At 39.2% G+C, this 59,585-nt stretch overlaps 4 protein-coding genes across 5 annotated transcripts in view; 1 reads left to right on the top strand and 3 right to left on the bottom strand.

Annotated features, from left to right (window-relative positions):
- Positions 1–9,135, bottom strand: part of tmtopsb (teleost multiple tissue opsin b) — a 30,574-nt gene extending 21,439 nt beyond the window's left edge. Inside the window, exons 1-2 of the mRNA XM_017414051.3 lie at positions 8,578–9,135; positions 2,328–2,656 (exon numbers count right to left, since the gene is read on the bottom strand). Of these exons, the coding sequence (XP_017269540.1) occupies positions 2,328–2,656; positions 8,578–8,968 (720 nt within the window). The 5' untranslated portion in view covers positions 8,969–9,135. The remainder of the gene's footprint in view (positions 1–2,327; positions 2,657–8,577) is intronic.
- Positions 9,136–22,963: 13,828 nt separating this feature from the next.
- On the bottom strand, positions 22,964–40,740 carry tnk2a (tyrosine kinase, non-receptor, 2a). 2 transcript variants are annotated; one of them, XM_025005497.2, is made up of 21 exons: positions 40,408–40,740; positions 38,720–38,814; positions 35,052–35,214; positions 34,837–34,907; positions 33,523–33,729; positions 33,237–33,386; positions 32,773–32,868; positions 32,455–32,636; positions 32,230–32,356; positions 31,934–32,080; positions 31,647–31,741; positions 31,136–31,330; positions 30,470–30,561; positions 30,328–30,372; positions 29,990–30,225; positions 27,015–27,218; positions 26,261–26,919; positions 25,842–25,980; positions 25,177–25,272; positions 24,911–25,038; positions 22,964–24,026 (listed from the first exon to the last, which is right to left on the bottom strand). In XM_025005497.2, exons 3-21 carry the CDS (start codon positions 35,212–35,214, stop codon positions 24,014–24,016), a joined length of 3,045 nt encoding a protein of 1,014 aa, XP_024861265.1. In that variant the 5' UTR covers positions 38,720–38,814; positions 40,408–40,740; the 3' UTR covers positions 22,964–24,013. The 2 variants fall into 2 exon arrangements, with proteins under 2 accessions (XP_024861265.1, XP_017269634.1); XM_017414145.3 differs by lacking the exons at positions 38,720–38,814; positions 40,408–40,740 and adding an exon at positions 36,033–36,908.
- A 573-nt stretch (positions 40,741–41,313) lies between these two features.
- On the bottom strand, positions 41,314–53,604 carry tfr1b (transferrin receptor 1b). Its single transcript, XM_017414142.2, has 19 exons — positions 53,514–53,604; positions 51,728–51,776; positions 51,352–51,547; positions 49,301–49,499; positions 48,279–48,416; positions 47,942–48,026; positions 47,481–47,600; positions 47,212–47,307; positions 46,978–47,117; positions 46,697–46,860; positions 46,485–46,604; positions 46,200–46,285; positions 46,065–46,128; positions 45,917–45,984; positions 45,763–45,830; positions 44,992–45,082; positions 44,642–44,869; positions 44,367–44,516; positions 41,314–43,641 (listed from the first exon to the last, which is right to left on the bottom strand). Exons 2-19 carry the CDS (start codon positions 51,761–51,763, stop codon positions 43,429–43,431), a joined length of 2,262 nt encoding a protein of 753 aa, XP_017269631.1. The 5' UTR covers positions 51,764–51,776; positions 53,514–53,604; the 3' UTR covers positions 41,314–43,428.
- Positions 53,605–59,317: 5,713 nt separating this feature from the next.
- The window catches only part of sh3kbp1 (SH3-domain kinase binding protein 1), a 35,024-nt gene continuing 34,756 nt past the window's right edge, over positions 59,318–59,585 (top strand). The window contains exon 1 of the mRNA XM_017414139.3: positions 59,318–59,562. Coding sequence (XP_017269628.1) covers positions 59,559–59,562 — 4 coding nt within the window. The 5' untranslated portion in view covers positions 59,318–59,558. The remainder of the gene's footprint in view (positions 59,563–59,585) is intronic.

Genomic DNA, 59,585 nt, shown 5'->3' with positions numbered 1-59,585 from the left:
TGTACCTTTGTTGGCATTGTCATGTTTTAGCTTAGTTATCTTGTCATGTTCTGTAACTCTGTCTGTAATTTTGTTCTTGTGTTGTAAAGCACTTTGAGTCGCCTCGTGCTGAAAAGTGCTATATAAATAAATGTACCTACCTACCTACTACATATCTACAAAGCTGATCTGATAAATCATTCTATAGAGTCTAATCAGTGCTTTAAATCGCATTCATACACGGATGGGGCACACATCACAGGCAATAAGGGGTTCAGTGTTTTGCCCAGGGAAACTTCAACATGTGGCACCATGGTGGAATCAAACCTCCAACTATCTCACTGGAGGTCGACTGCTCTAACCACTGATCCACAGCCTCTTCAATTAACCCTCCTGAAGCCCTTAAAAGAGAGACAGAGAGACAAAGAGAGGTAGAGAATCCCTTATAACTTCGGACCTGAAGGCGGAAAAGGAGGGTTATGGCAGTACAGGCAAAAGGGAGACAAACCCAGCACTAGCAAGGTGTACCTAATAAAGTGGCTGGTGAGTGCAGATAGATGGTATCTGCCATAATATTTGTGTCTCAGCTGAGCTGAGTTTGATCACCTGGGTATGAATAAACACTCTGATTGGTCAACTACTGTCATCATTTCTCCTTCCTGATTAACTGATTCTTGTTTTGGGATTGTGTGTATTTTATAATTCAATCATTTTGGGGCCAAACGTAATGAACTTGCAGCCCAGATATGGCTCAGGAGCCACTGGCGGACAATCACTGCATTCATATTTTGTTTGTGAAGCTGTTTATTACTGAGGATGATGTCTTGATACTTATGTTTTTCTGTAGAAACTTTATTTTTGGCTCAAAATAATCTAATAAATGTTTTTTATCATTAACAAATTCCTAAATAAACACGCTGAGGTGATCAAAGATAGAAGAACCAGCGAGGAATGATTGATCAAATGTTGCTGTGAAGGCCAGAGCAGCATGTGAAATTAGCATCACTTAAAAAAAAATGTAACATGCTTTTTCATGCTCTACTTTTCACATCCTGCTAACAAATAAATTCTACTCTTCAGAAAACTCTTGATAAACCTCTTGTTAGTAGAAGTAGTTGCTAGATGAGGCCTAATGAGTCATGTTATTTTTATTTCTTCTTTCTGTGGATAATTTGTGCAGAATGAGCTCTCCTCCTCAGGTCATTAAAAAAAAACACACTTGCAACGAACTTCAGTTTCATCAGTGGGAGTTACAGACTCCCAGTTGCACAGTTAGTATTTTTTTTTTTTTTTACTTTTGTCCTCAGTGATAGGGTGACAATGAGTAAAGAGGTCTGAACACTTCAGAAGTATTCAATGAAGACGTGTATTCTGTAATTCTGTCAAAAACCACTTCTGCGCTGCTCTTATCTGCTCCCCTCTTCCTTTTTTTCGGCTATGACCCTTAAAAGCCTTCCTTGAACCTGGTTTTCTCAACAAGGTCTTAACAACCGAACCCACAGAGAATATCTTCACCTGTGAGTCAGTTTAGTGAGATAAAGAGAGATCGAATCTAGCCTCATTCACGATCAGATGCTTGTACTCGTCTTGAAATGGTTTTTTTTTTTTTTTTAACTTTCACACTTTTCCTTTGTGCTCTTATTGTGCTAAAAAATAAAGCTTTACAAAGAAAGAGAACGCTTTAACGAGCACAAAACTCACTTTCACACTTGGTCAAAAACAAGACAGAGGCAAAAAGAACACTTTAGCAACAATATAGGGACACAAATAACAGGTTGAGCTTAATTAATTAAGCTTGTGCTCCAGCAATTAGCTTCAGGTGCTTTTATAAGTCAAACAGCAGCTCTTTATCACCCACTGGTAAAAGGCAGGTGATCATGTTTTTGCCCGTGTCTATGTGTGTGTGTTTGTCTGTGTGATAGCAATGCCTCTCCTGAACGACTTTACAGATTTTAACGAAACTTTTAGAAAGGAATCATTGGATGCACATCTACAACCAATTAACTTTCAGAGCCAGCTGACCCCAGAAAACACACCAAAAAGGACTATAAATTAGGTGTGGTAGTAGCTGCGAGTCATCCCCAACACATACCATGAGCATTCGTCTTTGCACAAGATCTTTGGCATTAACTGTTGGAGTCAGCCCTGTTTGTCTGTTAGCAAAATATTTCCTAAACAGCCTTAATGAGGACGTTGTAAAGAAGCCAAACCTGATTTTCAGATCAGAACATTTATCAAGTTTTCAAATCCAGTCTCACCTAAAATCTACATTAGAGCAGATTTAATTGCTCTTTTCCAAACAAGTGAAAATGGTTTCATTCCAACACCTGTAACAGAAAACATCTTACCTGTCTGATTGCGTGCAGCAGCTTGCCGTAGGAGTAGACGATGACGGCGAAGGGCAGGGCCAGGCAGAAGACGAAAAGGCTGATGATGTAGGAGATGTTGTTGGGCGTCTGGGTCTTCCAGTCCACCGAGCACGTGGTGCCGGGGCCCTCGGGTCCGTACTTGCTCCAGCCCAGCAACGGGGGCACGGTCCAGGCCACGGAGTAGAGCCAGGAGAAGCAGATCCCTCCCAACGCCGGGCGGAAGTCTCTGCCGTCAGCAATAGTGGGTGCCATCATGGTGCAGTAACGCTCGTAAGACAGAACCGCCAGGGAAATCAGGGAGACGATACCTGAGGGAAAGAAAGAGGGGCACGTGTTACAAGATGCTGTCCTGTAAAAGTGGCAAAAAAAACAAACAAAAAAATACAAAACAATGATTTTAACTAAATTGGATTTTTATTCAGGCTTTCAGGAGCCAGCAAGAAGATTCTCCAAAGTGGAGCATCTGCTCTGTTTCCAAGAAAATGATTAGGATGCATTTAGATGCAAGGAGAAGCTGATGTTCCACTTGCTTTGATCATCTTAATGTGTCTTAATTTTGGATCTGTGGGGCACCATCAAAAACATAATCCACTGACATTTACTCTGGTAAAATGTCAAAATTAGCTTTGATTGTGACGACTTTCTATCCAATTCATGCAACAATTTTTCAAACTTTTCCAGTAGCTTTACCAATATTACTGACTTTTCATCATTGTCTTTACAGTAATGATGCATACAGTGTGGAAAATATTAAATTTATGAAGCATAGTTAAATATATAGGCCTGTTTTATTCTGTATTTAACAACAAATGAAAGTTTCTGGGTTGGTGTAGTGGAATGCAAACTGAATTAGCTTTGGGTGAACAATTGAACGCTTTGTTTTATCAACCCAGACTTATGAGTGAGAAGAAAAACACACCAGGTAAATGTTTTGTAATCACATTTAATTTAAGCTCTTAGCAACTTTCTTTTGCCAAATTGTTCAGAACAACAAAAAAAAACTACAGAGGTTGCTCACTGTCATTATTCAGGAGAAAACACTTTTAAACTTTATATGCAAAATAACAACTCCTCAACACTTGTTGCAACAACCCACAGCTGTCAAGCTTCATGAAAATTAAAGTAGTTAAGCAGGAGGAAGTTATAAGAAGATAGCAAAGTGTTTTTCAGGATGGTAAGTCAGTTACAGTACTTTTAAAATCAAATGTACTGAAAATAACAACAGTTTAACTGAGGCATAAAATCATTTTCACAGTCAGCTGCTTGTAGGATTGTTAAAAACGCTGATCAAAATCCTGATTGGCTGCAGAAATCATGGTTTGTTTGTCGAAATTCACATTTATCTGCTTCACTTTTAAAGGAACAAAGTCAGATGCCAGCATTACTGTTGTCTGACGACGTTAAATTAGTTGGTAAAATCACAACTACAGCTAAGATGAAAAAAAAAGAGTAAAAGGGGCGAAGGATATATATTTCTAGAAGAGTGCAGAACCCGAAAATTCCCATTTTTGGCTCAAATCTTGTGTTGTGACCTGGTCTGTGGTCATGTGAACTATAAACACCTATTCAGTGAGGCAGTGTCTTGTATTAAAGTGGATACAGACGTTAGCAAAACCTTCAACAATCCTTTTTTTAAAATATAACTGATAACAGATAAACATATTTAGTGATGGAGGTACCTGTGTCTGAAGCAACTTTTAGTCCATAATTAAAGCTAATCAGCACATACGGACTAAAGTGCTGATCAAGAGGCACTTTGACTTCACAACAAGAACTTTAATTACACACAATCACGCGCTCCTGAAATGGAGCGCTCTGATTGGCTGTAAATGCGTCTTAGCATCTGGACATGCATGGGTTGCTGGTGGTGCACAGCGAGGTGAAAAGAAGAAGAGCGAGTCTTGAAAAGATAAATGTTCTTATTGGACATCTGTTCTGGTTTGTGTGTTCACAGGTAGCAGAATAAAAATGAGTCGCTTCATTTTGTCATCAATTACCTGCTTTAGATGGACTCTACAAGTGTAGCCTTCAAACATCCATTCATGATGAACATCCACTGGATGTAGACTTATAAATAATACTTAAACAGTACAATTATAATCACTGTGCATATTTTATCTTCACTTGATTCAACTTTCATGTTGCGATTGCTTTGTTCTTAAATTCTTTTACTTACTTGACACATAGTTTCACATCACCGCTAGCCTCTAAAGAAAGAATAGCACAAAATTAAATAAAGTTTCATTGTTTGAGAAAGAATTTTGGATAAAAACTATTTAAAGGGAATAAAAACAGGGCCAAAGATAGTAGCTTCCAAGCTGGCTTAAATCATAGGTTTTCGAGTCAAGGCTTAACCTTGATCACATGACCAAAGCTAACGTGTCCATAAACAACAGATAAATTATTTAATCAGAGTTACCTGCTGAATATAAACCCAAACCAGTAAGATGACAGACCGCTGAGTGAAACCATTACAATCTTCTTTAGGTTTGAGAAATTTCTAATTATTTAATGATGCTAATGTCATCATCTGGTACCAAGCTCCGTCACATGATGATGTTTTCTTTTTCTCAGTTTCTAGTGCAAAAAACAAAACTATTCTTCAGACCAGCTGATTTTATCCATTACAAGACTATAATAGGGGCATTGAATAGATAAAAGAACAAAAAAAGAACTATGACAGGAAGTTTAAGTATGTGTGGATAAAACAAATATTGCAAAAAATACAATTACTCCAGACCTCCTCGGCGTGTGAAAGTGGTCTTTTTTGTATTTGGATGGTCTGCTTGCTCAGCAGCGGCCAGTTTTCCATTAATTTCTTGTGACGACTACACAATGTGCACCCTGAGCCTGGAGGGAATATGAATCCCCCTAACGCTGGGTTTGATTCATACATGGCCCACTTTCTTTCTCCTGCGTGCATTTTAATGGGTTTTTCACCTGAGGCCTGGTTCTTCCTCACCCACCTCCTGAAAGGTGTGGAACAGGGTTATAGTAAAATTAATGACCTCCAAGTCCCAGACCTGAGTCAGCACAGGAGCTAATCATCTCTCACTGACTCTGGCTTCTCATTTTATCTGTGATAATCGCTGTGGTTTCCTGTGTTGTTCTTCTGCTTTATGCCTCTTTCTGTGTTTCCCTTCTTTGTTACGTCACTTCTTTTGTTTCTGATCAGGACGGCAAAGCAGCTGCAGCACAATCACACCCGTATCTCCTGTAACCTGATTGATTCAGTGTCATAAGTGAACAACTTTGTTTGCATAATAGCAGTTAAATGGTTTTGTCTTCAAACAAAGTACATTTCTTACAGTTGAATGAAAAAAAAAATGTCCACAAATATGTGCATTACTAATTATCCTGCAGAGAATTGTTACCTTATTTATTTCTGTTAGAGTTTATTAAAAACACTGAACACTACGACAAAAAAAGAGATCAGCAAATCCAAAAAGTGTCCATTTTCTCTATTCAATTTTAGTTTAATTTATTAAATTTACTTTGAAACAAACAATAAAGGTCCTGGCCCTGCTTAGACTAGCTCATCATCAAAATTTAACTTAATTTCTCCACACTGAGGTCATTCAAAGAGCTGTGTACAGCTATCTATACTTTCCACAGAGCACCACTGCTAAATATCCGAACTGCAGCTTTATTGAGCACACGGCGGCTTATTTTTAAAGAAGCAAGGCTTTTCAAGCTAAATCTCCTCTGTGGGCTGCAATTAAACACAGTCGACTTTGATCTCATTCCATTAAAAGATATTAAAATCACATTAAGTCCCACTTTATAAATAAATAAGCATCATCTCAGCATCTATTAATACGATGCGAAGCAATTAGGTGTTTTTTTTCTCCTACGAGGCAATCAATTCAAACCGTCAATCACTTATTACTACTTAATAAATGTTTGATGCCGGGGAGCCTATCCCCTCATTCAGGCAGCCTGAACAAACCCCACTCCAGTTCTAATAAATAACTTCTTACCGGTTTGTGGTTTTCCCCGCATTATGAATATAACTCTTTGAAACTTTTTTTGTTAAATAAAGAAAGTATTTCACGTTTCAAATCATGCAGAGTTCAATTAGCAAACCACAGCAAAAGCCTTGACTCATCTTTTTATTTCTCTATATTTGGTTTAAAGCAAATCCTTTAAAGTGGTTTTGATCAATGTTTCTCCAGGCTTTAAGGTAAACTTTATACGTTTTTATTTGGACTTTGGCTGCTTTTTCATTAACTTTCAGTTCAGTTCCAGACCATTTCCAGTGGATTGTGTAGTTGTTAAGCCACTTCTACTTATTTTTAAGTCTGACACTTATTTTGTCCACTTTCTTTTTTTTTTTTTTACAGCCCCTGATACAAAGGCTGAATTCACATTAACAAAAAAAAAAAAAACATACATTTGAATGTCTTAAGTTACAAACTTTTACATCTAAAAGCAGCTTTTTGTTTTGTGAGCAGTGAAGACAGACTAAAAGCTTTCTTACAGCCTAGGTTATTCTTAAATGAGAGTTTTTAAATCTCAAGAGTTTATTTCTTATTTAGATTTCTTAGTTGAACGAAGGTCTAAACAAAACCTATCATTTTGTAACAAGCAGGTTTTATCACGAGCATTTATCAGATCAATATGAAATCACACAGAGGTTCAGTGTTTTACTTTTTACAGCTTTTTAAAATTTTGTATTGACTTTAAAATGATTTAAATGTTTTTGTTTTTTAGCATCACACTGTTCACACCACGTGGTTGTACATACAAGTCCAGAAGTCACCTCGCTGTTTCTATTCTCCTCTTTTATTGTCCTGCTCTGTGGAGCAGAACGAAAACATTCAGTGACGCAGCTGTTATTCTCCAAACTGCTGACTCAGCCTCCCAGAGGATGGGATACTTCCCAAATCCTTTTTTTTTCAGTTTGCCTTTTTGTCTCATTACACCATTTTTTATTATTATTTCATTAATTGGATATATTTAACTTTTTAGGCTTATTTTACATTGAATATTATGTTATGTGTCAGTATTTAACTGATTACTAATAATTCTGCATTCAGTTCAGGCCAAATAAATGTGTTCTGTGCAAAGCTTCATAGTTTGTTTTCCCCTCTTATTGCTTATATTATTTTTTCATTTTTACCTCTTGTTTAGTTACAGTGCTTTCCCCTTTGTCTTCTGCAATATTTAACTTCTTCTGCATGACTGAGTCTCCAGATCTGCTCTTTCCCATTAATTTTGTCAATTTGTAGTGTTTTAAGACCCAATATTTGAGACTATTTTTAAAGTCCAGACCAGGAAACAAGAGATTAGGAGCAACAACATATTGATGCACAGCACCTGAAAACTAAAGAAACTCCAAACCGCAGCTCACTGTTCTGACCTCAGAGTCCAAGCAGAAAAGCCGGGATTAAATCAGTCGGCAGGGCCAGGAAAATGAGAACTTAAGTCCACAACAGATCAATTCTTCATAAAATCTAAACCACAAATAGAGAAGATCTGAAGTGAGACCACTGATCAGCATGGTGGGGTCAGCCCCTCACCTTTCTGCTTCAGTTTGCAGCGCTCCAGTGGCTGGAAAATCTGGACTCTTCAGCTTCTGAGCTGTGAGCCTAAATCAATAAACCCTGATCAGAGTGATTGCCCTGAAACCAACAGGTCACTGGTTTGACTTCCTGTCAACATGTGCTTAGATATAAACACAGCTTTGGATGAACAAGAAAAGATGATTTATTATGCACTAGAAATGCTTTTTCCTTGTTTTATTTTAGTGTGCATCCCACTCATGATGGAGCAGTGATCACTTTCGGGCAAAAAAGAAAATGATGGAGAGTCACATATTTGTTTGTTTGTATATTAAGTTTGGAAGCCTGGTGCACTTAACAGAACAGCAAACTGCACTTTTTGCAACTTATTGATTTGCAGTTTACAAAATTGAAATGTAACTGGAAAGTAGCTGGATCTTTATGTTGGACAGCTGCAGGCAGTGATTGCAGCCTTTTTCGTGTTGATCATGCAAGAAGAAAAACACAAGTGCAGCACAGGTTTTGTTAGTTTTGTTTCAGAACTTTTGCGCTGAATGGATCATCGTGCATCGAAAATAATACAATCCATTATAAGATGCACTTTCTGAGTTGCAGTCGAGTTAGAGGGAACATCTGAACTTGTTTTTTTTTATTATTCTAATTATTATTATTCAGTCTCTGCTGACACATGGTGCTGAACAGAATAAAAGCGGCTGCTGACTCACCCAGACATGCGTTAATGAACCCGTACCAAACGCACCCCGCGCGCCCGATCAGCCAGCGCCCCTGCGTGCTGGCCGCGAAGCTGAACGGGGTCCCCAGCACGCTGACCAACAGGTCGCTCGCGGAGATGCTCACCAGCAGCAGGTTCATGGGCGTGCGCAGAGCCCGGTACCGGCAGAACAGCGCGAGCACCAGGAAGTTCGTGAGGAAGCCGAGGGCGCCGATGAAGCCCAGGCACAGCGCCACCACCAGGTGCCCGGTGGCGCTCAGGGACGGAGGGGGCGCGGAGCCGTGCGGGCCCGTGGTCACCTCCCCGTGGCAGCGCGCGCAGCTCGGGCTCGCGTTTGAAGCGATCATCGCCGGGCTGAGGCGCGGAGCTTGGACCAGAACCATCCGGTCTCGGCGCTTCTCATGCGGTCAGCTCATCTGGAGGAGCGAGGGCGCGCGGACTCCGGGAATCACGCTCATTTGTAAAATAGGGTGTCCTGTCCCTGAGACCCAGTTGTGCAATGAATGAAGTCTTAGAGAAGCAGATCCAGGTGTCTTGTAGACCCGCCCCTCCGCCGCGCGCTCCAGGTCTTGCCATCACCGTGGTGCGCAAAGTGCGCCTCGGCGACTGCGGCTTTTAACGCGCCCGCGGGGATAAAAACTCAACTGGGGGGGGGGAGTGTCACAAATTTACTTTCAATCCTTCATTCTCAATGAAATCATCGCATAAGTCAACAACAACAAAATGAAGTAGAAAAATGCTGACACAAAGGCACATTTTTAATTAAGAAGCTGATGAACAGACATACATGAAGGTCTCTGCAGAGGTTTCTTTCTACCATCCCAGTTCCAATATGCATTGATACCTTGTATGCTAGTTAAAGCTCTATCATGCAGAAAAGAAGCCTCATGTGAACACCATCCAGAAACGCTGCCGTCTTCTCTGCCAAAGCTAGCTTAAAATGAAGTGAGGCAAAAGTGGAAAACGGTTCTGGGGTCAGACGAATCGAAATGTGTCATTCTTATTGGAAACCACGAACGACTCGTCCTTTGTGTAAAGAAGAGAAGGACCATCTGGCTTGTTGGCAGCGCACAGTTCCAAAGCCAGCCTCTCTGATGGCATGGGGGTGCATTACATCGTCTGGCATGACACATCTGGAAAGGCACCATCAATGCAGAACAGTATATAGAGGTTTTGGAACATGTGCCTACAACCTGGTTCTAAAATGACAAACAGTCGGTAAACCTTTCCATCTTTGTAAAGAACACACCCATGTTTCTGATTATGCCCTTACTGATATTATGTGAAGTGCCTCATGCACTTCATGTGACCTTAAATACAATGTGACCTTTAATGAAATTATACATGCAGGGCTGCTTCACTTCACATTAAAAAAAAAAAAAACACATCTGCTGGAAAACCAAATCAGGCTAATAATACTAACCCTAATGCAATTTTCAAACCGTTTAAAGAGCAACGATGAGAATTTTATTGGAGATGTGATGCGTCTAACATCTGCTCAAGACGTTACAGCCGAGTGAGTTTGAAAACATATTTGAACACAAACTTGTTTGTGTCTGGTTTAATCTTTCAATCAAAGTAAAAAGTGCACGCACTGGTATGCTGTTGATGTTCTGAGCTTTTCAGATGAAACATTTAGTGGAAGAGGCACCATATTAGATTAGTTTTTATGATAACATGAATGTGACCATTTGTCTGTTTTTGTTTTATTTGTTAAACTGGGCTTGCTTCAGCCTTTCATGGTGTTGGGTGATCATGCCGTTGCCATTGTCTGTTAGCGAAATATCTCATGACCACTGGGTGGTTTTTAATGAAACTCTCAGAAAGTAATAATTGGATGTACATCGACAACTGATTAACTTATGGAATGAGCTTGATTCAAGACAGCCACCATCGATGACTTTATCCAGCACAAAAAATGTCTATAACTCAATTAATTTGTAACAAATATTGAGCTAAAATGTGATTTGGTAGTAGCTGAGGGTCATCCCCAACACACACTTTGAGGGTCAACAGATCATACAGATCTTTGTTTAAAAATGTGGCATGGAAGGTTGGTTTTTAAAATCTGTAAAGATGAACTTTGCAAACATTTTCAAGCACTAAAGTTTCCAATTTTTTATTTATTATTTTCTAAAGAAAACACCACAGGTACCTTTAAGATTAGTCTAGAAGACCAAATGAATTTTTATTTCTTATTTTAAACTGAATAATTTTCAGTTCATTAGATCATGACTTACAAAGGTGTGAAGATTTAAGAAGCAATAACTCGAATAAAATATTTACAAAAACCCAGTCAGACCAATTTTTAGGAAATAGTTAACATCTACGTGCCTTGTACATTTGAACAAAGAGTTAATAAAGTTATGTGAGGGCAGCAAGAAGAAACAGTGATTACTTTTTTATTTTTGTGCAATAACATGTTTGGATTTTGAATGAGAATAAATAAAATTTCTTTTAATCAACACACAGCTGTGCAATCAGGAATATTTTCACTGCTCCGTATTAATAAAAATGAGATTAACACATCAAAAATCACAGACATCCCCCCCCCCCAGCAAGTGTATTTATTACGATAAGAAATGAATACATGAATATCAAGTTTATTTGTTTGTTTGAAGTTTTATGCATTTAAATACAAATCTGCATATAAATGTCACATTTCGGTGTCTCGTTTCAGCAGCAACTATAGATGTTCAAAATGTCAAAAAAAATAAATAACTAAATAAAAAAGATTTGGTGGTTTTGTGCCAAAAGCAAAAGCCTTCAAAGAATTAAAAAAAAAAAAACAGTTTCAGTGTTGACCAAGACCGCTTCATCCTCCAGCTTGTTGTTTTTCCAGAAATAAACCAAAGTGACTCAAAATGAAAAAAAAAAAAAAAATACACACTGAAACAAGACAATGTGCTCCTGCTGGTAATAAAAAGGTCATGATCCCGGGGTCATGTGTTGCTTTGATCGTTTTGAGTTTATTATAATTGTGTTTAGTTATGTTCTTGTTGTTTTCTTGTGTTCAGCATGTTATGTTATGTTAGTTTCCTCCGTCGGTCATTTACCATCGTTTTCCCCTCAGATGCTCCGGTATTCAGCTCCCCACTCACATCTGCACTCCATCTGCTCATCAGCCCTGGTGTTCCCACTTGGCAATCACTTCTCCATCATATTTACTCTCTTGTTCAGTCGTACTGTTTGCTCTCTGGGTCCATGAGAAGGTTTTCCTGCTCCTCTTTTTGGGCATTGCTTCTTTGATTATGTTGTTTTGTTTTTATATCTGGTCATTCATTTTGTTTTCATTATTGAACTTCACTTTTTTTATATTCGAGTTTCACTTGTCCTGGAGCCTGCAGTTTGGGTCTTCATCACACAGACATTACAAACACATGAAGCTGAAGTGTTTGATTCGAGCACACAGGCTTTTAGTTTGGTTTTATCTCACGGGGAACTGGAAGAATGCTGCTCAGCTGAAGAAAACAACACAACAAAGTCACAGAATCAGGCTGCAGTGAACCCAAAGTTGCCTTATAGTGTCTTGGTTACCTACTGATTGGCTGTATAAATAAAGGAATAGTTCAAAATCTTCTGAAGTGGGATTCTATGGAATGGTTATGAACAAACAACATCTTACCTGTTGTAGATAGCTCTTTTCATGATGTCAGTTTGGAGGAATAGTTGAATTTTGATTGGACTGGATTGCTGCAGTCTTAAAACAACTCCAATCTAAAAAATACTCATAACTGGTCATGTAAATGCTATTTTATAAACCTTTAAAACACACTTCCTGGATGCACATTCAACTGGAATCTCATGTTTCTGATGGAATAGCCCTTTAATTCTACAGTGACAGCACTATAACGGCTTATAAAGCTGCGTTCACATGAGCAAATATGAAATGTTTAGGATCGGAGTTGTTTTAAGACAACATTTACACTTTGGATACAGCACAAAATCACATATTAGGTTGTGTCACAGGGTTCACATATGAATGTAAATGTAAGTGAGCGCTGTACATAAATTTTGTCCCATTTCTTTGGATTGCTTTTTCAAAATAAAGAACAGCCAAATAGGAAATGTGCCTTGGTGGCTGTACATCAAACAGGATGGGAGTATGTGCAAACACATACTATCCATATTCTCATCGTTTGTACTTGCAAAGATGGGTTGGATGGGCAGAGAGAGATGAACTGGTGTTGTATCTGTTTGTGCTCTGTCTTTGTCTTGTCCTCTGATTCGCTCTGCCAACCGACTTGTTTGGACTGGGTCTGCGCTGGGATAAGCATCAGTATCCATTTATCCACATCATTACCCATGTCAGCCACCGCAGCCACAGAATCACAGAGTTCAGACTCCAATCTCCTGGCCACAGGACGACACTCCGACTCCGGGGAAGAGCAGCCATGTGATCAGCGAGGAGTCAGAGGAAGACTGTTTATCCTTGAAAGAGTTTAACATTGAAAATACGTATTAAACGATTTTCTTTCTGCTCTCTTCTACTTTACCTGATTTATTATTTACCACTTTTATTTTGTGAGCTATATAAATGTGGTTTAAAGTTTAAAGCTGCCACAGTTTTCTTTACATTTTGTTTTCAAAGACTTTCTTGTAATCTTTTAAGGTGGTTTTGATGGACAGTTCTTCACTCTCTGAATATATTTTAATGTTCCGCTTTAGACCTTTGCTCCATTTTTAATTTCTTTTTCTTATTATTATTTTTAAGCTTTTTTGTCCAGTCTGTGTAGCTGACCATAACAGCATATTGTTCATTAAAGAAAAGTGGACAAGTGGAGGACAAAAGAAGGATTGTCAGACCAAAACAAACCGTCAACAGAAGATGAACAGTGTCTGATAGTTGGGTTTTAAATAAACAATAAATAAATAAGAATCCACCAAAGACCAGACATTGTATGTCAAGTTTTCAGCTAATAGAGCTTCAGGAATTGCTTTTTAGTAATAGTTTCCATTAAAGAAATTGGAACACATTGTGGCTTTTTGACAGGTTGCTGGTAAGAAATGTCTAAAGATCTAATTTATCTTCAACTTGTTAAGTTCTTTGCTTAGTGTGAACACAACACGGGTTCACTGCTTTGATTTAGGAACCTTTTCATGCCAAAGTGAATCCTTGGTCAGAGTTATATGGCTTAAAAAAAGCATCATCCCTCAGAAAATGGTCAGATACTGAACTGAACCCAGAGGGTTGATGTGCTGATTGACAGCGAGATGCAACAATAAGTAGCTTTGTGTGAATCTGAACAAATTCAATCAGTCAATCAAGCTTTGACTATAAAGCCCTTTTCATACAACAAAGTGTAACAGAAAGTGCTGTAGTGCTTTTTAAGCAGCAAACTAGCATAGGAAAACACATATAAAATAATTTCTAACAGTGAGAAGTTGTTAAAGTTTTAAACAATGGGACTGAAGAGCTGAGGAAACCCATTTTTGTTAATGGGAAACACTAATGGAGGGTGTAAAACATCAAGTATGCAAATCACAAAAGATGAATTCCAACATGTAAAGATTAGTAAAAACAAAGAGACGAAAGAGGAGAAATTCAGCTCCTCGTTATTAAGGCTGGGATCGTCAGTGCACTGTGAGCTGTGTGTATCTAATATTGGCATTCCAGCTCATCAGTGGGTCACAGGGATCCTCGTGTAGATAAACGAATGGAGAGGAGCATCAGATAAACGTTCAACAGCAGCTATATAAAGGCTGAGACGTCTCAAAGGACATGGAGCAGACAGACGATATTACTCTCCCCCACCTGGAGGGAAGAACAGAACCTTGTGAGGAACATTACAGCCACGTGACAATCAATAACTATTTCTCTTCATGCCTGTGCAATCTGAGGTTATTGAAGCGAGCAGCATTGTCAAGAGACTGCCTTCCATAAGTGTAAGGTCATCAGATTGACCCCAAAGGAAGGTGATCAATCTGTGACCGCAACAAAGAATAATAATGAATTTAGACTAGATCAAAAGGCTGGACCTGTGTGATAAGACCGGTCCAGAATTGTAATGTAAAGATGGAGAAGATAGGGATAGATTTTCAAAGAGCAGGCAAAAATAAAAAAACGTCCTGGTGTCATTGCAAGAATTCAGCTTAAAATGTCACACTGTCTGCCCAGTGAGGATGCTGACACATGCCAGAAATGAGGTGCTCCCATTTCATGCATGTCGTATCATGATCTATGTGTTGATTTAGACCTTTTTGACCCCGTTCTTGTGGAGGACTGTACACATTCTTCTTCTTTATTTTATTTTATTTTTTTAAAAACACATCATAGCCAAAGACATCTTGAAAGGTTGCTTACTTACGTTTTCTTTAAGTATTCAGGAGCAGCCACTAACTGGAGTCACAACCTTGTTTCAAAAAGTTTGGACACAATAAAGAAACAAAGAAAGAAGGTCAGTAAATAATTTTAACTCATGTTAGAACTGAGAAACATCAAACTGACCGGCAAAACCTGACAAGTTATTTAGTTACATATATAGGGGCACATTCAAATTCAGTATTAATGATGCACTGAAAAAATGATCAAGTTACTTGAAGACTAAAGCAGCCCTGATAATGGAACAAGGTGTTTGAGCCATGTTGTGTGCACCCTGTGATTGTTCCTATTAGTGTGTGACTGAGAGCTAAAAACACTGCATGTCTAAGATTGCTGTATAAGTGTTTGTGCGATCGAGAAAACGTTGTAAAAAAGGCTTTGTAAAACCTAAAACAAGCCAATAAATTTGAGCTGTTTGCTGTAAATGTAAGCATTTTTATATCCCCCTCACAGGCGACGCAGGATTTTGGTGATGTGTTCACTATATGATGGAAAATTATCATCTAGAGTATGTGTGTGATTCTGAGACCAGGTCAAAGCGCCCTTCCCACTGATAAAACTGGTTCTGCCGAAGACTGCTGCCTTTTGGTTGCATCTCACCGGGTTGGAAACGGCTTTCGTAGGGGAGTTTTTCGAAACGTCTCAAAACATTTGCGAGGGTTCTCAGTTTTCTTGCTGCTCTTGTGTTGCAGGACTTTCAATCTCGTTCAAAAGCCGACAAATTTCCCATCGAAACAGTCAAAAAGTCATTGCAGGTGACTGGAACCCTTCTCAGTTTCGTCCCTGTGAGTCTGAAAGTAGAAGAATTGTGAGACAATTTAGGAAGGGTTTGGCAAAAAAATGAAATCTAATTGTGAGACAAAGAAGAGAATAAACTGTGGTCAAATGGAGACATGGTTAACACACTTATTGATTAAACTGCACTTAAAAAATTGCACTACATTTGCAGGGATTTTGCACAAATGTCTCACACTTTATTCAGTTACAAGCTGTAAGCCAACGTATTGTAAAAATCGATGAGATTCCATGTAATTTCTCTTTTGTGCCTCCAAGACTCACAGCCCAGTGAGATACAGGCCTTGGTATTAGATCTGTGCTGATACCTGCATAAATCTGGCACTTACTTTCCTTACAGCTTACATTTGCAGCTGTCAGGCTTCAGTAGTAGGAATTCACCTCTAGAGGTGTTTTTTTTCTCGACGTTAAATTTAAAATTAAAAAGCAGAATGTTTTTCGTCTCACTTGTTTACGACAATACTTGGCGACTTGCGCCTAATTTGGTTTGTTAACAAAAAAAACAAAAAACATGAGAAGCAAAACAGATAACAGGATTATAATTGCAAAGAGGTCTCAGAGATTTCTAAGGACACTCTCTGGGCCCGGTTCCAATGTTTATCTCCAACGACTAGATGAAAATTTGGATTAGGGAGAGGCTGGGTAATACCATTTCTGCTCTCGTCTTTGACTCCGAGTTTAGTCTCTGGGATTCTTTTGATTTTCCTAAGTGGTCTGATAGCATGTCGCACAGCATAAGCCAGCACTTAGCCTAATTTTTTTAAACCCTCTGAGACTTTAAATGATGTCACCTCTGTGAGCGGTGTAAGGTGCTCTAATGCTGCATTAGGGGAAGGACAACATGTTGTGGAACATCTGCGCCCGGCACCGTGTCAGCTTCGCAGACGCAGGCTTGTTAATCTCGGTCGGGTCTTCGTTGAACACGAGGCAAGTTCAGGCCCAAACGCAAGCGAAAACGTGATTTCAGAGTCAGGGAAAGAGATGCCAACACTGACAAAAGACTAAACAGATCAGCTTTTAATTATATTTGTGAAAACAGGAATTAGGACTTAGATTTTCTCTTTCCTGTACCTCGTAGCCCTACACGCTACATCCTCCATCTTCATAACGGGAGCTAGGTGATGTCCAAACCTTTGTGGGGGAAGCAGTGAAATGGACAAAGTGGTATCCGGTCGTTCAAAGCGATTTTTTTAGAGGCACACTTTAAATGAAGACATACATTATGTTTAAACAAGAAGGAATGTAATTTCTCAGCTCACTGAAGCACATGAGCGCACCACTTTAGCCAGAAATATGGTCACAATTTCTTCTGTTCCCATGTCGTGACAGTTTTGTAATCTAACGTTGACCTTCAAGCCGCCTTTTTTTTTTTTTTTTTTTTATTGTCTGAGGAAACAATTTGCTGCAGAAACGTTGGAATGTTTTCCACTTGTTTCTTGTTTATCGTCACTTGGAGGCGCAGCGAAGGAGAAAAAGGGGTGTCGAAACAACCCAAGGAGAACAAGTTTTTGTTGTTTTATGAAAAGAGGATTCATGTTTCAGCTTTAAACGTTTTTTATTGGTCCCATTAAACCCAAAGCACACACATATACCATAATGGTTGCATTTCTGCTTGAATTGGTGCATTTATGAACACTCGCCATTGTTTTTGGTTTGTTTGTTATTTTGTTTTTGTTTTTTGTAAAGTCCCTTCACTTCTTCTAACACCTCTGTCCTTTGGTCCATTCCCGTCTCTGCAGGGAGAACATCTTTTCCTCACGGTTTGGCTCAATCGATTTCAACCCACTCCAAGGATGAGTCATTTTCACAATTTTCTCCTCTGTCTGCCGCTCTTTTTCTCTGCCTTTCTTTGTACGAACTTAAACAATTATCTAATTGCTTCGAGTTTCAGGCGGTCCGGTCAGATCAGATTAATTCGAGGTTTCAGAGCGCCCCGTCTGTCCCCCGACGCACAAAGAAGGTCTGACACAGGCGTGGAGGGAACATCCGTGAGGCAAACTTAAAAGACAGTAGGAGCTGTTAACACTCAGACACTAATAAGATTGACTGAAGTGGAGGAAGTGCTGAAAACGGGAAAGTCTTCTCAGGTTCATAAACATGGCGTGTCTTGAGCTGATTCCAAATAAGTTCTTCGTCTCTGCCAGTATCTAACAATTTATTTTGCGTTGTTTTTATTGAATTTATAATAGTGTTATTACTGCTGAGTATTTATTATCGAAGCCACTGAGAGAAGGAGGTGACGGTAGGAGGCGGGATGACAAAAAAGCAGCAGCAGGAAGACACTTTAACACGAGAGGTGAGGAAATGGGTTACGGTCCGAGAAACTCAAAGTTTGAACTATTTGTCCATGAAAAAAAAAGACAACCATCAATGCTAAACTAACACCATATCTACAGTGAAACACGGTGGTGGTAGCATCACACTGTGGGTTTGAAACAGGGTTTACTCACTTTTAGAAACAGCAATGAATAAACAAATAAATAAATGGAGGGAAATCTTCATTTTCTGTCCGTAACTCTGCTGTAAAAGACCAACATCTTCCTTTTAGTCTCGTTCTCTTACTGATGATGGCTGTTTTTAAGGTTTGAAATTAAAGGATCAGTCTCTGTCATCTTCGAGGAAAAATGCAGAACAGTTCGTCACGGCGTTCGAACACTTGTCTTCACATAGTTTCAATTTTTAAACACACTAGACGAGACCAGAAACACACATTTTATTATCTGAAAACTGTTACAAACTTTTAACCTGGGAGGGGCGTAAAACTTTAGGTCACATTGAAAATATTATATATATTTTTTTGGAAGTACGTTAGCTGCTGTTAAATAGGGCCATTATTCATTCTGCTAATTGAACTTCTGAGATCGCGTGTGCTTTTGTGTCTGGCTCGCTGCTTTCTGCCAAGACGTCGGCCCTCTCCAGCATCCTCATTAGAGCCCCGGTCAGGCGTGGTTGCCAGATTGTGTTTGGTCAGCGCTGGCAGGAGCACAGACAGAGTGGCAGCACTGTTCTGCCTCCCAGATATCTGGCTTAAGACAAGAGCAAATTACCCTGAAACAATGACCTTATTTTTCAGGACCTGATCTGCGTCACCGAAGCCCCAGGTAGGGCTAGCTCTCCAACTCTCATTTCCAAGCGACTGGCCAGACTGAACCCAAAAGCAGAAAACAGACGGCAGACAAAGCGAACTTCCTCAGAGAAGCAAACGAATATGCTTACAAAAAAAAAAGCTTGAAAGACAAAACAAATAAGCTCAATATCCAAATTAAAATGTATTGATGTCTTCTGCCTCCTTGGAACAACTTAGCGGAGGAGAGCGTGTGTGTGGGTCTGCAGGGTAAATGCTAATTTATCTGAAACTAACACCAGCTGGCTTTGGAACAGAGCCACTTGATTAACCTGGGAGGTTCTGACACAAGAGGAACAAACAGAACAATTTACCAAAGTGTAAATTGAGGCTAAAGTTGGCATCATGTGAAACTTTCTTTTCTTTTTTTTTTTCTTTTTTTGCCTCCACAGATCAGAACACAAGACTGAAAATGGATCTTGTTAACAGATCTTCCTCCTTCTTCTACAAAACTTATTCAATCATCCTAACATGTCAGTATGAAGTCATTCAGACCTGATCACCTGCCCCGCTTGTTGTCTTCAAGTTTTATTTTTGGAAACGATGCAACTTCCTTGAACGAATGCATATCGCCAGCTGCTCCTTTTAGACTTACAAACTAAGATCATCTTATAACATTGTGGGTGATCTCATCCAATATCACCAACGTCACGCTCAAAGTAAGTGTTGTGAATGGGTCTCAGCTACTACCATATCAGATTTTAGCTTGCTATTTTTAAAACTGACTTATTTGTCACCATTTTAAAGTCGGCTAATATTGATTAGCTGTGGCAAACATCTTGAATTAGATTGACTTCAAACATTAATCACTTGTAGATGTACATCCAGTGATTATTTTCTGACAGTTTCATTAGAATCCATCCAGTGGTTCATGAGATATTTTGCTAACAGACAGAGTTGCCTCCAAGTAGTTAATGGGAACATTTTAAAACAGAAATATTATGAAATCTATTAGTGCTCACAATATGTGTGGTGGATCAGTCTCACCTACAACAACAGCAAATTTTAGCATAATATCGGTACAACTGACTGAGCTATAGCTATATCTGTGTTTTTAAAGTCAGATGGCAATGGTGGCCATCTTGAATTGGGTTGACTTGAAAAGTTAATCAGCTGCAGATGTATATCTAACGATTACTTTCTGACAGTTTAATTAAAATCCATTCAGCGGTTCCTGAGAAATATTGCTAACAGACAGACGAACTTTCACACATACACACAAACACCTTATCACCAGCCGTCTCCTTTTAGTAGCAGGCCAGGAAAACACACCAATAAATCAAAAGCCACTTGAGAGCAGCACGAGGTACGAAATGGGCCAATAAATGTGAAAGGGACTGTTTTTTATGCAGTGTATATCCACCCCTGTTGATTTGTCGAAGCACTTAGCACCACAAGCACCACTCACACATTCTCACATTCATTCAGACCGTGTTTTTTCCATCATACACAAACACGTTGACGAACAGATGGTAAATCCTGAGCAAAGAAAAGCTCCGAGATTTGAAATACGATTCTGAACAATTAACATCTTACCTGTTGCAGATGACCCAATTCTGACCACACTGATGAGCTAATGGTTGGTCCAGGCAGGACCAAACAACAATTCTGTTGCATATAAATGGAAATATATAAAAAAATATATTTTATTGTGAAATTTGATGAGGATGTAAAGGTTAATGGTGAGGTGTTACACGTAATATGCAGCTGAGGAAGAAGAGGCAAGGATGATCAGTTCTGATAAACGGTGTCTTTTTTTCTTTTCTTAAATCAGTGGGTTAGTTGTCCCGTTGCCGTTGGATCCGCCCGGTACCATCCACCGGGGGCTGCGGTGCGAGGCAGAGCAGACGCAGGCGAAGCCCCCAGCCCACGCTCGACGGGCCGCGGGGCTCCGACGTGGAGGAACGCCGGAAGGATCGGGAGGAAATCAGAGCACGCACACCACCCCGCGTCAGCACGGGCCTTTTTTAATAAACGCTGAGTCAAGCTGGGAGGCAATTACAGTTCCATTTACAGAGCGGAGTCAAAAACGCCCCGCTGATGACTTTCACCCTCTTCTCGGGTCAGGTGAGGAAATAAATCACGTCAGTCGGCAAACTGAGTGGGCAGCCAGATAAAGGCTTGTCGAGTCCCCGTTATTATTACCCCAGTCAGGCTTCCAAACCTAACGCAAAGTGTACAATGAGGCCAGGAGATTAGTCATTCAGATAAACACAGTGGATTATTTAAACACTGTCATTTTATGATTTGCTTGCAGGAATAAAAGTCGCACATTAGTCTCAAAAATACACATCAGCCTTCAGAGTACATATAGAGATAACTGGATCTTCCTGCATAACTACCACCTTATTATTCTGTCCTACACGGGTGGAGTTCAGGTCAAATTAAGCTCATTGTGGTTCTGAAAGTCATTAAGATCCTGATGTACGTGTCACCGACCCACACAGCTAATACGTGTTGCTGCTTGTAGGAGAACCGACAACATGAAGACACAAAACAAAACTCTCACATTTCACCAGTCTGAGTGTAAAACTGTCGGATTGGAATTATTTTGGTCCTAAATGTGTTCCCTAAAGCAAAACCTTTTAGTACAGTTAATAAAATGGGTAAACGCACAAATATTTTATTCATTAAATGCAGCAGTTTCGATGATACGAAACACAAAAAGGCTTTCAGTTCTTGGAAAGAAAAGGTGTAAGTATGTGTATATCATTACCTTTATGGTAGCAATACATATTACAGGCTATTAAGTACCTGGTACTTACCCAATAACAGGTACTTACCAAGTACAGATACTTTACTACAAGGTACAAGGTAAGAATCATGTACGTACCCAGTAAATACTGGGCTGTATTATGGATACAGAAAAGACTGGAAGTCAATGCTATGTTAGGTATAGTAATATCAACTTCTGAGTGTGTGTGTGTGTGTGTGTGTGTGTGAGGCACGGATCATCACTGAGAGTGACAAAGTGCTTCCTGATGTAGCAGAGAAGTACAGCACCCGAGTCAGGCTGTCGTCCAGGGATCACACGGCGCCGTCAGACCTCAGAAGCCAATTTAAGGAGTGGGTTGAGGTGTGAGTTAACTGAGTGGGACTTTACGTATGTGTGTGTGTGTGTGTGTGTGTGTGTGTGTGTGTGTGTGTGTGTGTGTGTGTGTGTGTGTGCGTGTAGGGGGGAAGGGGAAAGGGGGTGTACCAGCAGAGCGGAGACAAGACTGTCCATTAGGAGACAGGACTCTTGTTTACTTGTTTACCAGCTGACCTGAACTCTGAAGCCTGGAGACATTAAATACCAGAGAAGAAGTGGCTCGACAGAACTTCTCTGCTCATCGTGAATAAACTTCAATTTTACGACTCTTGAATTTCAAAGATTTTTAGCACAGACTCAGAATAAAGTGAGAATTATCACAGCAGAGACCACCCATGGCTTTAGGTAATTAAATACAATTTTGCATAAATAATTTAGAATGTCTATTTTTAATGAGGAAGATACACAATTGTGATAAAAAAATGTATACATTATTGTTTATATTCTTATCCACACCTCTTTTAAGTTCATCGTTGCTCACTCCACCTTGTTTTAGGCAGTTTGCTCCTTTACTGAATGATTCTCGCCTTTTCTGACTGTGTTTCAGTCTTCTAAATCTAGTTTTTTTCAGTTTTAGATGTCCAGCTGTCAGCTGCGCTAAGGAACTACACTTTATTCACATGTATTGTTTGTACTTATTTGCGTCTAGAAAGATTATAACAAAAAATACGTATTAAAAAATTGAAGTTTATTGGCTTTCAACATCCCAAAAGGTACATGAACTTAGCTTCAGTAACTAAAGGACTTTCTTACACTGATATATCAGTGATAACACTAAGTGATCTTAACAATTATTTTGAAATTAAACATTTACATTATGTTTAAAAAAATCACTGTTTTACAACTTTAGCTGAGACCTATGTACTCTTCTGCACAAGGTTTTTACACTTAATCCATAACACTAGAAGGAAATAAATCAATCATTATTAAAAAAAAAAAAGCATAATGTTTGTTTTGTGGTCATATTATTAAGTCACTACTTCTCCAATTGATACCATGACTGTAATCTACCCCAAATGCTTTATTTGTAGCAAATGTTTAAAATAAATGAAAAAAAGGCATGTTTTGATGAGAATTCCCATTTATTGCAAAACATCAAAGGTCGTCTTTACACGTTTGAGCTTCTTTAAATAGTTTAATGCACATGGCATCACACAGACAGTGTCAGCACGAGAGCTTCCAGCTGAGCGTTCACAGGAAAGGATGATTCAACACGTTTACTGCAGCAAAAAAAGGGGTTATAAAAACAGGATGTGGAGTATCAAAATCAATATTTGTACACACACATACACACGAGCTGCTTGCTTAATTATCAGACAGTAATATTATAACAAGTACTAGCTGTAAGTTAGAAGATGCATTAAAAAAAGACATTAGTGGAAATAAAAACAATACCCTGTATGTATCCATGTGAAACACAGCGAAACCAAAAACCTTATCAATCATTCTTTCAGATTTCTGCTCTTTAAAACGACTTTCTTGTAGAGTTTTTTTTACCTTTAATGGATTTTATGAGCTATTAATCAGTGAGTGGCTTTACTGCGTCAGTAAATCACAAAAGGAGGCGGCATGCTGGTAAAATCAGACATAATGAATGAAGGATTTAGACTTTTTGAATGTTTACATACACCTTTAAGAGACAAATAATACATCTGTAATAGCTGACATGTTCAGTATATAAAGATCATTTCCCTGACCAGCAGTTTCATACTGATTAAAGTATTTATACACGATATTATCTGTACATTTTCACTAACAGCACAACCGTACATCCCCTGACACTCAGGTTTCACATCGCTTCACTGACAACTAGAAGGCATAGTTCTTTACACATTCACAGCCAACTCAAACAGAACGTACACATAAATAGCAACGGTTCAAGTAAAAACTGACTCAGCCACAGAGCAGCCCGCTTATAATGAGCATGCGCGTGTGTGTGAGGCAGGTAGTAGCAGGTTTTCACAGTACGAGAGGCTCAAACTCGGCCTCAATCGCAGCAGAAAGCGTCTGAAGCTGATGGAGTAATGAGTCATCCAGGAAAGTCGGCGCCGTCCACCCAGATGAGACCAGGAGCTCATCAGCGGGTTGATTGGCTCTCAGTGCGTCTTCCTGTTTGCACAGAGACTTTCATCAGCTTGGAACTGTTTTTCCTTGATGTCACCGCTTTCATGTTATCAAAATTATATTTTATTGTGGCAGCGGGCATCCGTTTTATTTCAAATAAATTAATAAAACAGCTGTCCAGTCCAAAAAAAAAAGTTAATTCAAGTTAGTGGTGAGAGATTTAGAGCTAAAAGCTGACAATTATTTTTTTGTTGTAAATTTGTTTAAGTAATAGCTGTTCCAGCTCCTGAAGCTATAATAAATTAAGCCATTTATAAATTTATCTTTAGCCTGTGAGTGGCCAATTAAATCTGCTTTTATGAGTCACTTTTAAAAACACAATATTAATAAGTTTTGCACAGAAGCCTGATAAAAAAAACAAGGTCATGTAGCATAGCTGTCAAGCTGAGGTTCGTCTAACCTCAGGTTTAAACCCTCCTGAATTTCTAGAAAAGGGTACATTTTATATGATGGGAGTTTATCTCCAGCGCAGGTGTTTAAAAGGCTTCTGTCTTTAAACCTGTTAACAGATATTAAAAGTTTGCTTTTTCAAGCCGGAGGAAAGCTCCACAGAGTTTATGTGGTGGATAATCTGGTTAAAAGAACATTTAAGCACACATTCAGTTTAAGAAATGTAACTATTAATGTGACAAAAGCAAACAGTTGCCACAAAGGGGTGACATCTTTAGCCCTGGCATGAATGTGCAAAACACAGAAATAGGACTAAGTAAGTAAGAGGGGAAATGGGATTCATGGCTAAAGGAGAGCAGAGTGACAGGATGATAAGACAAGTAAGACTTCACCCTGTGTGTGTGTGTGTGTGTGTGTGTTGGAGAAACTTCAGAGGGATTGCTTGTTTCTGCTCGTCCGTTCAGGCTACTGTAAATTACCTGTTGTGATGTGGTCCGTACGTGTCCAACATGACTGTGCTGGCCTGCTCCAGGTTCCACTGGTGGAGCTGCAGAAGTTCCTCGCACTCTGCTCTTGAACGCAGCCCCAAGCGAAACAGCTGCTCCACCTGTAACGCAGATGCTGGTGGTGGGACGCGTGTGTTTTTGCACATTGCGATTACTCAGTAGTACCAATCTAAAACACGTCAGACTATCTGACTCTGGGAGAACGAAAATCAAAGAGGATGTAGATGGATAAGTGTTACCTTTAGATAATTAACAGCCTGAGGGATGCTCCAGTTATGGCTCTGCAGAGTGGCCTTACACTCCTCTATTGTGACACCGTGCACTGCTCCTTGGACCTGCCAACAATATCAGCAAGTGGTAATGAAGTTAACAGAAGCATGATTGGACTTACAGATTGTCTGTTTTGTCATAAAATACTAAATTCCATTTAAAAACCTTCCTATGTGAAGAGAGCAGTAACAACAAATTAAGACAACAAATATAAAATATTCTAATTTTTTTTAATAAAAGGCAAAAAAAGAAGGTTACCATTTTCAATTTCAAACATACATGATCATTTGTTCAATAAATCCAGCTGCAATACATTTTGAATTAATCAAAAGCTCTTTGAGGTTTCTCCTCCATTCACAGTAACTAATGAATTCAGTTCCATAGTTATTTGTTCTGCACTAATCCTTATTTAATGATAAAACACCCTTTTAAAATTATGTCACATCTGCTGCTTTTTGAGCAGAGAGTTCTGCCAATTAAAACTCTGTCGATAAAGGGATTCCATTTCAATCAGAAGCTTTCACGTTTTTAAAAACAAGTAAGAAATGCATTTTCAGTCTGCGGCAAATGTCGGCATTTCTACGATTGTCAACCTAGAAAATGAGTGAGGGAAACAAATATTTTTTGCTTTCACCTGTGTGATGCTCTGCTCCTGCTGCATGCTGGGAGGTGCGACTCGCCCATTGTTGTTGTTGAAGGAGGTGTTTGGTTTTGCTCCACCTGGCTGCTGCTGCATCATGGGTTTCACTGCTGCCATGTTGGCTGCCCCATATCTGATGGGAAAACAAAAATGAAAATAAACAATGATGTGAATAAGAACAGTATTTTCACCTCTAGTAAACAATAATAACATCATAATAAATACTGAAATAAATGTCTTAATTTGATATAAAATGTGCAGCAGCTTCTAAACGGATCTTCAGTGGAGAGTGTGTTAAATGCTGTTTTAAGAAAGAAAATTAAAAATTGTTTTATATTGTTTTAAACATAGATTTGTAACTGTTAATGCTGCGTAACTCATTTGAAGTTAGTTCTTTTAGAGAAATAACCCACCTCTCCAGAAATGCTGGTCTCTCAGGCAGGGGGGCGGGAACAGAACTTTGCGAGCTGTCAATCAGTGAGGTTAAGCCACGCCCCTCCCGAAAGGTTAGAGGATCCAGTAAGGAGGTGGAGGAGTAGGATGAACCAGGAACTGCCAGCCGAGACGAATGTAATGTTGCTTGATGTGTGGAAGAGGAAGAGGATGATGGGGAGTTGGAGGACAGGAGGGGACCCAGGAGTCCGGCAGACCGGCGTGGGGAGACAGAGAGAGGAGGAGGGGGCAGGACCACGGGTGTGGAGGAGAGAGGAGGCACCAGGGGGAGCGGGGAGGAGGAGCGAGAGCCTGGCTGAGAGAAGGCGTGGTCTCTGGGTGGGATCTGAGGGGGCGTGTCGTCCTCGTCACCCAGCGAAATGGAGCTGGAGCGGGCCTGCTGGTGGGCGGAGCGGGAGGAGAAGTTGTGTTTGGAGGGGCGCAGGGGAGGGATGGGGCTGCGAGGAGGCAGCACAGGCAGATCCTCGAAGCAGGAGGTGAAAGAGGAGGAGGTGGACGAGGGGGAGGGGGGAGGCAGGCAGATCTGTCGGTGGGGGCCCAAAGGCACAAGGGGCATGGGAGTAGGAGAGGAGGGGAGGGAGCGGCCTGTTGCCATGGGAACCTGAAGCTTGAACATCACCTGTCGACAACAGAAGCCAAAAATCAGTCAAGTTTGTATAAATGTTGTTAATCATCTGTGAACGACAAGAAAAGATCCTGTTTGTGCTCGTTCACCTCTCTCTGGAGCTCCTGGAAGAGGTTGGCTGACTGAGACTCACTCCTGCCCGCCATGCTGGCCGCTGGAGGGGCCGCGGCTTCCTCGTTTGACCCCTTATTGATGGAGCGCACCTCCTGATCCTCTGACTGGTCGTCAAAGTCTGCAGTAACCTCGTCGTAGGCTGGCTGAGGGAGAGGCCAGTCCAGGATGGACGGAGTGTCCTGAGTTGGAGAACCAGGGATATTAAGAGTTATACAACACAAAGGTCACAGGCAGAGTCTGAAAAGTAGAAATGAAAAAAGCTCAACGTGTAAAAGGTTTCATAAAAAATATGATGATATTGTCTTTCAAAATAAAAGGTAAGGTTTGTCCTTAGCTTCACATCACTAAATAAATTCTGTACCAGGACTTCTTAAGTATAAAAATTACGATTTACTGCATTTATTTGTTCTAACATCTCTGTTTTTATTTTTACTTTGATCAACATACTGTAAAAGTGTAATTTCACTTTGGCACTGTTAAAGCATTTTTCAGTTTTGTCTCAAATTAGTTAAAACTCACTTTTTATGTTTAATATGATCACAGTAACGTTCATACCGATGCACAGCAAGTATATTTATGTATAACAACAATGTATTACAGGTCAATATGAGGGAAACGTTACATTTTTATGGATTACCAAATTTTACCTGATGATGGAGCTAAATTTAAAACGCTTGAGATAAACAGAGATCCTGTCTGAACTAGAAGGTGATACTGTAGGAGGTCGGAGAATGTGTTGCTAAGGACAGTAAGACTATTTCAGACAATACAGCAGCTGATCATACATTACAAATTACAAAAGCGCTTTCAAGTATTTTAGACTTAACTTAAGTCATGCAGCCACAGAAAATGACAGATCTTTCATTTTATGCACTTTCCTTCCCACTCGAATTACTCCTCTGTTATGTAACAAAGCCTATTCAAATTAAAATTCAACTGGTAAAGTGACTCAAGCACATCTGAGATGTGTTCGAGCCTGGTTCTGGAATAATATTGTTCAAGTTATCAATGGGATTTTGCAGAAGCTTCAGACCACCAACTAATGCCACATTTGTTTCCCACAGCTGCCGGTCTGCAATGAAACCCACGTCTTTATTTGCATAAAGAGCTATGCAAGGAAATTCAGTCACAAGTGGTAACTTGAAGCACTTATAAAGGCTCTTATGTAGACCTGTTTGTGAACCGGGGATTTGATCACCCCTAAATGCAACTTAATGCTGCTGTCACCAGTTAAAGAAATAGCAATTGGTTAAATACCTGGAACACGAACATAACCTGTGTATTATTTTTCTCTTTTAACAATAAAAAAGTGTTTTTTTTTAATGTTTTTATTTTAGAGGTCATCAAAAATAACGACAACCACGTTTGCACAATGTTGCTGAACTATAGCCAGGCTTAATCCAGAAGACGAGTGAGACTGAAGCTGTGGGGTTGAACTCCTCTAAAACCTCCACAGGTTACTGAAGCATGACCAATCAATGATCAATCAATGAACACCAATCACCTTCACAAAGCACCTGCGTGGGTTCAACCAAGAGAAAAGGTTATTATTGACATTTCCAGGCCAAAGGTCGCATCTTTAGAGAACATGGAAACTATTTGTGAGCACAGACTGCATGCTCATTTTTAACCCTTCTAGAGTTAATTTGATTCGACAATTTAGCGTTTGTGGTTGTGTAGCATCTCTGATGTGCTTTGAAACCATTTGTTTTTCTGTGCAGCAGTGGGTTAGAGGCTCACATCTCCAGAAAGAGAAAAGAGGACATTTTTTCTTCTTATTGCGTAGCTGGCCCCACTGGGGTTTAAGGTTTGCTCTTAATGGAGGAATAAATTGTTTTTTTTCCTTCAAACATCAGCTCAATGAAGCGTTGGACAAAATTGTCTCACATAAAATCAGTTTGCTGACCCACAGTGTGGTCAATGAGCTTTGCTGGTTAATTAAAACATAACATTTGTCCACCATGGCCTGCAGAGCAAAGGTCATGTGGCTGATATCAGGGGGTTGAGCCAAAACTAACATGTTTACTGCTTGTTATGTGAGTTATTACTGCAGGTTTATACAGGTCATACAGGCTTTGTCATGTTTTATTAGTTTTATGTTACGATGCATTCAAAAACGTAAAGCTATATTGGAAAAATACTAGATGTATTAATGTCTAGTATCTAACATTAACAAACACTAAAGAACTAATAATTAGGCTGGAATATGTAGTTGAATCCTGACATGTTCATTAACTTAATTAATTAGAACAATTACAAAAGACAGCTTCAACACAGCAGTAACTGCTCTACTAATCAGCAAAACTAAACTAAACAACTAGTCTTACAGAGTGACTTCTCTGTGAATCAGGTAAATGTAACAACTTCTTGATTTAATTAAAACTGCTAACCAGGTGAACTAAATCAACCAAATCAAACCTAATCTTAGTAGCTATGTGTAATTTGTTTTTTTGTAATTCCAAAGACAAAACTTCTTCAATAACTGCAATGTCCCCTTGGAAAATAAAATTGTTTTTTGTTTTCTTTTTACAACCATTTCGCCACAGTCAGCAATTCGGACATCCTGTTTCCCTATACCACAAATTGAAAATGCTTTATAAGATTTAACGTCCTTTCTCGAATGCTGTGAGCAGGAAACACAAACTCTGTCAGGAACGATGGTAACTGTACCAGATTGAGTAAACACAGAAGCAGAAATTCTTCTTGGCAGAGGCTATATGCTGCTCCTTAGTGAATTACTGTTTGTCGTCTTTTATAACCTTTCGTTGAACAAGACTGTGAACAACAGCATCTGAAGCTGTTTGTGTCTTGTTTTGGGAAAAGCAAAGAAAAGAGAGTTTGAGCTTGTGTTGGTTATATGGCAAATTTTAGAAGACTGGGAGAACTGGGAGTGCAGTTGCCAGGACGTGATGCTGGCGTTCAAGTGGCTGATACGGTGAAGTCTCACTACCTTCAGGGTGTCTTCATCTGGTTGATGTGTCTCCGTTAGCGGGGAGGGAGTAGTCGAGCTGAAGCTGTCGTCTGTGAAGTCGATAAGCGACACCTCACTTTTGGCCGAGCGGACACCGGTCCCCTCCCACGGTCGGAGCTTCAGACCCAGGGACACGCCCAGCTTTTTCAGCCCTGATGAACCGCCGACGTCGTCCTCATCATCGTAATCATCCATCACTGAGTCATATAATGGCTCTGAACACGTATGCAAACAACACAGTCAGGAAAGAGCATCAGTCTCTATTTAAAGGCCAAACCACAGACAGCAGACGGCACTGAACAAAGAGGAAAACTCACTCTTGAGCAGAACAGCAGGCTGAGGCGGACGAGGAGGGGGCTTCTCTGTTAAGAACAAATTTAGTCATTTGATTAGACTTTAACAGAAATTCAATTACTTCCCTACATCATCATTATCAAAAAAGTTAAAAAAGTTACTTACTCTTTGCACGGTTGGGTAGTTTGGTTGGTCTCGCAGTACCAGAATCAAATCCCAGGATATCAGGAGGGTCCATGGGGTTCCCCAAATACAGGCTGAAGAAAGAAAAAAATCACTTTAATGCCAGCAAATGTTAAGTTTAATCAAGTTCCTAAATGAAGATGTTTAAGGAAGGTTACAGTCCTTTACGTGTTTATCACCTCTCCTTTCCACTTATACTTAATTTTGCTGAAACAAATACATTTTTGCTGTCATATAAAACTTCTGCTGCTGTAACAGCTGATAAATATCTGTACAATTCTTGAGCTAGGATTCTTCTGAGCTTGAAGCCACTGTGGGACCACCTGGATATAAATGTCTGAAAAAAAAAAAAAACTGTTGAGCTCCACAAATGGTGCTCTGCTGCCCTCCAGTGGACAGCTGCAGTACGAGCAGTGTTAAAAGTATACATACAAGACTCCAGATCAGAAACAAGATTCAGTGAAGCATCTAAGTGTTGTTCCTTTATAAAATAAAACTTTTATATTATTATTTAAAGTAATTAGAGGAAAATATTGAGTTAAACAACCCTTTCGATTTAAAAACAAAACACTGTAAGCACTCCTAACACTTTATTTCAAACTGTTAAATTTCTGGATCAAACTCTGTATTACACTGTGTGTTGTTAACCTGTCTATTCGGTCTGCGTGTCCCCAGCTCCTGTGAGGGTCTGTGTCTCCATGTCCGGTGTGGATGAAGGAGTGTTTCAGTGGTCGGCTGATATCTTGGGCAGACAGACCGGCCACTGACGTCACAACATGACGAGGGAACTGCCCGACCCGCAGCGTCCGCCTGTTCTGACCTCGCCACCAATAGTGCTCTGCCCTGCGAACACACAAACAAATACATTTAAAAACACCACAGCAGTTCATTCAGAAATATTCCTCTACTTTGTTTTCCTTTGGCAACCTACTAAAAAAAGCTTAGGCCATGTTTCTACGAGATGGAGAATTTTCACAAAGAAAGTTTTGTAGTGTCAACAAAAGGTAGCTTGTTCTTATTCCTCGTGGGAATGAACTTCATTCTTCTTTCACATGACATAGAGCAGTTCTGTTAAAATGCTGCTTTTTGTGCCAGAATTAGTTTGAAACAACGATGTAAAGAAGTGCAACATCTCTGCGTTTTACTACCACAAACTGACCTTCCCTCAATGATAGTGATAACATCGTTCATTGTGATCTGCAGCTTGTCTTCCTCCTCAAAGTCCTGCAGGGCTCTCATGTCTGTAGGCATGGTCTGCAGAAGACAAACACTCAGCATAATTTCTGCCATCAGCCACAGCACAGAAAGTGTCCTCACAAAATGCAGCATAAACAAAATGATGATCCATTCAGTTGTAGATAATTCAACATTATGGCTTTACAGCTTGATATAATCTATATTGCTGAGATTTACAAGGTCACAGCAGTTTGAGTAAAACTGTCCCACCTCGAGCAAGAAGTCTCTGAGAGCGATGAAGGTGGGCCTGTCTTCAGGTTTGGGGCTCCAGCACTGCAGCATGACGTTGTAGATATCCTGAGGACAATCATCAGGCTTACACAACCTCTCAGCCTCAACGTCCACCTTGTGGAGGATCTGCAGATAAGGACATGTATAAATATGATTGAAGCATTTTTTAATATGTTTGTGGTATTGTTTCTTGGCTATATACAGAAATACACATTTTTAGCCAAAACACTCATTTTTTATCCTTTTAATTAATGGTTAAGTGTGAAAAGATGCACCTGGCTCCCATTCAGCCCCAGCCATGGCTCCTGTCCGTGCGTGAACATCTCCCACAAAGTGACTCCGAACATCCAGGTGTCAGACGCGTGAGAGAAGGTTCGAGACTTCAGTGACTCTGGAGCACACCTGGAAACACAAGAGGACAAAGACCGGGATGCAGAGACAGTAAACAATACACTGGATGACAAAAACTTTTTAAACAATTTACAGCCTGCTCTCCTCACCATGGGAAAGGGATTTTGTGACCCTCCTCCATGATGTACTGGTCGGTGTGTGTAGGCAGTGCCCTCATCAGGCCAAAGTCTCCAATCTTCACTATTTCATTGGCAAACAGCAGAACGTTGCGGGCAGCCAGGTCCCTGTGGAGGAAACGTTTCTGCTCCAGGTAAGCCATTCCACAGGCCACCTGCACAGAAACACAAAAAGATGCTCCCGTTTCTACATCTTCAGCAAGCTCTTGATATAAAAATGTAAAAATTAATTTTTAACCACCCAGAAAAAAAAGCACTTGAAGCACATCTCTTCCTTTTGGCATAACTGACCTGCACAGCGTAGTTGCACAGAAGTGAGATGAGGATGTGACCCTGACGCTTTCTGAGACGATCCAACAGGGAGCCCAGAGGAGCCAGCTCAGTCACCTACACACAAACACAGAGCTGATCAACAATCTATAAACCAAAATGACAGATGTGAGGCAGTCATACATGCAAACTTTATCCCAAACAGTAGACATTAAGAATATTTCTGTGAAATGACAATCTGAGAAGATAAAGTGTTCTCTTGTCAGTAAGCATTAGGTAAAATATTCAGGAAGTCAGTAAGTAAAACACTTCCAAGCCTTTTGTCTGTGACAGCTGTTAATGTTGTTGGAACCAATCTCCTCAGCAGTAGATCATGAAAACTGGATAACTCTGATATTTAATATAAACAATATGAAAACAGATTCCTTGAAGGTAAAACTGTAACTGAATTGAAATCGTAACTTGAGCCAGTGTGCATGAGTTACCATCTTCATAGGCTGTGTGAGAACGATCCCGTACAGGCGGATGAGGTTCTGGTGACTCAGGGTGTGCATGGCATTAACCTCTCTGATGAAATCATCCAGACCCTCTGAGTCCAGCACGGCTGCCTTCAGACATTTCACTGCTACTGACAGCTAAAGCGACAAAAAAACAAACAAAAAAAACAAATCACTGCAACCAAAAGTGCGCATGTCTCCTACTTCATAGAGTTCCTGCACTCATAAGCACATTGAATTTTTAGAAATTATCTTATGTCTCTCTTTATCTCACCACTCCACCGTTTGGTCCAGCCCACTCTCCTCGCCGCACCACGCCGAACGTGCCGTCGCCGAGCCGCTCGAACAGCTGCAGCTCTGACTCTCTGATGAGGCAGGTGAGCGAGGCCCCCTGCTCGCTGCTGGCTGGAAGGGGAGCGGATGATGCGCCCTGGGAGAGGGGCTGCTGGGGGTCGGTGTCTGATCGTTTCACTGGAAACACCTGCAGACCCAGAAATAGAAACTAGTGACGGGCTACCAATCTTCAGCTAATAAAGAAATATGATTCTTCGGTGGATGTCCAAAACAAAAAAGCCCTATTATGACTCATTTAAATGCAAATTAAAACAACTCCAGAAGATGTTTTATATACATAATAATTCACATATTTGCAATAAAAATAAAAACAATAGATGTGTTCATGACTTTTATGGACAGAATTTCTCGGTGCAGCCAGGGGGCAGAGGGGGTCAAGTTCGGTGGCCTCAGGATTCAGTCTCTACTATTTGCAGATGATGTGGTCCTGCTGGCGTCATCGTGGTGTGATGTCCAGCTCTCCAGTTCGCAGCACAGTGTGAAGCAGCTGGGATAAGAATCAGCACCTCCAAATCTAAGGCCATGGTGCTCAGTTGGAAAAGGGTGGACTGCTCTCTCTGGGTTGGGAATGTGGTGAAGCCTCAAGTGGAGGAGTTTAAGTATCTCAGGGTCTTGTTCATGAGTGAAGAAAGAAGGGAGCGTGAAATTGACATACAGATTAGTGCAGCTCCTGCAATATTGCGAGCTCTGTACTGGTCTGTTGTGGTGAAGAGGGACCTGACCTGCAAGGCAAAACTCTCTGTTTACCAGCCAGTCTTTGTTCCTACCCTCACCTACGGTTATGAACTTTTTTGCAGTGACCAAAAGAAAGTGATCGCAGATATTTTCTGGACGCCTCCCAAGGGAGGTGTTCCAGGCATGTCCAACTGGGAGGAGATCTCGCGAAAGAGCCAGGACAGGCTGGAAAGACAATGTTTCTCAGCTGGCCTGTGAACACTCTGGAATCCTCCTGGAAGAGCTGGAATAGGTGGCTGTGGAAAGAGATGTCTGGGCTTCCCTGCTCAAGCTGCTGCCCCCATGACCCGACTCTGGAACCATCGATAGATAATGGATGGATGGGTTCAAGTATTTTTTTACCGATACTTTATTTAATAATTCTGTAAAGATGCGGTTCAGATGCAATCCCTGTAACTTTGAATGAGATCATTCACTAATATCAGACGATGAGATCATCCTTTTTAAAAGTCAGGTTTGTGGTGTTTGAATTGCCTGCAGGACAGAGGTGGTACTGCACCTTGCTCATCCAGGACTTGCGTTTGTAGAGGGCTCTTCTTCTCTTGACTGCCTCCCAAAGTCTCCTCTGACCTGAACCAGCACAACAGTTTAACAAATCAACTCTTTAATAATGAACACGTAAATATAAGGGCCCCCATAAAATACATTTTTAGAAACACAGGAAAACAGATAAAAAAAAATCTTCTCAGTTGCTCTCAAGTTTAGAAGACCCACCCGGGCGTCCCATGCCGATCTTCTCCAGATCTTCATTCTTGACGTAGTCAAAGTGGGAGAGTCGTGTGACATTGAGCTCATCGCGAATCCGCAGGAAGTACTGCTGCAGCTGCACATCAGTCAGCAACTCCAGCAGCCACTCAGTGCCCTCCTCACACTGCATCTGAACACACAGGCACATTTTACCTGTTTAATACACTGTGTGAACACGTCGGGACAGAACTTTAGTTTATAACATTTACTTTAAGTCAGTATGAAGTGTGTGTGTGAATGGCTCTGTTATTGAGTGCTATTTTAATGGATACTGTATTACACTGTAATGTGTGATTCAAACAGTTTCAACCTATTTTGAAAAATATTGCACTTTCTTTAAACACGTGGGTATGATTAGGACATGTATAGATGGTAATATTCTTAAGCAAAAAAAAAACAAAAAAAAAAACATAAATAAACTTAAACTCAAATGCTTACATTGAATGTTACTTATTAGCAGCAATTAGCAGCAATTATTAGCAACAAAATGTTGGTTTCTTTAATCATGGATAAACATAGATAAAATAAAAATACATGTAATGATTTGCTCTCTTTCCTCTTATTGTGAAGTGACCTTAAAGTTATCAGTTTCTAATTTGGGCTCAAGGCTCCAACACTGAGTCACATGTTAAACTTTGATGCTTGGCAAATCAATACTAAGACACAAAAAACAAACTTTTAGATTTAGTGCTTTTGTTAAATTTGATTTAATTAGATCCAAATGACTGAAAACAAGTCACTTATCCACTGAATTGCTTTCTGAGCTGACAGGCTTAATTATGATAAATAAACATCCTATAATCAGCTGGAAAATACAAGGTGTTGTTCCAGCCCAGTGTAAGTACATAAAAAATGATACTGTTATCTACAATTATATCTGATCACACTAACACATATGTAATGCAATGACAGAAATGCTGCACATAAATCCACATCTTCAGACTTTACCATTTGTCCCTCGACTCTTCTGTTTCTCTCCTCTTCATCCTCCCCCTCCCCCTCTCCTCTGGTGTAGGGGAGTCGCTGGTACATATAGCTCTCCCCCATACTGTAACGGCTCCTCTCGTCCTTGTTGTCTGATGCTCTCCTGTTCCTGTGCTATTCAGAGGAGGCGTTAGCTCTGCTTTCTTTTGCTCCAACGCGTTAATCTCCTCTCAGCTCCATGATCTCCTGTGTTCAATTGATGCGTGCGAGCGCATACACGAATGCAACCCTCTCTGACGGGGCATTTGACGCTGCTCTCTCCTGTCGTGTCACCTAAAGCTATCTATAAACGCACTCCATCCACCCTCCCACTGCTCTTTTCGCTCCCTGCTGACTCACGGCTCCCTGCAGCGTCGGACGCTTCCATGCTTCCCTTCTCTCTCCTGCGTTTCCTCCTCTCCTCTCCATCTGCTCCTGGCTCAGCAGCCGAGCCCACTGTCTGATGTTAAATAATTCAGCAGCTCGAATCAGAGCACGAGAGGCAGATCTTGGAGGAAGGAGGAGAGAGAATGGAGATACAAATATGCGGACAGATGGATGGGATAATGGAACATGATCCAAACCAAAGAAAAAGGATGTAGAATCAATTCCCAGAATGCATTTAATAGATGGTGGCATGGAGATGGAGCCGCAGCTTTGCCAAACCCAAACAACTGAAGCATTTCTGAAGACATTAAAGCATTCAATCACACACAACCCCAGCGGCAGAGCAGCATTATTATTATTTCTGAAAATACATGGAGTATTTTATCAAGCAAAGGTACTGCCTTTCTTTGATTTGTAAACTGCTCATGGACACTCAAGGACAAAAAAGATGAACAAAAAAGCAGCAAAAAGCAGCAGAAACCTTCCGATGTTCTTCACTGCTGTTAAAATAAATGTAATTTTAACAAATAAAAGATACCGCGTTGAGGTTTCTTAACGACAATACCGTCAATATTCCCTAACCCACTTAGTTTTCTGTATTTTGTTGAAATACTAACTAAATTTGAATGTAAATGTTTGGATATGATGATGTAATGGCGATTTAAATCAGCCAACTTTTCTGAGTGTTTGATAAAACAGTTCATTTTAATTTACCTCCATGCAGTTTAAACTTTATGGTTTAGTTAGACTATCAGTTAAGTTTTTATTAAACAGGAGTTTTCAGGATTCAACAGCTTTTACATGAACAGAATAAAATTTAAAAAAATCACTGAGGTTAGTTCTTAATCACTTTTAGTGAACTATAACCATGTTTTATTAAACCTTTTATAGTATATGCAGATGATTCACACTTTTATTTTTCACATTATAGTGAGAATCCAATCTTTGTTTATATATAAATAGATCAAGTCTTTTTATACTTGTCATTGTTTTTAAACAGGAGTGGCCTTGAAGGAAATGTTTAGAATATGGTTAATTTTTATTATGTTATTCACATCCTAAAAGGTTCTAATTTGACAAATTCTCTATTATTTCCACAAATATTTGTTGCTACACAGGTTGATGGCCTCCTGCCTGGACCTCCTTAGTGTTATCTACAATCCTCACAGAGTTAGTGCTTAGGTTTAAATTAGGTCCTAAACAATCCATTAGGCAGATTGCCGGACTACGAGGAGATACTGCTTCATTCTGTCTTAACCCGCTCAGTTTGAAACTTACTGTGATCATTTATTGATGCGATAATTTGAAGCTGCATAAACTATAAAGCTTTTAAAATATGTTGCATCTTATTCAAACACATCTGAAAACTTCATGCTGCTGCATGTTGCACAAACTACGAGTGGTGTCTTCGTGAAACGTCAAGGCAATCTGCAGACTTCTTGTCAAGAGGTTTTGTTTTGTCTGAGTGAGAAAATGCCTAACCTTCAACATACAGTCTGGATCAGACTTCTAAGTGTGAAAGTGTGAAGTATTTATTATCTATTCATTTTTTTCAGTCTTTTCTGTTTTTTGTCTTGGTGAATGGTGATATTTTAGTTCGTTTGTGCTCCAAGCTCAGCTCCCGACTGATGAAAACAATGAAGAACTGAAAAAAAAGTGAGACAATGGGCTGTTACTATTTGCGACGCGTGACGTCGAATTTGACCGAACTGGTGAATGAGGAGCAGCAGGAGTGTCTCTGTACGCGCCGTTCATGAGCCTGAGTGTTTCCTGTGTGAGCGCTCGTTGAGGAGAGAACAAAATGTGAGCTTTCGTCTCTATGCCGCACACGTTTTTATCGAGGGCGATGCTCTAAAAATACCAAAGCTAATTTTAGCTTTAACTCACTGGCCTGGATATAGTGGGAACACGTTACTTTAGTTTCTTCTCATGCTAAAATCAAATATTAGAGATTCAGTTCATATTGTGGAAGAAGAAATATTAAACATTTAATATATCCACCTGCTTTGCTTGCAAGAATATATTTAGAGCAGAATTTTTTATTTAAATTGTCAAAACATACCTCAATGTATGACTGTATAAAAGTTATTTTTTAATAATTAGTATTTATTCACTTAAACCACAATATTCTGGAAGACTACAATAAATGTGGGATCAGTAACCACCTCTACAACTAAAGCAGACTATAAGGTTGTAGTTTAATACATTTTAAATGCACCATAATTACAAGGAAATTGTGGTCTGAATGTTTTGGCCCGTTAGCATATGTAGAAATCCGTCCTTACCCTGCAGAAGATTTCTGTGGGCTCAGCTGCAGTCAGGAGCGACTGAGTTGACTTAAGGTCACCTGCTCACAGCCATGGATGGAGGGATGTTCCACCTACAACGTAACAAGATGGATAACCAGGTTATCCACATCAAAACTGCCTCAACATCATGTCAGGGTTTAATCTGCTCCTCTAAACGGAGCAGCACAATAAGTCACAGCTGTGGAAGAATGAAAAATAAAAAAAATTAAAAATCTGAGCTGATGGTGTGACAGACCTGTTGCTAAATGCTACAGAGCATACTATGAAAAGAATCATTTTATTGGCTTTATAAGGCGTCTTCAGACTCAAAGACAATAGCATTCCTTAAAGGAATGAATATCACCCACTGCCCTGCATGCCAAAGTAAACAGAGATCTTTCGTAATCTGAAGTGTGTGTTTGCAATGACTCTCAGCTACTATCACACCAGATCTTGGCTCAATATCTGTAAAACTGACCGACTTACATTTGTGTTTGCTAAGGTTGATCAGCTGGGTTAATCAGGTGTAGATGCACGTTCAGTCATTACTTTCCAGTAGTTTCATTAAAATTCGTATTTCATGGCGGCAGGCAACAAAAGGTCAATCTTACCACAAACATGTCACTTTATTTTTATTTTAAGGAAGATGCTAAGATTGTTACATTATCGTATCGGCTGAAATTATAATTATCTAGCTTGCCTATTTTTATTTCCACCTACAACTTCACATCACGATGCCTTTATTTTATCTCAAATGTAGGAAGCCTTAACACTCTTGCTTGTGAAGAGTAAATAATTAAACTGTTTGAGTCTGGAGGTGGTGTAGGGGTAACCTTTTTCAATAATTTCCTCAATTTAGGTATAATTGTTGCAGATATGGACTAGTGGATATGTTTTGTATGATTTCCCAGGCCGATGAGCATCAACAAGTTTAATATCTGCAGTCTTGAGGAAAAAAATATCATATTAAGCTTTCACAAATGTGAAGATCAGACCTTGTTCATTTCCTTTTCTGGAGTGTTACCCACTAAAACAGGGTGCTTACTCACATCTAATTATCATCTTATTAATTCAAAACAAATAGCTTTAATATCAATCTCAAATTAACTGATAATCGTACAAGTTTAAATTATTTTCTTATTCATACTAATATAAATGTAAAGCCAATATTCCCTCAAGCAAACAGAGAAAGCAAGTGTAAATATTTAGTTTGATTATTATCATTTATTACCAGGTTATATAAGTGAAATGGATTCTGCATCCTGTAGGACTGTGTGCTGCTACATGATTGGCTGGTTTGAGAACAGCATTAATCAGCAGGTAAACAGGTGTTTCTATTAAAGCGCTCTGTAATTAGTATAAAATGGCGCTCCTCTATGAAAAGTGGCTCAAAGTGCCCCGACCGTTTTTATGCGTTTGAACCTTATTAGACAAATGTGGACATTTTTAAGCTCACTCCAAAACCACAACAGGGAAGAAGGCGGCAGAAAGGATTTGAACTCAGTTAATCTGATTTATAGCCCTCCTTCATATCAAAGCAGGTCCTGCTTTTCGGTGTCATTATTACAGTCGTGTTTGGACGGCTTTTGGTTAGCCTTCTTTTGCTAAATTTACATGTTTGTTTTTGGTGCAACACGTTAAAACGGAGCAAGTAGCAGAAAAAAAATAATTCCCACCGTACACACCAAAAGATGACGGACTTAATAAGGGGAGGATGCGGTCCCTCTTCCGCCGGTCAGTCCTCGCTCCTCCCGCCGCTCTCAGCCACCGCAGCCCGGCGAGAAAAGCTGCCCCGTTTATTGAGGTAGATTCAACCGTTATCTTCTTCTCCCCGTGTTTCCGTAACGCAGTTCGGTGCGCGTGCTGGGATTCGAGCGTCACGGTGCGTCAAAAAACGTTCAGACGCTCCGCTATGACCGGAAGAACCAAAACAGTGGCTTTTCCGGTCCGAATTCAAAATAAAAGCTCTTGTTTGGATCGATTAAAAAAACAAACAAAAATCTGTTCCCTTTGGTTTTCTATTTGTCAGTTTCCTATTCTTGTTTATTAGTTTAAATGAAATAAAGGGTTATAATTAAACTATGAAATAAAAAAAATATAAAAATAAAATTTGAGTATATCTGGTCCTGCCTTAAAGTATTAAAGAATAAAAACAATGAATCCTTATTATTACCACACATGTAGTAATATACTAATTAAGATGTCTTTCAACTATTTATACTAATGAAGGCCACTGACATGTGAGTGAGACCATTTCAAGTAAAAAAAGTTGGCAAACCCTTAATTTGTTTTTAAAAAGTCATAATTTTTTAAAACTTGTTTTCAAAACAAATATTACACTTGTTCCTTTTTTTTTTGTCAATTTAAGCCAAGAAAAACCCATAAAAAAGAACTGAAGAGAAGTTGAATTGAAATTTCTAAATGAATGACTAAATGAATTTAAAAATAAATAAATGATTCATTCCATATTTCCCTTCAAAACAAAAGTCAAGCTAAACGATTTGGATGAAAAATTATCAACGAGGAACTGAAACATATCACATATACCTTATACCTTTTGCTTTGATAAAAGGTCAGCCACAGACATAACGAACAATTAGCCAAAATGATTTATTTTTTTCCTGTTGATTTTGAAGGTCACATTATGTGTAATTTTAACAATAATGTCTGTTTATTTTCATTCTAAGCTTCAGCTTTAAACACAGTGAGAAAGATCTATCAACCAATTTCTATCTCAGAATTTAAAGAAATGCCCGATTCATTTTAACACCAAAAAGACAGAAAAGATGACTTGAAATACCCACGATGTACAGGTGACAAATCTAAATCTGGAAAAAGGAAAGTATGAAAGCTCTTACAAGTTTAGAGTCTGAGCTATAGTTCAGTAGCACAAAGTGAGAAGAAAAGCACACAGTGAGAGTACTGAATGGTGGAATAAATGTACGTGAACGTTGTTAGTTTTGTTGCCCTATGAAGAAACAAGATGTTTGGAGGTAACAAGGTTAAATTATTACTTATTTTGGTGGTATACATGCAGCTAATGAATACAGTGCATTTAAAATGTTCAGTGTTGAGCTACTTAATCAGAACCTAAAATTAAAATGTGATTTATTCATTTAGGAGAGGTGGGCAATATCTTTATATCATATTTTAAAACAGCTACTGCGTGTCAGTAAACATGCTGGTTCTTCTCTAATGTTAAAGATTGGAGTTTTCTTCTTATTCAGAGAAATTCAAGTTTAAATTATTAGTCAGTGTATTTGACTACTGGTATCCAGATGGTGGAGTTAAAGACTTGTAAAAAGCAGAGGTGATGACTAATGATGTGATGAAATGGACTTCAAGCTGTTTCATCAACTTCTAATCTAATAACAGTGTATATTTTGTGATTAAGCAACAATAATAAAAGGCAAATTGCACCCTCACATTCTAGACAAATGTTTTGTTACCCACCTCCCCTAGTGAGGTTCAGCTTGTGTTAAACCATAGTACAATACAGACATCCAAACATGATCAAAACAGGAAGACAACGTAGACGTTCTGAACACTGCACCAACGTACGTAATCCAAAACAAATGAACCAAAAAACACAAATATGTCAAGTATAAAACTCTGGGAAACACTGTCCCCGATAAGTTGTTCCACCCTTGAAGTGAAATATGAGAGACACTGCTCTCGATAAATACACAGCATACAAAATACAAACACACACACACACAAAAAAAGAAAAAAAAGAAGGGTAGGCAAAAACTACCGTCACTGGTATTCATCATGGAAGACACTGCTCCCGATAATGGGTTTAAATTATGGAAGGCACTGCTCCCGATAACGTCATTGCTGTATTAAGTGCTCCAGCGTAGAGACTTCGCAAACATAAATGGCTTTATTGTAAATCATAACCAATCAGTTCAGATAATTGCGCCAGAAAGAGGTTTGAGAATTTGTCCGTCTCCTTTTGTTTTTATAAAATTTAACATTTGCGTTGCCATAAATTAAAAATTTGCTAAATCCGTGCCTAGCTTTGAGGCAAATAAAGTCAGTTTCATCAAACAGTTTCTAATCTGGATTTGGACAAACCGATTTGAAATTTAGTAAATCTTTCTACCATTTATTTCTCCCATTTGACGCATATTTGGACGGGCCACAACCTAACACCTCATTCGAAAAGTTTTTCCAGCACTTCACAAACGGGAGAAATAACTGCCAGAAAAAGGAAAATGTAACGTTATCTGAGCCTCCATTTTGTCAGCAACAATTAAAGAGTCACTTCTGTAGCAGATGCTGCTGTGGCTTTCGACAGTATAACCGTCATAATTATGGAAGACACTGCTTCCGATAATGCTGTATAAAAAAAAAAAAAAGAAAGAAAAAAAGACAATAAATATAGTGGGCACTGCCACTGATAAATATGAAAAGTATAAATAAGGTCTCAGTGCTTTGATGGCAAGAGGCAGCAGCAAAAACTTTGCCTATTTCAGTATGTTGGTGAAGTAGGAGGCGAGGTGAATTCATCAGTATCTGTTTTTTCAAGTATTTGGTTCACAGTTCTTAAATTCTATTATTTGTTTCCCCCCCAATAGGATCTTTGAAATTAAAAAGAGGAAGAAAAAAACCATGTCAAATTTTAAGGATGGGACCTCTGATTGTGCCTAAGGTGTTGATGTTGGAGCACTAAAGCTAACTTTCAGACACGACCTTCACGCTCTTTAGATTTCGTCGTCGATGTCCCAGATGTTCTCCACCATGGCGCTGGCACAGCCCTGCAGGTTCCAGGTGGCCAGGGCCAGCTGGGTGCGGAGCTCCTCCAAGTCGGTGGTCTCTGCGATGGACGCCAAGGTGTGGGCGCCCCGGCCGAGCAGGAGGTGGCGGAAGGGAGTCTCAACAGGGGACACGTACGGAGAGAGGAGGGAGTGCTCCACCTAAAAGTAGGAGAGAAAACATGATCAGAGCAGGATAAATCTTTGCTTCATTTGAAACAGCATTCCACAGAATATGGAAAGCCAGAACCCATCTCTAGAGCTCTACAGCTGTATTTGACTTCTGCAGGGCAGCTCTTCTCTGAGAAAACATTCAAGGCTAATGCCCAGTTCCACAAACAACACCACTGATCAAAAAGAATTCCTGAAAAACTGGTTCCAACGTGCATATCTTCATTCCAAGACAGGTTATTCTGTTAACATGGGGGCGGCAGCCAAGGTGAGTACAAAGTGGACCAAGGCATGTTTACAAAATAATGTACAAGACCTTAAATAAAGGTATGCAAGTTGTGCTTACAAATATAGGTCACAATTTTTTTTTTAAATTGGCTGTTTAAAACTCGGCTGCAATCCTCTCTGATTGCAATTTTGAGTCATCAACAATCTCCCACAGCTGCAGCCCTTTAGCCTTATTAAGTTAATGTGCAATCTGCAAAACACTTACAACACCAAGATAAAACATTCAAATTCCACAAGTCGTATCTTTCTCTCAGACTCTTATTAGTCAATTTGTGTGGTTCTGAATATGTTGCGTTCATGACGAACTTATAAAATGCCTTTCAGATTTTCTACAGATGGTCAGAAGTCATATGAGGGGAAAGCTTAGACAACATAAACTCCAGAGGCGTACAGCTTAAAAATGAGAAAACAGACAATTCTGATCTTACCTTCATGATCCTGTCATTGAGGAGTCGGCAGGCCTCACGGTCAGTTAAGTCTGTGTTGGCGATGGCGTTGTTGATGTTGTCAGCTGCTCGCTGGTATGAACCTCGAGCTCGATTCAGCCAGTTGGGACTAATACCCTTCAGATCACCAGACTACAGAACAAAAATCAAAACGCAGACTAAATGAGCACACGTCTAGAGCATATATCCTCCTTAGCATCTTAAATTAAAACAAAACTACAGGAAAAACTTAAGCCTCAACACTTAAAGGGATTGACCTTTGAGAGCTGACTGATGCGCCTGTAGATTTTGGACACCGCTTTGGTGAGGAGGCTGTTGTATCGGCTCGGGTCCAGGATCAGCAGGTGGTCGTGGACCAGTCGCAGAGCCATCTGACCAGCGAACTGGGCAGCTGTCACCATAATCTCACTGGTGTGTTGGTTGGTTTCGTAATTGAGGTGATCTTTGTTGTCCAGGTCGGTGCCGTAGTAAGCGTACGACTCAGTCTTAAAAGACGCAAAGTCAAAAAGACTATTAGATATATCCAAAAGGGAAGTACGAAAAGTTTGAATGACAAACTTTGAAATGATTATCAAAGAAAGATAACACAATTTGAAGAGAAACTCACATTCATTGAGATGAAGTGGAAAGAGATGGAGGGAATTCCAGAGGAAGCCAGGAATGGATAGGCAGGGTCATCCATTGACATCGGCCTGAGTCTGCATGTAGACATAGACATTTAAAAAAAAAAAAAAAAAAAGATTTTGTTTTTCGAGCAGAACTTTTTGTTGTTTTTGAGTGTCACCTGCTCTAAACAATTTCCCCAAGTTACTTGTTAAAAAATGGATAGAAATGAATTCAAATCTTACTGGTTAGACTATTTTAGGGGTGGTGCTGAATGTAAAAAGTAGCTCTCAAGATGTAAAGGCAAATGTGCTCGATAAACAACACTGCATTCAAATTCAAAGGCTGAAGGAACTCCTGCTTCACTTTAGTAATAAACAAAACATTTCTGTCAGGCTTAAAATGGGGTTTTTATACACTATAAACATTTAAGTTACCGTATTTCAGAATTTGGCAGAAAAATGGTTTTGACTTGTTTTGTGTGCACAACACACTGCATACACCTCTGATTGTTTCGTCAAAAGGCCATCTAAAATATCAGTTTAAGACTCATTTATTGTAGGACATTTTACCATTTAAGATTGTTTGCATTAGTAAAAAAGAAAAAGTTTCTTTTTTATCTCGTGGAAAGTTGCCCCCCCCAATTTTCCCATTCCCCAGTCATTTTAGAACTGCAGGACAGGTGGTGTTTTATCTCCAACTGCTGTTTAAATGCAATAATTTCCTCCCACTTCTATGTAATTTTTTTGCCCTTTGATACTGGTTTTCTACTCACACTTTGGCTTCCCAGTTCTTTTCTCCCATCGTCTTGTACATTGTATCAGAACCGACAGGCATTTTCACCTGCAAGAAAAAAACAAAAAAGTTGCAATCAGTGCAGCCCGAGCTTGTTCCCACACTAGTCGGGTCACTACCAAGTTGTGTTTTACCTCTTTCATCGTGCTTTCAATGAGACCGTTGAGCAGCGGACTGGCTGAGGCTATGAAGCTCCCGCGACCTATCAGACGCATACACTTAATCACCTGACTTTATTTTTTTAAACAAATATATGAATATATGAGTGTGTGTTGTATATACCCATTACTACTCCATCCAGACTTATGTAGGTGAAGACACTTTTGTCAATCGAGGACATGTAACCCTGAAAACAGACATTTTTTTAAGCACTTAACCATTTTTCCCCTTTTTTCCCCTCATATGTGCAATATTTACCTCCAACCACTCCGTGGCTCCAACACTTCCGTACTCTCCAGCACTCCAGCTGGCGAACACCAAGCTTCTTCTGGGTCGAAAACCATCTAAAGAAACGAAAAACTTCCACATCAACTGCAAATTTTTCCAAAGGTGGAGAAGCGATCAGAGACTTGGCAGATTAGGCTCTTCCTTGCAGGAGAAGAACATTTTGGTTTTTTTGATCAAATCTACACTCATTTCACGGAATTCTGTAACAGTAAAAAGTAAATTAGTGTCGTGGCGTAGATTTAGATAATTTCTTACCTTCCTCCACCATCTTGTGGAAGGCCGTGGCCAGCTCCATTAGCACAGAGGTGCCGACGGTGGCCTTGGCAAAACCTTTTCCCCAGGCATCTCTCTGCGCTCCCAGTACAACATAACGATCTGCCGTTTCATGCAAAAAAACTCTCTCAGCACAACACATTTTCAGTTTTAGAAATATAATAATGCCCCCACACAAATAATGTTAGCTGTACCAGGATCAGTGAATCCTTTGATCACTCCGAACACGTTGTGGAGCTCCTTGTTGACCAACACGTTGTTCACCTCAACAGTGACGTTCTCAACGCCTCCCAGCTTGTAGGACACGGACTGGAGCTCCCCTTTAAAACTGTTGCTTGCGTCAGGGCCACCGATTCTCCTGCAAGCATCAGATGGAGTGTTTTTATGGTTGCAAACGGCTAATGTTTGACTTTGTATTAATCAGCAAAAAGCTTGTTTTTTTTGGGGTTTTTTTTGTGCGTGTAAGAAATCTTACTGTAGAAGAGCTGCAGCCCTGCTGGCGGTGATGGTCTGAGCTGGGATTTTAGGGAGACCAGATGAGTTTGTTTGTGCAAACTGGGTGTGATTGAAGGAGGGGAACCCAGGGGTGTAGGGGTCACCTGAGCCCAGATGGACCTGGGGTGAAAAAAAAAAAAAACAAAAAAAGAAATTTTAAATCTCTGCTTTCTTGACCGTTAGGTTTATTCGAGTTAACATGTTACAAACTCACATGTCCATAAAGTTCTGTGTTTGCAACAAGTTTGTAATCTTGAGGATCAAGGTAGATTAGAACACCAGCGGCTCCTTTTTTGGCAGCGTTGTCCACCTGAACGGGCGTAATCAGACACACAAAACAAGCTTTTGGTTCCTTGCCAAACCCCATTAAGGAACTGGAAACTTTTTCCTGTATTGTCGTATTTTCTCAGCAACACATTTTCTCTTCCTTATACAGCGTAATCCTTTTTTGCCCTGACAACATAAGCCCACAAACACACACACCTGCTGAGCAAAACTAATCTTTCCAGCTCGAAGCAGCAGCACAGAGCCAGTCAGGTCGATGCTCTTCTGTACCAACTCCAAATCCTCTTGACGACCGTAGCTTCCATACACCAGTCGGCCCTACGGAGACGAACATGAACACAAATCAGAGACCATGCGAGGACACGCAAGATCAAAACGCCGCCCTTTGAAGATAGAAAATTTCCCCAGATTTTTAATGGGTGTGAACATAAACCTTTGCGAGAGACCCTCCATTAAAAATATGTATTGCTGTTAATGTGCACTCATAGAAAACATTTTTGATCTGATAACTCAGAGCTAAGAGCTCCCAAGTTCATTACTGTAATTCTTCAAACATATTTGTGTCACACAAACTGTACCAAGTTTTTTTTTAGTCTTTTAGTTGCGAAAATAGCTTCTGTTAAGCAAATTTGAAGACGTTTCTTTATTTTCTGACTCACCTGAACTCTGCCAGGAGCACTGTAGGCTAAATACCCTTTAGGTTTAAAGTCATCTGAACCAAACTTGACAGAATTTGGACGGTTGCTGAAAAGAAGAGAGTAAAACCATTAATCCATTTTCTTTCAAATTGTTATTTTTATGCATATTTGGCTACAAAGTAAGTTGGTTTAATTGCATTCCTTTATCATGTAAAACTTTAAAGGCGATTCAAAGCAAAGCATGACTCGATCTCCCATCAATAAGAACATGATGAAGACTGCGGGGTGTCAAGTTCATAAATGATGAAGGAATTCTGTCAAAAGTTCTCTGTAACGGAAACCAGACCACAGTACCAACCTGTCTGGCGTTTGCAGCTGAACGTAGTGGCGGTCTGTCCAAGGATCCATTTCCAGGTTTTTGAATGTATTAAAGATGCTGTTTGCCAGACTTATGTCTTCTCCACTTCCTGCTGAGCGCTTGGGAAGATCAAAATCCCTGCAGAGAGATGAAATAACTTCCCAGCTTCAGGTTCCACCATTCTAGACAGGACTTTGTGTGCTTTTCTTATTGTTAGTGGTTTACAATAAGAGGAATTTAACACCCAGTGAAAACAATGAGGAGATTAACTGTGGACAATAAAGTCTCACTGAATGGTGTGATGTACAGAAAGTTAAGTGTGGACTGTTAGTTTTGGTTTAATTTGCCATGGCTGCTATTGAAAACTGTCAAGGTTTCCTTTAGAGGTAATTCATGTTAATACCATAATAAAATTTGACTAACAGAGCTAAAAGGAAAAGTGGAGTAAAGGGTTTGAATAACCTCACCCCAAATATTGGCTGCAAAAAACTGCCTGAAATGACAGCAAATATAAAAAAGCTTAGGTTTCATTTTGATCAAATTGTCACATTAGGATTACAGTAAATTAAATCAACTTGTGAAAAAGAGAAAAATCTTCTGATATTATCTTTAAAGCATTTTTGAAGACAATAGAAGACTTTGTCTCGTTCACCATTTTTGAATGAATACATAAATAAAAGGAACCATGAAACCATGTTTGTTATTTTTTTAAACCCTTTGTTTCGACATCTTCCTTTACACATAATGGACATGTTTCGCTGTGATCTTCCCGTAAAACATTAAGAATGCTCTCAACCTCTTTCATCTTATTCAGATGTTACCTCTTCCTCCTCAACTACAAAGTAAAAATAACAAACCTGCTCATTCTTCCGGGCAGTCATTTACTCATGATTAATAATCTGGCAGCGGACTCGATTGAGTGTTTGTGTTTACAAAGCAAGATGTGTTCTCTCAGATCCAGGAGCAGATATGAGGTCACGCGAGCTGGTAGTAGTGTGAAGGTGTGCACACAATGAGCATACCTAAGAGCTTCTTCAAAGGCCTGACTGGTGAGTTTGTCTGCGAGGAGCTGAGTGACATCCTGCCAGGTCGGCTGGGCATCTGGAGGCGGTACGGGCCACACTGTCGACGCATTCATCCTGTCCACTGGATTATCCGTCTTCTGCTCGCAGCTCGACTCCGCACGAGGTTTGTGGTGGCTGATGTAACCCACCAGGTAGCCTGGAGGGGACACAGTCCAGACAGGGGAATCATTAGTTCCCTGTTAGATGATTTTAAAGGAGCTCATCTATCTGTTATAACAACAGCCCTGAGCCACATGGTGCCTCAAATAGTACATTCATTTTACAACAACTAGTTGCTTTTCACTGCCTTCTTAGGCCTAATAAATGGACTAATGAAAAGAAACTAACTTGCAATGTTAGCACAAATAGAAAAAAAAATTTCCCAGCTGTCTGAACAGTCAGACTTCCCACACAAGCGCTGGACTTTACAAGTTGCAACATTTTCTGAATGCCTTTTCAGTTTTGAAACAAAATTGCACAAAACCTGACATTTGTCCACGCTGTTTTGTGTCAGTTCATCCGCGCAAGGAGTGATTTCAACAGACATGTGGTTGTCACAGTGAACAAGATGATAAAGAGATGCACTGCACGGCCAGCAAAAAGAGCAGAAATTAACCTAGAATGTCCTGTAACTGCTACTCAGTCTCACCGTTTCATTAGACATTGGTCGGATTAAGACTCTGACAATATAACTGCATTTTCAAAAGAGTGTTTGGGGTTGCCATCTTGCCCAGATTTATCAAAGCCGCAGTTTTCCAGGTTAACGTTGCATTTTAGGGTATTAAGAGTGTGACACGACAGACAAATATGACTGGAATAAATAGAATATATACTTAAATTTGATTATATACAATATATTAGTAAGCAGGCCTAATTAGGTCTAAATTTGTTATAAATTCATCATTATCATCACCCCCTAAATCAAATATCTGATCCTCCAGAGTCTACAAAGAACAATTCTGGCTCCTGAGCACAATATCATAGATATATATAATAAAATATTCATACTTCTTTTAATTCTGATATAGATAAACAAATGCAAATGTGTTGATAGTCAAACTATATAAAGTCATGGTCAAGTATTTTATATACTAAAAATTAAATTACAAGCTGTTATAAAACAACACTGTACACAAAGATAGAGGACCTAAATGCAGATTAGCTAAATTCAGTTTTGGTTTTAAAGTAAACACTTTTTTGTGTAAAATATTACTATTTTTTTCTTGTAATCCCCCTTTTTGTAAAGCATTGTTGGGGAAAAGGACAAACTAATATTATCTGGTTTACTAGCCTCATTAAAAAGCCTGAAAGAGGCCGTTTATTTCATGCTAACTTTTGTAGCATGTGGCGAAACGTTTGTTTTTAAAAGAAAAACAGGATTTGTTACTTCAAAAAGACGAACGAGTGATGAACTCTGATAGATCTGATATCCTTTCAGGTAGCAAAAAGAACACAAATAGCTACTTAAAAAAAAAAGAAAAAAGAAAGGAAACTAAGGAAATTCCCCTCTTTAAGCCACACACAGGTGACAGCTGGCAGAAACAGGTCGAGAAGGAGAAGTGCAACATAACTATTTAAATATACCATCTTAATAATAATTTAAACCAAAGAAATGGTTTGACATTAAAATAGAGGTTTTGACACTTTGGCTTTTTAACATTAGTAAATCTCAAATCTGGTCTATACCTGTGATCATTAGAATGTTTTTTTATGTATGGCAATTTTTAGATTATTTTCAAAATAAATCTGAAAGTCACAGTTTAGAGTAGAGAATAATTGCTTACCCTTTCTCATAGATAAATATAAGAATATTAAACTGCACCAAATGTGAAAACTATGCTGATTTTCCACAAACCCCCACTAATAACAAAATTCTCCAACATTAGTTTGAGTTTAACATTTTGACCTTTTTAGTGTTTAAGTGCAGAAAATAAAATGGTATGTTAGCCTATAAAGGAACACATTGTTCTTTCAGCACTAATAGATGTGAAAATGGAAATGAAACTAACCAAAAATAAATATCAGCAGGACTCCGAGGATTACAAAGACAACGGTACGTCTGCTCTGACGATGAGGAGCTGGCCTGAAGCTCGGCGAGCCATGCGCCTCCATCTCTGTGGCGTCGTCGGACAGGTTGACCTCGGCGTGCCGCTCCCCGTTCTCCCCCGGGTGCAGGGTGAACCTGCTGTACCGCTCACTCGTCATCTGGAGGAGATAGAGTTTCATTAAAAACCCATCCAGTCAATGATGACATATTTTGCCAACAGACAGACACGTGTGTACGCAGGCAAAAACCTCGCTAAAGGCGGTAAATTAACATGAAAGTGAAAGTCATGAACTGCAGTTTCTTTTTTTTTTTTTTTTTTTAAAGGAAATAACACTCACCATGCCGTTGAAAGCCGACCTTATTCGGTCCATCATTGCTGTTGCTGATCTGGAGAATAGAAGACAAAGATGAAGTCACAAACAGGCACAGGACGGGTGACAACAAGGCAGTTAGGGTGGTGGTGTGTACGTGAGGTGAATCAGAGCAGCTTTTCTACTAAATGAAGGGTGGGGCTTCTCTGTAAACTCAGGCATTTCCTGAGGCAGGAAGGGAAATGGAACATACTACAGAGGAAAAAAAAAAAAAAAAATATATATATATATATATATATATATATATATATATATATATATATATATATATATATATATATATATTTTTATTATTTTTTTTTTTTTTTAAACACAGTCCTCTGCATATGGATTATATCCTCAATGAATTGTATACAGGATTAACCTAGCTTAACGTTTTCTTTTTTTCCCCCCAGGTATATTTTCAGCTTCATCCCGTGCTGCTCAAACACTGGATAAAGATGGTGAATGACACGTGCTGCTTCTGTACCAGTGGAGCAAATGCAGTGCTGCATTAATGAGAACGGACTGACTTTGATGTTTGAAATGAAATCAGCTCCAGACCCGAAATAAATCCATCACTGCCTCAATAAAATTAAATATTTGCCGTTATGTTCTGCACGGCTGGCTGAAATCACATTAAAATCTCCAAAACGGGTTCCTTCTTTGATGGAAAAGCCTCATTTGCGATCAAAAACCAGACTCGACCTTCATTTGACACAATGTCCTATGATTACCCTCATCCAGTGTTTGCACATAACAAAACTTTCCAGATCCATGTTATCAGTTGTTGATTTAACAAATACTGCCACGAGGTGACTTAAGGAAATGTCGTTTAACTGACAAAACCACACGTTCTCCTTTTTCTCTCAGGTGTGTCTGCTTCCTCATAGATCTCGGCTGGCGCAACACCTACAATTAGCACTGGGTGTCTTCCTTCCTGAACAGATGCAGGAAACATCTGAAACAAACATCTAAATAAAGATTACCTGGTATCAAAACCTAAAGCCCTGCGCTTCTCATCAGACATCCAAATCTAAATTATGCTTAATTTAGCCTATTTCGGCTCATCTAGGAGGTGCTGCCTGCAGAAAACTACAGTCCTGCAATGGATGCTGCCTTTAAAGCTTCACTACCTGTACAAGAAATAAACAAGAATGAGAAATAAAAGGATTAGATTAAAATGAGTAACTAAAGTTTAAACACAGCAAATGTCCAGCTAACCCCTTTTAGTTGCCTTTTTATCATGATTTTAAAAAATGAATACATAGATAAATTTAATTAAATGGTCAGCACTTTGTATGAGATGAAAAGTTTACAGTGAAACACATAAATGTGGAGGACTTATTTCAGCAGGCTGCAGTGTCATGACTCAACCTTTGGCTCAGTTTACGACTGACAGGCTTTGGGGGTTATTTGTTCGTTTTTTGTTCCCCCCCATAAGGGTTATTCGCAGTTAAAGACAAGATAGTCCAATAAGTCATAATTGCTAACAAAATTACGAGGCTAAAACAATAAAAATCTTTAAGACTAACAGCGAAACGTTGTTACTTAATGGAGGACCAGCGATAATTTGCAGCCGAAAACATGGTGGGATGTGATCTCGAGCTGAGCATCAACTGTACGGCACTTCCTCCCGGATCACGACCGTTCGGTCAAACGGAGGGAGGATGAGTTATATAAAGCGAAGTACGGAAAAATAAACAACAGGGGTTGTAATAAATGCATTAACGTACACATAAGCGATGTAATTAAAAAAAATGATTTACTTCACCTTAACAACGCCCTCTTTCACTCCGAACACAACCTGTCTTCCAGTGATTTGCAGCATGAACGATTTCCTGTTTCTTCTTATTGGGCTGCGCAGCGCGACGTCTCAGTAGTGACTGACGTCATCACGTAAACACGCAAACTTTCTGTTTTGGCGGGTTTTTGGTACTTTGCAGGAAGTGTGCTGTTGAAAAAGGAACAAATAAATTATTAAATTAAAAAAAAAAGCTAATCTTAACAATCTAACTTTATTCATGAATTAAAAACTATTAAAAAATCTATTTTGTTTGTAGCTAATTGAGTTGTATATATTTATATATTATATGAGCTAGACAATGACAATAAAGATGATTTTAAGGGCGGCAATTCAGTACAATGCAGACTGAGGCACTTCCTGCAGGGATTTTTTTTTTTGGTACTTAAAATTTATGTAATGCAAAATTTATTAGAGGAAACATCTTTTTTAAAGAGTTTAGATAAGCATGCATTTTAGGACTAATTAGGTTTTTGGCTGATCTTTTTTAGATCAAATATTAACCTTGCTATATTTTCCACTGTATCACTTTCACTGTTACTTCTTATTATGATAAAAGTGGGATGGTAAAAGGATTTAATTAATTGTGGTCTCACATTATATTATATATATAACTTTTGTGAGAGTGTATAAACTATCCAAGTTCTTATTTGATCAATTTAAAATGTAAATTTTGTTAGTACGCCAACTTTTGAAGCGACTGACGTATTTTCTAAAAAGTATTGGTTCCAGACTTTTTAAAATCTCATCTATTTTTTTGTAATATCTGCTAAATCAAATAATGTGAACAAAACTATTTTGCGCATCACAATATCCTACATAGAAGGGAGGCCTGTTTACAAGGCATTAAAAAAAAAAAGAAAAACAAAAAAAGCATAACAGATCACTGATGACACAAATAGAAGAGAAAAATACTGGAATCAAACATATATATATATATATATATATATCCATCCATCCATTTTCTTTACCCGCTTCTCCATTCCGGGTCGCTGGGAGCTGGTTCCTATCCCCAGCAGTCACTGTGCGAGAGGCGGGGGACACCCTGGACAAGTCACAAGTCCATGGCAGGGCCACATAGAGACAAACACAACAAGCAACCATTCACACCTATGGACAATTTAAGAGTCACCAATTAACCCAACATGCTGGTTTTTGGTCTGAAGGAGGAAACCGGAGTACACCCATGTATGCACAGGGAGAACTTGTAAACTCCACCCAGAAAGGCCCCAGGCCAGGAAGCGATGGAGAAGCGGGTACAGAAAATGGATGGATGGTCTTTAGGTTAAAATGATTTGGTTCAGGTGGTAATAAAAATCATATATTTTGTTTACAAATATTACTAATAGTCATATTTTCTCGGCCTGCCACAGTCAAGACATAATGCAGTATATGATAAAACTATAGTAGAAAAAAAGTTGCATTAAGCTTTAACATCACATCTTCATTAAATATGTGTACATAAAGGGACAGTATCTGTGCAGGGGCTTCACTATTTCTTCATTAACTGGAGTTGAGGACACTGCAGTAGCAGCTTTGTCCCAGACGGTGTCACCTCAGTGCTTTGTGTTAAATTTACTTTTCTCTCGAGGGTGATTATGTTCAACTGTGGATGGTGAAACAATTGTCTCTTAAAGCTGCAGCACAGACGGCACGGGTGAGTGGGAGACGATCTGTGTGATTAGTTATGCCCATATAAACATACAAGGCTTAACCGCTCTGATGGCTGGTGAAGTTTAGGCTGTTTTGCCATGCAGCCTCCTCTATTTTGGTTTCCAATGCACACATTAGCGTTAATGTAAATGGGAACTGATGAAAGGCTTTTAAATTGTAAAAGAAATAACTTAAAATGCCCACAAATATGGGCCTAACGTTGACGGATACAGCCTTCAAACCAGTAAATACTCCACATATTCTAGGTGTTAAAGAGTTGGAAATCTTTATTATTGGTGCTTCTAAAAGAGAAAAGTCTAACACCTGAAAAAAGCTCAGTCCAGCAAGTGTTTTACAAGACTGTATTTTTGAGTTTTCTTTGCTGCGTTCAGCTTCTCCTGCCTCCCACGTCTTTGCTCTCCCGTCAGTGTAAGCCTACCAGCCATCTGCTTCTAACTTTTCTTTTTTTTTCTTCTTATGGGATTCTGCAGAAGAGTTTGGCTCAGGGCTACGAGGGAAGATTTACTTTACTTTCCCATGGCTATACTGATATTTACACTTCGGAGCCAATAGTTTGAAGAGCAACAGAACTCTTGAAACTGAAAATGAGATGATCAAAAATCAGCTTTGGATATCAAGTCATTGTGTAGTTAAGCACTAGCTCATCTTTATTTTAAGGCTTGAATATTTGATCCACATAATCTACAGTTAACTATAAATAACCAGGTTTATCTCCGGTCTTTTGAAGTCCCTGCCTCATAAACTTTCTCATGATTGGTTGGTGCATTTTGCAGAGGACCGCATAACTAAATTTACATCAAGCTGACAAGGGATTGTTGTCAAAGTATCAATAATACCTACTAAAAGCTCTTATTAACAGCAGCCCTAGTGTTTGAATTGAAGGTGCTACATTTGCAAACTGACTGTCTACATTTATGTTCAAAATCTAAGTCCCTACACCTAATGAATACTAAATGAAAACATTGAAATGATCACTTTAAACAGTATCAGTCCACATCGTAGTTTACACACAAGTCAAGGTCAGACAACAATCTCTTCAGTCTTGAAATGCATGTGAAAAACAAGCTGATAACTTCTCACTCTGCAACAGTTTATCAGATCCTTTCTTATCCGTGCAGCCGCTCAGAACAGCTGATAGAGAAAATCTAAATTCATCATATCTTTCTCCTGACTTTTGCTGCATCATCTCGTCGCCCTCTTTCTGCTGCCAACAGCATATTCTCCCCCCCGTGAGTGGGCATGAGAAGGACAGGACTACAGCTCTGCATCAGCATGTTGGTAGAGAGAGTTTCTGCTCTGTTTGTTTGTTTTCTGGATAAAAGTGATTACATATGTTTACACACAAATGGACTACACCATGACATTTCCTCACACCAAACACATCAAAACAGGAAGTTTTAGTCGCAACGTAAAGCATTTAGGTTCAGAAAAGGTTTTGCTTTTGCCCATCAAGCTGCTTACTTTAAAATTGACCAAAGTAAATATAAATCATGTGAATTTAATTTTTTTATATACTAAATTTATCTAATGGAAATAAAATAAATCCTGCTATTTTTATTATATTTTTTTAAACCAATCAGTTGGTGAGTTCAGGACCTTAGCAGGGCTCCCTGCTAAAATTCCTTCAGTTACATTTGAGTAGCCTTTTGATTAGCTATCGCGAGATTTGGTGTTCACAAGCGTCCACTTCAAAGACTGTTGGAAATATGACAATTGTGATTCCAAAATAAAATAAATAAATAAATAATCCGCTAATAAAGATTTTTTTTTTTAAATTATTATTGTATAACCTAAATCTAAACAACGGAGAGATAAAGAAAATATTTCAAATATAAATTTTCAAATGAAAAATTCAAATACTAATTAATTAATAAAAAAAAGATTTTTAGTTTACAAATAATTAAAAATGTTATATGTTTTTTATCTTTATATATTTATTGCCAAATGTTTCAGTAATTTATTACATCAGTATTGACTCCAGAAACATAATTTGCTTGAAATTTTATGCATTCCTCTTTCAAAGTTAGATAATTATTAGTGGACATATTCCTTTTGACAAGCAACACTACCACTGCATAAACTATACTATTTATTGTCAAAGCAAAAATCAGAATAAAAGCTACTGCAGCTGTGTTTTTACTCTGTATATGTTAATTGGTAGGTAAACTGTAAGGGTTTAGAGGTTTAATAAAATAAATAAATTAATTAATTAAAATGTAGGAGGAAATGTGGAGAAGGGATACAGAACCTGATAGAAAAATAATATTTTTAAATAATAATTGACTATATAAGTTGTGAGTAGTGAAGCCACAATAAAAATGACTAATGGATTTGCAGCTCCCGTCAGGTTAAACCTTATTATGTTTGTTTACAGTCTCTGACATTTTTGTAATTAAATTACATTATTTGTAAAAATGACACCCCTGAAGTCTAGAATTAGTTGAAATGGTAAAGGCTTCTGAAATAATATTGCATACAAGCCAAGCTTAATAAAAGCCTGGTGTGGCAACAGAGGAAATATTGTGTGTATTTCTTTCAAGTATACACAAATTAAATCATACAACATGGGGTTGTCAAGCTGTCATTTTAAAGTTCCTTACTTGGTAAAGGATGGTTACATGTTTAGCTTGTCCCAGACTGGTCCTTGTACCAAGTTATCAAAACACCAATAGCTTGTTTTTTTTTCCAATCATCTACCTGAACTCCAGTTAAAAGTTAAATTCATCAGATCTGACGCTTGGCTGAAAACAGTAACAAGAAAAAGGATTCAGGAACTATTACCACTTTGTACCAAATAACAAAAATCAAGTCCAAAAACAGAATTAAGGGTTAAAACTGCTTTTTTTTACACACTGAGTCATTGTGTTATTGCTCTAATAACTGGATTAAACACTTTCTTATTATTTAAAATAAACCATTCTATAACTCAATCATAGATTAAAGTCCTGCTGCTGAAATGTGAAGGTGAAAATGTTTTTGCTTATATCTTTGTGCATTCTGTTGCCTGAAGCTTTAGCTAAATCTCTCATGAACCACGGGACGAATTTCAACGAAACTCACAGATTGTATTCATTGGTTGCACATTTACAACTGATTAGCTTTCAGAACCAATCCAGTTCAAGATGGCTGCCACAGGCAACTGACCGTAGAAACCACATAAATGGCTATAACTCAGTCAGTTTTTTAAATATTGCACTAAAATTTGGTTTGCTAGTAGGTGAGAGTTATTTACAACACATACTCCAAGTGCTCCTCGCTGAGCAGAATCTACGCTTAAAACTTTGGCATTAGTTGTTGGTGTCATCCCTGTTTGTCTGTTAGCAAAATATCTCATAAACCACTGGACAGATTTTGATGAATCTTACAGAAAGTAGTCACTGGATGTACATCTAAAACTGACCGACTTTGGGAGTCTGTCTAATTTGAGATGGCCATCACAGCTAATGAATAGGATTTTACACATAAAAAGCTATAACTCTGTCAGTTTCACAAATATTGAGCTAAAATTTGACGTGGTAGTAGCTGAGAATCATTTGGTGTGGCATGAGATTGCACATAAGGATGAGGTTTGATCAAATGGTCTGCAATTCCATAATTTCTTCCGATCTTAGTCTAAAAGTCTGGCATTAAATATGGCGAGCAATATGCATTTTAAAATAGGTATGCTAGGCCTTTAATTTAAAGATGTGGTACAACTTAAATATTGAAACTATAATTTAAGAACAAGAATAGGTACACAAATCCCATCATTTAGGTCTATCGAGGATATTTTTGTAAATAGATCATCAGTCTGAGTGGGCAAGTTATTAAAAGATCCCATCTCATTAAACTTTAATGATAAACCTTTTTGAAATAAGTATTTAGTTCAGCTTATTAGGAGCAATGGGATTTTCCGTCCCTTAACACAGTGTTTGTGCCACCGCCATCTGTTCTGCGTGACGCATAGCGCGACACGCTGCGTCACGGCGCGCTCACTGCATCATTTACACACAGAGCTGTCGAAAATGCAAAGAGGGGAGCTGGACTTTACGAGGTGCACTTGAAGGCAACGAGATACACACACACACACACAGAGAGAGAGAGAGTTGTTCATCAGCGGTTTTTCCGTTTTCTGGCCGCTCTGTGTGCCTCCTCCTCTGTTGTGTCACTGGACAGAAAAAAAAGAGGAAGGAATATGGTTTCGTGTGACGCTCCTCCCGTTCGAGCGCTGCTGTAGCGGATCTGTGCAGACTGGAGGCTGGGGCTCGGTCCGAATAAAAGCCGCATCCGTACCGGAGACTCGCCGCCGTCCCTGGGACCGACAACCCTGCAGGAGCACTACCAGCACACCGGGAGACATAAATGGGTGAGAAGCCTTTTTTTTTTTTT

This window comes from Kryptolebias marmoratus, linkage group LG21 (assembly GCF_001649575.2).
Source record: "Kryptolebias marmoratus isolate JLee-2015 linkage group LG21, ASM164957v2, whole genome shotgun sequence".
In the NCBI taxonomy this organism is placed as follows: domain Eukaryota; kingdom Metazoa; phylum Chordata; class Actinopteri; order Cyprinodontiformes; family Rivulidae; genus Kryptolebias; species Kryptolebias marmoratus.
The sequence above is the reverse complement of the archived record's forward strand: the minus strand, read 5'-3'. Positions and strand labels throughout refer to the sequence as shown.

Coding starts and splice junctions, on each gene's coding strand:
- tnk2a (XM_017414145.3), bottom strand. CDS start 36,131: ATGGGGGAGAGCTATATGTACCAGCGACTCCCCTACACCAGAGGAGAG. Junction 31,331..31,646: donor ATCACTATCATTGAGGGAAG/GTCAGTTTGTGG, acceptor GTGTGTTCGCAG/GGCAGAGCACTATTGGTGGC. Junction 26,920..27,014: donor TCCAGGAGCTCCAGAGAGAG/GTGAACGAGCAC, acceptor TGTTGTCGACAG/GTGATGTTCAAGCTTCAGGT.
- tfr1b (XM_017414142.2), bottom strand. CDS start 51,763: ATGATGGACCGAATAAGGTCGGCTTTCAACGGCATG. Junction 47,308..47,480: donor AGATTAGTTTTGCTCAGCAG/GTGTGTGTGTTT, acceptor ACGCCCGTTCAG/GTGGACAACGCTGCCAAAAA. Junction 43,642..44,366: donor TCAATGACAGGATCATGAAG/GTAAGATCAGAA, acceptor TCCTACTTTTAG/GTGGAGCACTCCCTCCTCTC.